This window comes from Oncorhynchus nerka, linkage group LG3 (assembly GCF_034236695.1).
Source record: "Oncorhynchus nerka isolate Pitt River linkage group LG3, Oner_Uvic_2.0, whole genome shotgun sequence".
In the NCBI taxonomy this organism is placed as follows: domain Eukaryota; kingdom Metazoa; phylum Chordata; class Actinopteri; order Salmoniformes; family Salmonidae; genus Oncorhynchus; species Oncorhynchus nerka.
In genome coordinates, this window is record NC_088398.1 from 38,866,545 (window position 1) to 38,934,189 (window position 67,645).

General features: G+C 42.6%; 1 protein-coding gene across 1 annotated transcript; it reads left to right on the top strand.

Moving 5' to 3' along the window:
* The first annotated feature begins 3,197 nt into the window (after window positions 1-3,197).
* LOC115107701 (E3 ubiquitin-protein ligase HECW2-like) lies at window positions 3,198-52,850 on the top strand. The gene is made up of 29 exons (XM_029631241.2): window positions 3,198-4,017; window positions 6,185-6,292; window positions 7,232-7,326; window positions 7,413-7,482; window positions 8,203-8,372; window positions 8,749-8,888; window positions 9,107-9,207; window positions 9,336-10,195; window positions 10,967-11,267; window positions 11,536-11,628; window positions 12,323-12,473; window positions 12,717-12,823; window positions 12,995-13,119; window positions 13,472-13,657; window positions 18,479-18,613; window positions 18,993-19,089; window positions 19,194-19,290; window positions 19,417-19,500; window positions 19,659-19,744; window positions 20,046-20,166; window positions 20,314-20,427; window positions 20,849-21,001; window positions 21,195-21,293; window positions 21,652-21,781; window positions 43,441-43,587; window positions 44,814-44,928; window positions 45,200-45,285; window positions 45,826-45,938; window positions 49,306-52,850. Exons 1-29 carry the CDS (start codon window positions 3,624-3,626, stop codon window positions 49,415-49,417), a joined length of 4,590 nt encoding a protein of 1,529 aa, XP_029487101.2. The 5' UTR covers window positions 3,198-3,623; the 3' UTR covers window positions 49,418-52,850.
* The last annotated feature ends 14,795 nt before the right edge of the window (window positions 52,851-67,645 follow it).

Consider the following 67,645-nt stretch of genomic DNA (forward strand, 5'->3'; position numbering starts at 1 on the left):
TGTTAGATCAGTAATTATTTCAAGGAAGGGAAGAAGGATCTTCAGGTCATGGCCCTGTGTGTAGAGGTAGTGAAACATACTCCTTATCCCGTTAGTTCAGTGACAAAGACAACCCAGACTTCTCCCACTCAGATCAGTGAAAACAACGGAACACAGACATAGAATCTGAGGACTGTTTTACATGTTTTATTTTTTTATTTAACCATTATTTAACTTGGCAAGTCAGTTCTTATTTACAGTGACGGACGACCCCAATTGTGTGCTGCCCTTATGGGACTCCCATTCATGGCCAGATGTGTTGCAGCTTGGAATCGAACCAGGGACTGCAGTGACGCCTCTTGCACTGAGAGGCAGTGACATACACAGCTGCGCCACTGACCTCAAGAACAGTTGCATAACATCTATGCTAGTGTACAGACTTTTGTCTCTCGACTGTAAAGCCTCTGATTGTTTACTGAAATTGCTCCTCTTCCCACAAGTAAGTGTGTGCATGTAGCTGTGCCCATATCTGTTTGTGCGTGTGTGTGCCCCAGTTATATAGTCTGGTTGATTCCAGGACATCCATGCAGGCGTCCCTTTCTCCAGTTTCAGCATCAGTCTGGAAGCACAGGCAATCATCACACACACATACGCACAGTATGTGTCTGTTATAGGAATGTCCAGTTGAACAAAAGGAGAACAATCAAAAATCACTCTGTGTATTACAAGCTGCAACAGGGAGACACCACCCAGCACAGAAGCAGATAAAGTCTACCTGGCCTTCTCTAAACAAGCCCTTATACCCCAATCAGACAGGAAACTGTTTTGACAGCATTAGCCCTAGGGGCTTGTAGAAAACCCAGTGTAGCAGTGACCTTTGTCTCCTGCTACAGAGTTACAAACATCAGCTACTACAGAAAACTGCAATAGAGCGATCACAGTAGTCAGACGATCATCAGTAATCAATTACATCAAAGGGCAGTCAGAAAGTAATCAGAACATCCGTGTCCACATAATGTCATCAATGCAACAGTGAATAAACTGTGTGTCCTCGGTCCTTGGACCTTCAGTAACTTGCTCTGGTGTCAAGCACTACTTACAGATATGAGAACAGTCTATAACATCAGGGCATCAAGTCTAGTGACCATCAACCCACACCCTAAGTGTCACAAATAGAACACTGGCAATCATGTGTATTGCAGAAACATCATTCTAAACTACACTACCGTTCAAACGTTTGGGGTCACTTAGAAATGTCCTTGTTTTTTAAAGAAAAGCACTTTTGTCCATTTTTTAAATTACATCAAATTGATCCGAAATACAGTGTAAACACTTGTTAATTTTGTAAATGACTATTGTAGCTGGAAACCACATTTTCTTTTATAGAATATCTACATAGGTGTACAGAGGCCCATTTATCAGCAACCATCACTCCTGTGTTCCAATGGCATGTTGTTAGCTAATGCAAGTTCATAGTTTTAAGAGGCTAATTGATCATTAGAAAGCCCTTTTGCAATTATGTTAGCACAGCTGAAAACTGTTCTGATTTAAAGAAGCAATAAAACTGGCCTTTAGACTACTTGAGTATCTGGAGCATCATCATTTGTGGGTTCGATTACAGACTCAAAATGGCCAGAAACAAAGGCCTTTCTTCCGAAACTCGTCAGTCTATTCTTTGTTCTGAGTGATTAAGGCTATTCCATGCGAGAAATTGTCAAGCAACTGAAGAGCTCGTACAACTCTGTGCACGACTCCCTTCACAGAACAGCACAAACGGTTTCTAACCAGAATAGAAAGCTTGGGAGGCCCCGGTGCACAACTGCGCAAGAGGACAAGTACATAGTCTAGTTTGAGAAACAGATGCCTCACAAGTCTTCAACTGACAGCTTCATGAAGTAGTACGCGCAAAACACCAGTCTCAACGTCAACAGTGAAGAGGTGACTCCGGGATGCTGACTTTCTAGGCAGAGTTGCAAAGAAAAAGCCATATCTCAGACTGGCCAATTAAATATTAAGATGGGGGGGGGGGAAGAACACAGACATTGGACAGAGCAACTGTGCCTAGAAGGCCAGCATCCCGGAGTCGCCTCTTCATCGCTGATCGCTGACTTTGAAGGCTGTAGACCTGGCTCCTAACATTTATTCTTTCAGATAGTTTAGGTACTTGATTTAGCTCACACCCCTTAAGCTCGTCAAAAATCGCCTCAATTTACAGAGGAGCTACATTACTATGCAATGGTCTTCAAGCAGCCAGAACAGCATAGTCGGCTAAAATAGTGCTGACCAGCCGACGAGACGAGCCCAGCATAGATCAGCCCAAATCAAAAATGACTTGCGCTAGCATTAGCTCAAATTATACCCAAGCTTCAAAAAGCCTTGGTTGTTGCTCAGCACATCTAAAATAAGCTCCTGTTGGATCATTAAGTCGCATGTCCCCCTTTTCCTACTAAACGGCTGTGGTTCAGAATCCGACAGCCAATCAGACAGTCCTCCCCACCTGATATCCCCCAGCTGCCTTTGCTGAATTAGGAGCTTCCAGAGAAGCAGTTACAGCTGCCTTTCTCCACTTGCCTTTTCTGGGGCAGTCAATCTGAGACACACACACACACACACACAGATTTCCTGATTCATTTGGAAGGTTGATTTAAGAAGTAGAGAATGACGCGGTGTGTAAATTGGAATGGCTACGTCTAGTACTGCATTGGTGACTGGGTGCTTGTCGCCTCAAACGAAATTCTTCTGCTGCTCTTATCGTTCGCTACATACTGCAGTCGGAGACTGCCGTCAATGAAGTCATGTGGTGGTGTCAAAATGAGGGGTGCTGTACAAAACAAAGTCATCAGTGACTGTATCTCTAACCAATCAGAGTATCAAAGCCAATGACGAATTTTCAAAACACTGCTTTACCCACGTGTGGAACCAATCGGATGGTCCTGAATAGATTTCCATTCTAGATATTGTTGGGGAGCTACTCGAATCCAGACTCATTGCGTGGAAGAAAGTCATGTCTGTGGGCGTTAGGTAGCGTTTGGGTAGCCAGCCAAGGTGACTGGATCTTTGACAGCAGTGTCCACTACATTTGCTGTGTGTATAGAGCATCTGTTAGGAATACTGACGTGTTTGTTAGGAATTTCATTTGTTAGGAATACTGACGTCTGTCTGCCTCTGTCCCTCCATTTTCCCCTCCATCTTGCCTTGTTCTCTTATTTCCTAGCCTCGAGGTCTCTCTCTTGATCTTTGCTTGTTGGACAGTGTCAATTTGGGGTAGCGACGTGGACAATGCTGGCTGTGTCTTCAACCTGTCTTTGCTCCTGGATGGCATACTGCACTCAAGACATGCTTCTGTTTGTACATTGGCCAGAGAGAGAATTGTCAGAACTTTAGGTACAACACACCACAGAGCTTCTATGGAAGGATAAGGTCTGCAGCCTCTACACCACTATCGGAATCTACATCTACTGACACCACCATCGGAAAGCTAAAGCTGTAGCAAGCTACTATAGTTAAGTGGCCGAGGTAGACCATATCTTTGATGCCTAACCCAACTACTAAGTCCAAGGGTTTCCTGTTATCTGTGGTCCATCAACACCTTTCCGTCTTCCAAACGTTAAATTTCCTGCTTTGGTCCCTCCTCCGCAGCCACCATGCGTCCCTCACTCGCGGTCCTTCCCAGGACCCGTAACCATCCCCACACAGCCCCCCCCCACAATGCACACGGACTGTCTGCACATGTGGGGCGGGAGCACCTGTCGGCCCCACGGAGGCGCAGCCCACACCTGCGACACACGCTCAGCCCAGAGAACCTGCGGAGCCTGGCGGAGCGAGGCGGTGCCGCCAGGGACACGGCTTCTGTGGTGAGCAGCCCCATGGGTCTCCCGAGGGCCAACAGCGACACAGACCTGGTGACCTCGCAGGGCCGCTCGTCGCTGACTGCGTCCACACTGGAGTTCACGCTGGGGAGGGGCCAGAACCTGGTCATCTCCTGGGACATCAAGGAGGAGGTGGACGCCACCGACTGGATCGGCCTGTATCACATTGGTGAGACATTCAGTATGTTCATTTCACAATGGTGTAGTTCATAACTAGGAAAGTTTAAAGTAGAACACCTGCACTGGTTGCTCCAGCACGAACATAGTCCAGCACGAACACCACCTGATTCAACTTCTCAACTAATAATATAGCCATTGATTTGTTGAATCGGGAGTGTTAGTATCTGCCTGAACAAAAATGAACTGGAGTTGAGAAACATGTCCATTTACTGGTGGAGCATGGAATGAAAGGTTGAAAGAAATGTTCCATATTCATTGATAATATAACTGTAGTGTTTCTTTGATTAACTAGTTGTACTGAGCTGACTGAACAGATAGCTGCTCTGTAGGACTGGCTGATTCTAGTTAGTTTTGTAGAGTTGAGAATAGCAAGTCTCTGGAGCAGGAGTCTCCAGAGTCCATATTGAAACTGGAGCTGTTGAAATTCCACAGAAGGGAGGCCTGAGTCAACATGAAATACTTCTGACTTGGTGTACTATAAAGGCACCCACATACTAGGTTCTGTTTGCTCCTAGCAGAACTCAGCTAGGTGACTTAAATGTGTGCCACCGCGCATGCTCTCTTAAAAGACATATGCATGAAAAACTAGAAGAAAGCAGCAATATTACTGTTTGTCCCTCTTGAGAGGCCATAGCAACAACACAGCCAGTATACACTTCCTCATATAATCAGAATTAGTCTAAGATTTCTTGATTAAAAAAAATTAAAAAATTGCAGGGGAGTTCTTAGTTGCAGATTTGACATCTAACTACATTCTCATGTAAGAAAACGTGCATGAAAATTAGTCGTCTCTCAAACACTTAATTGAACAATCCCGTCCATAGTTCCCACTCCTACTAGCAGTAGTACTGTTGACCAATCAACGATGAAGGGGCATAGAATACGGCTACCAAGCTTCGACTTGACTCAAGAAAATACGTTATGCAGCCCGATAAACAGCCGAACACCAAAATGAACCAAAACGTCGCACATTGTCATAATATATACGCAAACTGTTTTTACTGGGAAACATGCGATAGGCTTTACACGCACACCATCACGTATACCATATACACTTAGACTATTCTGGGTGGTCCCCAACATGATAGCCCTGCTTTAGCAGCACACTGCATAAGGCTACTAAGCCTAAATGTTCCCCTGTTGCAGTGAAAAGTAACCTATCTAGCATATTCATATTTGTTCATATTATGAACCACATATTGTTTGAAACTACAGTATGGCCAATTCGGTTCTATGCAATTATGCATACCCACTAGAGACATTCAGCCAACAAACTCTCTAGTATTTATTTAACAGAAAGCTAGAGCAACCACATTATGATTGACTCTAATTCTCATTTACCGGTTTACCAATATACCAATTGGCTGTCGGACGAGTCAGTCGACCTCTAGACGCTCCATGAGTCCTCTATCCACCCGCCCCTTGACCTCACTGGACTTCCCTCCTTTAAGGAAGAAGGATCCCAAGGGTTCACTGTAAGGCTGAAATATGAGAGACAGGAGAAAGCAGAGAAAGCATGCAGGGAGGGCGCCAGGCCACGTGGCTATCGATCACGAGGCCATCATGCACTTCATTACTAGCGTCAGGGTCTTAATCCCCCGGGGTGCCCCGTGCTCTCCCACTTTCCACTACTAAGCAGACATTCAATGATATCACCTCACCCCCCTCCCCCCTCCCATTGTGCTGCTTCGTGCTCGTTCAGTTCAGCCTGAAGTGGTGGTTCATTATTGGGGGGGGGGGGAAGAAAGTGCTACGTACAGCGTAATTCCCTCAGTTTTAACACCGTGGTAGGTTACAATTTCTTGTCCTTTGTGTTAGAGGTTGCCGAGAATGCATTTTAGGCACTACATTTATGGATTAAAGGAAAATTGTCTGAAGTTAGGTATCTGTCATGGTTATATGACATGAGGCTAAACAGACATGGAACAACAGCTGTGATAAGGCTGCAATGTGGAGCGTAGACAAGTGCTGTTCAATAAACATCTGACCATAACATTTATAACGTTATTTGGGGTCAACCATTTTCAAAGTTGGACAATAATCCAGAAGTTTGTCTGTCACTGTCATGTCTTCATAGAACACAACACGCACTCATTTAGAACCCCACACACATACTGACTGGACTGACGGCGCTTTCTTTCTGTTCGCCGGCCCAGATGAAATCAGCCCTTCCAATGTGTGGGACTGTAAGAACCGTGGGGTGAATGGGACACAGAGGGGCCAGATCGTCTGGAGGTTGGAGCCTGGGCCTTACTTCATGGACGGTGAGAGGAGAGGAGAAAGCATCAGTGGGATTCATACAGTGAGAAATATGATCAAGTATAATGTCGAAACTACTTTTCAAAACCACACTCATTACACACTCATTTGGACCACACTCATTACAATGGGACAGGATTAAGAAGGGGGAGATACAATACTTAATAATTGACATTGGTTCCAAATGGCACCCTATTCCCTATGTAGTGCGCAATTTTATTTGTTTTACCTTTCGTGATATCCAATTGGTAGTTAGTCTTGTCGCATTGCTGCAACTCCCGTGCGGACTCGGGAGAGGCGAAGTTCGAGAGCCTTGCGTCCTCCGAAACACGACCTCGCTCACCCAAACTGCTTCTTGACACTGCTCGCTTAACCCGGAAGCCATCCACACCAATGTGTCGGAGGAAACGCCGTACAGCTGGCGACCGAAGTCGGCGTGCATCCTCCCGGCCTCCACAAGGAGACGCTAGAGCTTGATGGGGAAAAGGACATCCCATCCGGCCAAATGCTCCGTAACCTGGATGGCGCTGGGCCAATTGTCGCTACAGGTCGAACCCGGATCTGTAGTGATTCCTCTAGCACTGGGATGCAGTGCCTTCGATAGCTGCGCCACTCGGGAGGCCCCATAGTGCACTACTTTTGAGCAGGGCCTATAGGGAACAACCATAGTGGCATTATTTCATGGGTAACTAATGGGAAGGGAATTACACTGCAATTACACAGTATACTACTTTTAATTGACTTGTTAATTCTATAATACATGCAAACACAAGTAATTGTGAGCAAGATTTGTACGTTTTGCATTACTCCATGTACGTACTTCCCTGTTGCGTAAGAACATTACAAGTTCCGTCTCATAATTGAGGCGCAGCCAGCCAAAGAGTGGGTGAAGAGAGAAACGAGGGATGGTGTTCATATCATGCATCTCTCTGTTTTCCCTCTAGCTGAGACCAAGATCTGCTTCAAGTACTATCACGGCGTCAGTGGAGCCCTGAGAGCAACCACCCCCTGCATCACTGTGAAGAACCCTGGAGTCCTGGTGTGTCTGCCTGTGTGTTTATGGTTTGTTGTGTGTGTGGTGTGTCTGTGTGTGTGTTTTACATTCAACTTCTCTGTGTCTCTCAGGGAGAAGGTCAAAGTGAGGGGCAGTCATCCACAGATCATCCTCGCAAACTAATCAGCTTTACTTTGACAGGTGAGGTGTGGTTTGGCTAAAACCAGGAAGATGTCCTCATTGACTCAGAAAAGGTGCCCTCTATAGTTCGGATTCAAATGATTTAATAGAAGAGCGTCAAAGTTTTCCATTATCGATGAACTCGTTATTACAATCTACTACTACTTCTTTATTTGACCTTTTTATTCCTCCTTACATGTGTTATTCCCACTTGAAAATAAGTTCCAACTTTGCATTGCTCCTAACATCCGACGTGCAAGCAGTTATACAGTCAGCCTCAATCGTTGACTAAAGTTTCTTCCAATTGGCCTCGAGCATGGATTTCTATCACAAAAGTAGAACCGAATGAATGTGTATGCATGTCATCTTTCCCTTGCAATAAACCTCCGACAACTAGTGAAAAAGCCAAAGTTTCTGCAACTCTTCGTTTGCAATATGAGTTCAAATGGTAAGCTGCTCTTTGGTTTCCCTGGCTTGTGACATTAACAATTGAACTTGGGCAAAACTGCAGTTGCAGATAAAAACCTTTATTGAAACGGCTTGACATGTCCATTTTGGAAGGTTAAATAACAAGGTAATGTAGTGGGTCTCAGAGTAGGAGTGATGTCCCCCCCCCCATACCTTCCATGTAGTCTTATTCGTTGTGAGCTAAAAAGCTAAACTGATCCTGGGTCAGCACTCCTACTCGGAGACTCTTGACATATACAGCCCCTGATTTAATGACGGTCATCCTCTGTCTAGATATGCATGCGGTGGGGCTGAAGAAGGGTATGTTCTTCAACCCGGATCCCTACCTGAAGATGTCCATCCACCCTGGGAAGAGAAGTGGCTTCCCCACCTTCAGCCACCACGGACAGGAGAGACGCTCCGCCATCATCGCCAATACCACCAACCCTAAGTGGCGCGGAGAGGTGATCTATATACATGCATGTACACACACACACACACGTGCACAGACATACACACAAACGTGCACACTCACTCCACTCATAGATCACTGGTTCACTCACTAGATGTGTTCCCTATTATTTACAATATTGTAACGATTAAACGTTTGAAATCAATATGGCTGAAGTGTCAAGCGAAATATAGAGTTCATGGGGAGCCGAGCGAGCCTTCCCCGCTAGGCTTCTCCTTGCTCAGATTGTCATGGTGTTTCACTTCAGATTTCCAATTAAGTTGCTGTCCACTTAAATTGGTGCTAATCCTCTGCTCACCGCAAATCACTTTTACTTAGAAAGGTCAGATGGTGCTTAGCTAACAGTCTGTTTCTCCCTCTCTCTGTAGAAATACACTTTTGTAGCACTGATGACAGACATTCTGAACATCGAGGTGAAGGACAAGTTTGCCAAAAGTCGACCAATCATCAAACGCTTCCTTGGTCAGCTGACCATTCCTGTGCAGAGGCTGATTGAGAAAATACCTGGGTAGGTAACCTGGAAAACTGGCACACACACACACACACAAAATGTGCTTTAAAATAAACAAACAATTTATACACACTCAAAGACATACGTGTTTTTAATGATGCTCATTTAGACCCATGCTCATAATTATTGATTGTTCTCTATACTTTATCATTGCGTGTTAACTATAGTTGAGTAATTGTATTTGGTTGTTTGTTTGTCTGTCCGTCTATCCTCAGTCTCCAGCCTCTGAGCTTCTCTCTGTGTCGACGGTTGCCCACTGAGCACGTGAGTGGCCAGATGCAGTTCAGGGTGGAGCTCACATCCACTGGACCTGACGGTGAGGGCCATTGCCTGTAATTTATTGTGTTTGTAAACAACAATACCTAATTGAAGTACACACTGCTGAATTGTAATGGAATAGAAAGGTATTACAAAATTATGAATCTTGATCTCGTTCATGCTCAGGGGCCTCTCCAGACTCTATCATCGGTGTGCCCAATAACGGGGCCCCTGGGACTCCATCAGATGACGAGGATCTGCCCCACCTACTCCCGGGGGTGGTTACTGGAGGCCCCTCCCCTACTGGCTCCCTGGGCTCACAGAGGTCCTGGGAAGGCGGGGCCACAGCCTATCCAGTCCCAGACTACAGGGACTTTAGTGGTACAGAGGGCAGAACCACAGAGGGTGAATCCTACTCTGGCCCTCTACGGTTGCAGAGGTCCCTGAGCGAAGGCCTGGATGCCATCGAGGCCCCCAAGGGCCCCGGAGAGAGGCCCCTGGGCGCTGCTTCACCGAAGCTGCGCTCTAGCTTTCCCACTCACACACGTCTCAGTGCCATGCTGCACATTGACTCAGACGAAGATGAGGAGCGCTCGGGGCCCACTGACATTTACCCGGTGCCCGGGTCCCCCCTGCTGCTCAACGGGGGTCCCGAGGGGCCTGAAGAAGAAGACGTTGTCCCAGAGCTACAGCAGGATCCTGACCCTGAGCAGCTGGAACCCAGGGTGGTGGGAGATGAACAGCTGATGGTAACGGGGGAAGATTGTGCCCCTGGTGGTGAATCCAATGTGGCCCCTGAGTTAGACCTGGCCCTCGACTTCGAGGACTCCTCAGAGCCTGATGTTTTCTCGGAGGTGGAGGAAGTTCCTTTTTTCTCCGAGGCGCTGTCCCAGAGTCTTTTGGCTGTGGGCCTGGAGGGGCCAGAAGAGGGCCAGGGGCCCGCTGACAACCCCTCGTCGCCGATTGACACCTGCTCCATGGCAATGGCCCCACAGACAGTCTTCTCTTCCTCAGAGAGTTGCCCAATCACAATGTCCACGGCTGAGGTGAGTGACTGGTGGTTAAGTGAGTAGATCATACCCGTGGTTAAAGGTTCTCTATGCAATACATAAAAAAGCCTATAATATATCTGTAGTAGTGAGTAGGAGGAACAATCACGGAAACCCAGAACTAAAATCTTGCGTGATTGTGTCAGATGCTCGATTAAATTCGACACGTTAGAAAATATGCTAGAATGAGGAGTGGAAGCAGGGCGAAATATCGGCTCAAAGTTCCTCGTTAGACCGTCTGTTGACAGATGCTAGGATACCAGTTATGCGTGTCTGTCCATGAGACATTTAGTAAAGGAACAATTCAGGATTTAAAGCTATAAAGTTGCTTGCTCACTGAGTGGTCTTCCTGTTTCAGGATTGGTTCTCATTCGGAGGTTGAAAATCGAGCTAATACAATACTACATCAAACAATGTTTCTAGCCAGGACCTTACCTTGTTTCAGCAAACCGAATCCTCACAAAGTAAGGTATCAAAAATAAAAAAGCTGCGGTTCTAAAAGAATGAACCACAACCCGCCATTGGGTCCTACCCAGAGATGTGGTTAGTGGTTAAAAAAAGGTGGGTGAACAAGAACGCCTTTCGAGGTGATGCCGGCAGGTAGTGCAAATACTAACAATGTCATTTTAGTGTTATAGGCGCACAAACGTTATTCACCAAAGCAAATAAGGTGTGTTAACATCATTTATTAATGCTCCACTATATCCCTGGTCCTGACCCATCATTTGGGAAACACTGTTCTGACCTCATTGAGCCCTCATGTTGCAGGAGGCAGAGGAGAGGGCAGTAGCTGCCATTGACCCAGGGGGAGACTCCTTCACTGGCACTCCACCCACCCACCAGCACGTAGACGACGAGGGGGGCGGGCATACATCAGCCAATGAGGTTGAAGGAGATGCGCCGTCTGCCTATGCGCTGGAGCCAGGGGAGGAGATTAGTGAGCGGATGTGGAGCTTACAGGTATCTGGGGATGTTCCCCAGGATGAGGAGGGGGAGGAGCCAAGACCCACAGGGGTGGCCGTATCTGTTGATTCAGATGCAGTTGCCATGGAGGCAGATGGAGAAGACGGTGTGTAACTACCACTTTTAAAATCATTTCTTCATGCTTTATTTTGCAGCCTAATATTTACCTTGTAGTATCTTAGAAATTACATGATGAAATTATAACTACATTATATTACTATTTTGCTTCCGTGGGATTCATCAAAGCATCCACATACACCCCTACTTGAAATTATCATTAAATATTATTAATTAATCCAGTCATGTAGAAACTAATAGTGAATTACCATAACTATAAAAAGGCTCATGTGCTCCTTTCCTGAATGTATCCTCAGGTGCTCAAGTGAACGGTCACCCCGTGCACTGCCTCCCCTCAGTGCGCCATGACATTCACCGTTACCAACGAGTGGACGAACCGTTACCTCCTAGTAAGTGTCTGTCTGTACATACTATATCTGTATGTATTTGAGGTGAAGGAAGATGACAAAAAGGAGAGAAAGAAGGCTGCTTGATACAATGTGTATTTTTGGCTTCATAGAGGCTGATAGAGGGGGCTTCTTTGTATTTGTGCCTTAATGGCTTCTTTGACTATTACTTCTATAAGTATGTAGACAAACTGAAAGGGTGCATTCTGCCACGTGTTGTCTGAACATGTATAAAACCAATGTTGGAAATTTACTGCCACATGCAGTTATGGAATGTTTGCTGAGGAGTATAATTCATTGGCTGATCCTTTCCTTATGACCTGCATATCTACTTCAAAATGGTGACAGTTCTCAATGGCACTGCCCATGCTAAAACACGCTTTGTCATTAGAGCTGTCTATCTAAATCTATGACTTGTCCTACATTTCTAACTGCTATATACACAATGGTATACTATTTGATATACTGTATTTTTATGCTATTCGAGGTGTCATGGTTCTGTCAGAATGCATCTGCATGTCAACCATGTGTGAATTTAGTTTGACTGTGGTTGTGTCCCAAATGGCACCCTATTCCCTACGGGCTTTGGTCAAAAGTAGTGCACTATAAAGGAACTAGGGTGCCATTTGGGACATAGCCTCTGTCTCATGTTAAGTGTGTGTTTGCGAATGTAAAGCCATGTGTTTGTTCTCCTCAGACTGGGAGGCGAGGATCGATAGTCATGGTCGTATTTTCTTTGTCGATCACGTGAACCGGACCACCACGTGGCAGCGCCCCACCGGACCCCCCGCTCCCCAGGGCCTGACCCGCTCCAGCTCCATCCAACAGATGGAGCAGCTCAACCGCAGGTCTGTAATCATGTAGAGGCGCACACACACATGTACATACACACCATGCGCTCATACACTCGCACACATATATGTACGTACATATACGTACTCACACCTTCTCTCTCCCTCACACACTCAGGTGAACACACACTTTTGTAACTTCAATCCTCTACATTTCCTCTCTCTCCTTAACCCTTCACACCCTTTCCTCTTTTTCTCACACTGTCCTTCTTTCCCTCTTACTCTATTTCTGCCTGTCAGATATCAGAGCATCAGGAGGACGATGACCAGTGAGAGGTCTGAGGAGAACACAGTTGACCTCCCGCCAGAGCCCACAGAGAGTGACTTTCTGCCCCAGACCATCCCTGGTGTGCTTGTACACTAACATTCATACACACACGCACTGATAACACACACGAGGTATGCACACATACTGTATGTGCGCGCATACAAGCGCACGCACAGACACACAGACACACACACACACACCCTTTCCAACATATATTTACCTCTAACAGTTTTTGTTTTGTCTGTTGTAGAGTACAGGAGAGAGAGCGCAGTGGGTCATTCCAGCTCTCGGTCGCGTCTCTCTCTGCTGCTCCAGTCCCCAAGCGCAAAGTTCCTGTGCAGCACAGACTTCTTCACCGTGCTGCATTCTAACCCTGTGAGTCTGGCTGCACAGGCGCTCAACTCTCACCTTTCAACTTCTTATGGATCACCTTTGGTCCCTCAAGGTCACCCTTACCATGTCATATCTCTCAGTAGTTGATAATGATCAGCAAAGGTGTGTATGGTAAGGAAAGAGCTTCTTGGAGTGAACTGCTCTTTTCTCGTTTACTTCAAATGTTGCCAGGTTAATTGATATATAAATACGAGCCATGCTACCTGGGTTTTCATTCATCATTCTCCCTTAATGTGTTTACTCACAGTAATAACCCCATTTACAGAAGAGCCCAGCATTTAATGTCCCTCTTTTGATGTCCTCATCAGTCTGTCCCCCCTCCCTCCCTCCTCAGAGTGCCTACAGCATGTTTACGAGCAACACCTGCCTGAAGCACATGATCAGTAAGGTGCGTCGGGACGCCCACCACTATGAGCGTTACCAGCACAATCGGGACCTGGTGGCCTTCCTCAACATGTTCACCAACAGCCAGCTGGAGCTACCCAGGGGCTGGGAGATGAAGCATGACCAGACTGGCAAGGTCTGGACCAGTGTGTGGGGGGTAGGGGTGTGTGTGAAGTGGGGTTGGGTGTAAGAGCAGGGAGTGTGTGGATATACAGTACCAGTCAAGAGTTTGGACACCTACTCATTCCAGGGTTTTTATTTACTCGTATTACTTGTATTATATTGTGGAATAGTAGTGAAGACATCAAAGCTATGAAATAATACATATGGAATCATGTAGCAACCCCCCCAAAAAAGTGTTAAACAAATCAATATATTTTAGATTCTTCAAAGTAGACACCCTTTTCCTTGATGATAGTTTTGCGCACACTTGGCATTCTCTCAACCAGCCTCATGAGGTCGTCACCTGAAAAGCATTGCAATTAACTTGTGTGCCTTGTTAAAAGTTAATTTGTGGAATTTCTTCACTTCCTAATGCGTTTGAGCCAATCAGTTGTGTTGTGACAAGGTAGGGGTGGTATATAGAAGATAGCCCTATTTGGTAAAAGACCAAGTCCATATTATGGCATGAACCGCTCAAATAAGCAAAGAGAAATTAGTCAAATCAAATTTGATTGGTACATCACATACACATGATTAGCAGATGTATTGCGGGTGTAGCGAAATGCTTTTGCTTCTAGCTCCGACAGTGCAGTGATATCTAACAAATTACACAACATATACCCAATGCACACAAATATAAGTAGGAATTAATTAAGGCTATATACATATAGATGAGCGATGTCAGAGCGGAACGGACTAATATTCTGTAGAATAGTATAGAAAACAATATATACATATGAGTAATGCAAGATATGTAAACATTAAGTGAATGAGATACCTTAGAATAGTATAGAAAACAGTATATACATATGAGATGAGTAATTCCAGATATGTAAACATTATTAAAGTGACTAGTGTTCTATTCCTTAAAATGGCCAGTGGTTTCTAGTCTATGCCTATAGGCAACAGCCTCTAATGTGCTAGTGATGGCTGTTTAACAGTCTGATGGCCTTTAGATGGAAGATGTTTTTCAGTCTCATGGTCCCAGCTTTTATGCACCTGTACTGACCTCACCTTCTGGATGATAGTGGGGTGAACAGGCAGTGGCTCGGGTGTCCTTGATCTTTTTGGTCTTCCTGTGACATTGGGTCCTGGAGGGTGGGTATTTTGCCCCCGGTAATGCGCCGGGCAGACCATACCACCCTCTGGAGAGCCTTGCGGTTGTGGGCATTGCAGTTGCCGTACCAGGCGGTGATACAGCCCGACAGGATGCTTTCAATTGTGCATCTGTAAATGTTTGAGGGTTTTAGGTGACAAGCCAAATTTCTTTAGCCTCCTGAGGTTGAAGAGGCTGTTGTGCCTTCTTCAACACATTGACTGTGTGGGTGGACCATTTCAGTTTGTCAGGGATGTTTGTCAGGGATGTAAGCTTTCCACCTTCTCCATTGCAGTCCCGTCAATGTAGAAAAGGGAGTGCTCCCTCTGCTGTTTCCTGAAGTCCACGATCATCTTGCTTTGTTGACGTTGAGTGAGAGGCTGTTTTCCAGGCACCACACTCCCAGAGCCCTCACCTATTCCCTGTAGGCGGTCTTGTCATTGTTGGTAATCAAGCCTACTACTGTTGTCGTGTGCAAACTTTATGATTGAGTTGGAGGCGTGCGTGGCCACGCAGTCATGGGTGAACAGGGAGTACAGGAGGAGGCTGAGCATGCACCCTTGTGGGGCCCCAGTGTTGAGGATCAGCAGAGTGGAGGTGATGTTTCCTACTTAGGTCCAGGACCCAGTTGCACAGGGTGGGGTTCAGACCCAGGGCCGCGAGCTTAATGATGAGCTTGGAGGGTACTATGGTGTTGAATGCTGAGCTATAGTCAATAAACAGCATTCTTACATAGGTATTCCTCTTGTCCAAATGGGATAGGGCAGTGTGCAGAGTGATGGCGATTGCATCGTCTGTGGATCTATTGGGGCGGTAAGCAAATTGAAGTGGGTGTAGGGTGGCAGGTAGGGTGGAGGTGATATAATCCTTGACTAGTCTCTGAAAGCACTTCATGATGACAGAGGTGAGTGCTATGGGGCGATAGTCATTAAGTTACCTTTGCCTTCTTGGGTACAGGAACAATGGTGGCCAACTTGAAGCATGTGAGGACAGCAGACTGGAATGGGGAGAGATCGAATATGTCTGTAAACACTCTAGCCAGCTGGTCTGCACATGCTTTGAGGACGCAGCTAGGGGTGCCATCTGGGCCCGGCAGCCCTGCGAGGGTTAACACATTTTAAATGTTTTACTCTCATCTGCCACAGAGAAGAGCCCACAGCCCTTTGTAGCGGGCCACGTCTGTGGCACTGTTATCCTCAAAACGTGTGAAGAATGTGTTTAGCCTATCCAGAAGCGAGACTTCGGTTTCGGCGATGTGGCTGGTTTTCCTTTTGTAGTCCGTGATTGTCTGTAGTCCCTGCTACATACGTCTCGGGTCTGAGCCGTTAAATTGCGACTCCACTTTATCTCTATACTGACATTTAGCTTGTTTGGTTGCCTTGCGGAGTGAATAACTACACTGTTTATATTCTGCCATATTACCGATCGCCTTGCCATGGTTAAATGCGGTGGTTCACGCTTTCAGTTTTGCATGAATGCTACCATCTATCCACGGTTTCTGGTTGGGGTAGGTTTTATTAGTCAGTGGGTACTACATCTCCTATACACTTCCTTATAAACTCCGTCTCCGTATATGCGTCTAGATTATTTTCTCACAAGCTACCTGGAACATATCCCAGTCCACTTGATCAAAACAATCCTGAAGCATAGATTCCGATTGGTCAGACCAGCGTTGAATAGTACGAAGCATGGGTACTTCCTGTTTGAGTTTCTGCCTATAGGACTGGAGGAGCAAGATGGAGATGTGGACTGATTTGTCGTAAGAAGGCCGGGGGAGGGCCTTTTAAGCATTCAGGAAGTTTGAATAGCAATGTTTGAGTTTTAGTAGCTCAGGTAGGACAGTCAGCATGTTGATAGAACCTTGGCAGCCTCGTCCTCAGATGTGCTTTGTTAAAATCCTCAGCTACAATAAATGCATCCTCGGGTTATGTGGTTTCCAGTTTGCATAAAGTCCAGTGAAGTTCTTTGAGGGCCGTCGAGGTTTCGGTTTGAGGTGGGATGTAAACGGCCATGGTGATGACGGAGGAGAATTCTCTTGGGAGATAATATGGTCAACATTTAATTGTGAGGTATTCTAGGTTGGGTGAACAAAAGGACTTGAGTTCCTGTATGTTCCTAGAATTACACCATGAGTCATTAATCATGAAACACACCCCACTGCCCTTCTGCTTCCCAAAGATATTTATTCCTGTCTGTGCGATGTAGTGAGAATCCTGCTGGCTTTACGGACTCCGACAGTGTCCCGAGAGAGCCATGTTTCCGTGAATCATAGTACGCAATGTTTCTCTGGATAGAAATCCTTGCTTTAAGCTCAACTTTTTTTAAATCCAAAGACCAAACATTAGCGAGTTAAATACTCAGAAGTGGTGGATGGTGTGCGTGCCTCCTAGGTCAAACCAGCAGGCCGCGTCGAGTGCCTCTCCTCCGCCGGTGACGTTCTGTGTCGGCCTCTGGAATAAGTTAAATTGCTCTGGGGAGAGTGAACAAAGGATCTGCTCCAGGGAAGTCTGGTAGTTCTGGTGAGTCGGCACTCTAATATCCAATAGTTCTTCACGGCTGTATGTAATGACAACATTTCCTGAGCTAATAATGTAAAAAAACAAAATACTGCATTTTCCTAAGAGCTAGTCACGATGCTGCCATCTCCATCAATGCCATCTTTGTCGAGCAGTCCATCATTACTTTGAGACATGAAGGTCAGTCAATCCGGAACATTTCAAGACTTTTGACATTTTCTTCAACTGCAGTTGCAAAATCATCAAGCTCTATGGTGAAACTGGCTCTCATTAGGACTGCCAAAGGAAAGGAAGACCCAGAGTTACCTCTGCTGCAGAGGATAACTTCATTAGAGTTGCCAGCCTCAGAATTTGCAGCGCAAATAAATTCTTCAGAGTTCATCTCAACATCAACTGTTCAGAGGAGACTGCGTGAATCAGGCCTTCATGGTAGAATTGCTGCAAAGAAACCACTACTAAAGGACACCAGTAAGACCAGACTTGCTTGGTTCAAAAAACACGAGCAATGGACATTAGACTCGTGGAAATCTGTCCTTTTGGACCAGATTTGAAAATGTAGGTTCCCACTGCTGTGTATTTGTGAGATGCCGAGTAGGTGAACATATGATCTCCACATGTTTGGTACCCCCTGCGAAGCATGGAGGTGTGGGGGTGCTTTGCTGGTGACACTGATTTATTTAGAATTCAAGGCACCCTTAACGAGCATGGCTACCACAGCATTCTGCAGCGATACACCATCCCATCTGGTTTAGGCTTAGTGAGGCTGTCATTTGTTTTTGTACAGGACAATGACCCAACACACCTCCAGGCTGTGTAAGGGCTATTTGACCAAGGAGAGTGATGGAGTGCTGCATCAGATGACCTGGCCTCCACAATCATCTGACCTCAACCCAATTGAGATAGTTTGGGATCAGTTGGATTGCAGAATGAAGGAAACGCAGCCAACAAGTGCCCTACATATGTGGGAACTCCTTCAAGACTGTTGGAAAAGCATTCCAGGGGAATCTGGTTGAGAGAATCCCTAGAGTGTGCAAAGCTGTCAAGGCAAACGGTAAAAATAAATAACCCTTGAATGAGTAGGTGTGTCCAAACTTTTGACTGGAACTGTGTGTACAGTACACCTTTATAAACTGTAATTTGTTTATCTATCTTAATGTAAGTGGCTGGCTGTGTTTCTCCACAGCCCTTCTTTGTGGATCACAACTGTCGCTCCACAACCTTCATCGACCCGCGGCTCCCCCTCCAGAGTGCACACTCAACTAGCCTGCTGGCCCACCGACAGCACCTTAACCGCCAACGCAGCCACAGCGCAGGCGAGGTGAGACTACTGCTAAATTCCCTTAGGCGACTCAAAACATGGTCAGACCGGACAGCATGCAAACTAGTGGACTACCCTACAGTACATGTGGCTTGGCAGCTTGCCTGGCTAGCTGGTTTGAAGAACATGCTAGCTTACACATCCAAAATAGACAATACTGCCAAAGTGAATGGTATTTTCAGTCGGCCTCAACGGAATTCGCCATCACAGCTCTAAATGTAGTCTATTATACCCACTGCACTACTGACACACTGGAATACAGGCCAGAGATCAGCACTAAGCTGCTTTAACAAGACCAATATCAATCATAATGCTTATTGTAAAACCAATAATGCAGGTTAATGGACTTGACTAAAATGTGTGTCCCCTTATGTTGCAGGTTGTAGATGACATGCGACACTCCAGCCCACCTGTCGTGCCCTGCCCCTCCAGCACCTTCAGTGGGTCCACTCGCAATCAGGACCTGGTGCCTGTGGGTGAGTACACTGGCTTATACACACACACACACACACACGCCGGTGCACGCACACATGCAGTTACAGACCCAGGAATGTTGATATTGACACAGGTCTCTCCCCAGCCTACAACGACAAGATTGTGGCGTTTCTACGGCAACCCAACATCATTGAGATCCTGCAGGAGAGGCAGCCAGAGCTCGTCAGGAACCACTCACTCAAGTAGGTCACCCCAATCACCATGGGAACCCTTTAACCAGATATTTAACCTTTAATCCTAACCCTCTAAGTGTATTATGTTTGTGCCATACAGCAGTATCACAAATGTTAACCTGTGTGTGTCTGCAGGGAAAGGTTACAGTTCATTCGCAGTGAGGGTGTTTCTGGGCTTGCTCGTCTCTCTAGCGATGCTGATCTAGTCATTTTGCTCAGGTGTGTCTTCTGGGGGTTAATGTCTGTTTGTGATTTGTGTGTGTTTGTGTGTGTGAGATGGTATTGCATGTGTGTGTGACTGTATGTTTTTGAGTATTGTGTTTGTTAGTGTGCTTGTGATAAGTGTGTGTGTTATTAAGCACCCCTCTCTCCCTCAGCCTGTTTGAAGAGGAGGTTATGTCCTATGTGCCACCTCATGCCTTACTGCACCCCAGCTACTGCTCCTCCCCTCAGAGCTCCCCCGGTGAGAACACACATGCAAAGCCGCGTGCGCACACACTTTCTCCTCATGCCTTTTCTTCCCATAGCTTTGCTTTTAATCCAAACTATCCATCCTAACCAGGGCAAGACAGTGAGAATAAGCCTTGAGCCGTAGAAGTTGCTTTAGCGCTCTCAATCAGTAAAGTGAAGTGTTTCATATGAACTAATTCTATTCTAATGAAAGTTGTAATAATGAGATACACAATTTTCTGATGAACTTATGTCTTTTTTGTCTATTTTTCATCTTCCTCCTCTCCGCTCTTCCTTTTCTGCCCCCCTCTCAGGTACTCAGCGGGCGAATGCACGCGCCCCTGCCCCTTACAAACGTGACTTTGAGGCCAAACTGAGAAACTTCTATCGCAAGCTGGAGACGAAAGGCTATGGCCAGGGACCTGGGAAAGTCAAGTGAGTACTGTTGCTGTTTGACGACGTATTTCAACAGGTTCAGAGAACAGATAAATATCAGCCGTATACGTCCTGTATTGCTTAATCTTAAACTGTGTGTATGTGTGGTGTGCACGTTCGTGACTGTCTGTGTGTTTCTCCTTCCAGATTGATCATTCGTAGAGATCACCTATTGGAGGATGCCTTCAATCAGATAATGTGCTACTCACGCAAAGACCTGCAGAGGAGTAAGCTCTACGTCAGCTTTGTGGGCGAGGAAGGGTGAGTGTTTGGGTTTAGGTATTTCATATATGCTACACATTTCCTTATGTTTGCTCATATGCATCGGTTGTTATGTCAAGGTCGGATAGGTGGGTGCTTATATTTGTCCTGTGTTTTACAAGTGTGTTGGTGTCAAATGGAAATGTGTTTTTTTTGCATTTCCCAACTCCCCCTGAGACACATTCGGCGAGTGGGGTCACGGCCAGGGATCAGGCATTATTGACGGTGACCCTGGAGCAATTAGGGTTAAGTGCCTTGCTCAAGGGCAGATTGACAGATCGCCTTGTCGGCTCTGGGATTCGAACCAGCAACCTTTCCATTGCTGGCCCAACGCTCTAAACTCTAGCCCACCGCTGTGTAAGTTGTGTATTTTCCATAATCTTAATATATGGTTTACAAAAGTGTGTTGTGTGTCTCATAGGCTGGACTACAGCGGCCCCTCGAGGGAGTTCTTCTTCCTGGTGTCGAGGGAGCTGTTTAACCCTTACTACGGCCTGTTTGAGTACTCCGCCAACGACACCTACACTGTGCAGATCAGCCCCATGTCTGCCTTCGTGGACAACCATCACGAGTGGTGAGTGACAAGTTTACATTACAATGATATGGATGGTGAGTGGGTGGATGGATATAGGAAGACAGACAGACATGCTGGACAGACATACTGTAGGTAAAATAAAGAACAAAGACACAAAAACTCATAACATCTGACTTGTCATCATAAACACACTGCACTGTACACCTAGCAGTGATGTTGCTCTGTGTTCCAGGTTCCGTTTCAGTGGGCGTATCCTGGGCCTGGCTCTGATCCACCAGTATCTGCTGGATGCCTTCTTTACCCGCCCATTCTACAAGGGCCTGCTGCGCATGTGAGTGTCTCAATCAGGCCCCCAGCCAGCAGCTGGCTAGGGCTCCTATTGTCATGAACACGCATTGTTAATAGGTTTTGGAAAAACAACCACAATGTCAAATAGCGAGTAATGCTTTAACGTAAAATATTTTATACAAAACTACTGACCTGGTGGAAGGTGAACCGACAGAAGTTGATTAAATGGATTTGGCATTAATAATTCAGTTACCATGCTTTTAATAAGTGGTTGATATACACTCTGGATAAGCACATTCTAAATGACTGAAATGTAAGACTTATTCGTTGTAGAGTTACGAGTTCAATCTTTGACCTCTATTTACCCTTGTTCTCCTCTTGTTGACCTTTGACCCCTGCAGTCCGTGTGACCTGAGTGACCTGGAGTTCCTGGATGAGGAGTTTCACCAGAGTTTACAGTGGATGAAGGACAATGACATCGAGGACATGCTGGACCTCACCTTTACCGTCAACGAGGAGGTCTTTGGACAGGTGTGTGTATGCATGATTGTTTTAATGAATATATTGTATGCATCTTCAATGGTTTTTAGACTAAATACACTGCTCTGCATTTGATATTTGACTGTTTGTTGCAATGTGCTGTACTTGTGGCTGAATCCTAACTTCTACTTAAGTCACATTTTTGCTTAGTCATGCATTGATGTCAATGGAAAGGTAGGATTCACCTATCAGTCATTTTAGCTAACATTCCACTCCTTGCCCTTCCTGTCATTTGCCAAAGAGACTGGCCTGTTAGCAATCTCAATGTGCAGCTTGATTTCCACCAGAGTTGCTCGTTGGTTGTTGGAAATAACACTTTCCATGACAATATGTGGGGCCTCGAAATTAGAATTATACATATATCTTAATGTCACCCCTTTCGTCGCAGGAGGAAAATAATCCTTCAGCAGCAGGATTTGAATGAATATAGAATGTTTAGAGTCGCTTCTGGGGGCAGTGTTTGTAGGCTACAGTGGGTCTCGTGGGAATTCTTATATTTGTAAGGGGTAGATGTATTTTTCATTAGAGGTAAAAACAGTTGTTTTATTGTATGAATTGTTTATTAATTGCTTTATTTTATTTTCAAGGAAAGCAATAGATCGAATAAATGATTGGTTGCCTGTGTGGTCTAGCTGTTATAGCCGCTGACCCCGGCACACATATGCCAGAGTTGGCATGGTTGGCCCTTTGAATTTTTGGAGGAACTAGTACTTTTCTAGTTACTCTCTGTGGGTTGTACTCATACTCAAGTAATTTCTGAAGGAAGTAACCTACTTTTCTACTCCTTGACATTTTACCAAATCACTTCAGTTACATTAGATTTTAGTGGTGCAACGGATCACAAAACTCAGGGATCGGATCAGTTCATTGTTCGGGTCAGCGGGAGAAAAATAGAAATTTGCTTTCCATTTATTACTTAAAGTACACTTAAAGCAAGGAACTTTTTAATGTTTAAATACAAATTTAAAATAAAATATTCTGTTCTCAATTGTTAAATTAAAGTGCAATATGAGGCATGATACCTTCTTCCTTTGAACAATAGTGAATGGAAAAAATAGCCTGTGTCAACATAAAAAAAAAGTTGAGATAAAGCAAAGCAAACCTGAGCTTATAACTTACAATAAAACATTTTTAAAAGAGGAGGATGTCTGGGGAGAGGGTAGACCTCTTTGCAGTCACTATGTTCCCTGCTGTGGAGAACATCCTCTCACAAGGAACTGAAGTGCCAGGCACAGCCAGGTAGCGTCTTGCTATCATGGCAATGTGAGTGTATTTACACTCATTGCTTTTCTACCATACCAGTGGATCACCCTGGTATAAAATACTTATTTTCCACCATAATTTGCAAATAAATTTGTTAAAAATCCTACAATGTGATTTCTTTTTTTTTTTTTTCTTCTCATTTTGTCTGTCATAGTTGAAGTGTACCTATGATGAAAATTGCAGGACTCATCTTTTTAAGTTGGAGAACTTGCACAATTGGTGACTGACTAAATACTTTTTTGCCCCACTGTATATAAAATAACTTAGCCTACCTCAGCAAGTTATGAGGCTTAACAGCCTAGTAGAAGTAGGATTTATTTATTATGCCTACTTACAATTGCAACTGCTCAAATGTAGAATCCTACATAAAACAATTTAAAGAAAAAAAGTCAGCACGTTCAAACTAAAAAGAGAGCACACATTTGTATTTCCCAAAGTCTAAAAGTAATTGGAAAGGTAGATACAAATGACGTGACATTGTGGTTATAGTAAAGAATGTAGCCCATCATGCAAATTAGTCTTATTAGCAGGACAATATACTTTTTTATCCAGATGGTCATTGCAAACTTCAGACGGGCCTGGACATGCGCTGGCTTGAGCAGGGGGACCTTGCGTGCGCTGCAGGATTTTAATCCAAGACGGCATGGTGTGTTACTAAGGGTTTTCTTTGAGACTGTGTTCCCAGCTCTCTTCAGGTCATTGACCAGGTCCTGCCGTGTAGTTCTGGGCTGATCCCTCACCCTCCTCATGATCATTGATGCCCCACGAGGTGAGATCTTGCATGGAGCCCCAGACCGAGGAAGATTGACCGTCATCTTGAACTTCTTCCATTTTCGAATAATTGCGCCAACAGTTGTTGCCTTCTCACCAAGCTGCTTGCCTATTGTCCTGTAGCCCATCCCAGCCTTGTGCAGGTCTACAATTTTATGCCTAATGTCCTTACACAGCTCTCTGGTCTTGGCCATTGTGGAGAGGTTGGAGTCTGAGTGTGTGGACAGGTGTCTTTTATACAGGTAACGAGTTCAAACAGGTGCAGTTAATACAGGTAATGAGTGGAGAACAGAGGGCTTCTTAAAGAAAAACTAACAGGTCTGTGAGAGCCGTAATGCTTACTGGTTGGTAGGTGATCAAATACTTATGTCATGCAATAAACTGCAAATTCATTGCTTAAAAATCATACAATGTGATTTTCAGGATTTTTTGTTTTAGATTCCGTCTCTCACAGTTGAAGTGTACCTATGATAAAAATTACAGACCTCTACATGCTTTGTAAGTAGGAAACACTGCCGATTTTGCAGGTTATCAAATACTTGTTCTCCCCCCTGTGTTGACTGAATATAACCAAGTGACGTCTGCTAAATAATCAAGTTAGGTTTCTCCGGAAATAAATCATTCTAAATAACTGACTATTTACAAATGAGTAAGAATGTCTCACCCCATGTTCAAGAATGGTCTTTTTCTCGCTCACTCTAGGTGAAATGAAAACAAAATCTCAAATAGCGTTACTTTTTAATCAAAGCTATTATTAATTACTTTAGAATTATATAAAAGCCCCTTAGGATCTGTGAGAATATCTGAGAATCCTCTAAATAAAATTATTGGCGGAGAGTCACATCATTTAAAAAATGTATTTTTAAATATACTGTTAAATGGTGTAGGTCTTATTTATTTAAAGAGACCATCATGCAAATGTTTCCTATTAGCAGGACAATATACTTTTATAATGGCTACTGTTGTGGAAATCCCTCAACTTGCAATGTATTTGATGCTTAAGTACTCTAAAGTGTTACATTTATAACTCAAAACAGCAGCACAGTATTTCTTCATCTATCTTTATGCTTTCGTTAATAACGTTTAAAAAAGGACATTAAAATTATATTTATATTTCACTTAATCGCAATATTTGGGTATTGGTTAGACAAGAATTAGAAAATTAGGGTGCAGAAATGTTATGCTCATAGTGTAACCTTTATTTAACTAGGCAAGTCAGTTATGAACTAAAGGACAGCGTACTCCTTCCTCATAAATAGCCCAGTACTGTACTGCCGACCGTCATTTTCCGTTCCAGCAAGTACCAGTCAAAAGTTTGGACACACCTACTCATTCCAGGATTTTTCTATATTTAAAAAAAACCTATTTCCTACATTGTAGAATAATAGTGAAGACATCACAACTATGAAATAACAACACAGTTAAGAACAAATTCCTATTTACGTGAACAGCCTACTCCTTCCACCCGGTCTCCCGTCCACAGGACACAGGGATTCTTTAGCTAAATAGCCCAGTACTGTACTGCCTACCGTCACATTGTACAGCACCATATTTTCCGTTCCATTCGAACAGAAACCCAGAGGGTTTTTCATGGAATAGAAACACCATAATATTAATCAAATTAATTAAGCAAGTACCAGTCAAAAGTTTGGACACTTACTCATTCCAGGATTTTTCTTTATTTTTACTATTTTCTACATTGTAGAATAATAGTGAAGACATCACACCGGACATAACACCGGTCTCCCGCGTACCCCGCATGCTGTAGTATAGACATGGCCTACTCTCCCTTATGTAAGGAATTAGCCATGTTTACTACAGTATTTATTGTAAACTGCACAGTAGCCTAATAAACACATTTATTTAATACAATAATGATTTTCTTTCAAAATGCTCTTTCAAAGTTGATTTTAGTTATGGATCCATAATGAATTACTATGGGAATAAATATCACTGATTTACAGAAATATTGGAACGAAGTTGTCTAATGATGACAAACAATTTAGAATCCTCCGATCCTGTAGTCTACTCCCGACGTCACGTTGTACAGCGCCATAGATACCCTGAGGGTTTCGTTTTTCTCTGAATAGAAACACCATAATTTTTATCAAATTAATTAAGCCAAATTTCTTAATCAACCTCATACTATACAAAAAAGGTTTTAAATTCTCTGTTAATGCCAATACGGAATACTATCAAATGCTTCTCAAAGATCCCCTCTGGTGGTCAAACTAGCAATTACTTGCAGTAACAGAAAAAATGGCTGAGAATTAAATGACGTGCCACAGAAAGCTGAGGCAGCACGCAAGGTGTGCCCCAACTTTTAAAGGAGGAACCACTGTAGAATCCTTGTTTTCAGAGGTAGGATCATGGACACAGACGGTGCAGTTTCAGTGCTCAATTTTGATCTTTTCCTGTTCACAAAGAGCTGGCATGATCTGCGAGGGGATTTCGTAGCGTGGCTCAAGCATTTTAACAATATTTTTAAGCCTTTTTGTTTTCCACAACAGAGTGTGGTCTTATGTCTGCAGCGATTAAACATCCCAATAGATTTGGTGATGGCTTCAGCCTGATCTGTTGCTGCAGCAAAGGGCCCCTCAGTTACATGCTCAGTCACCTCCTGTACTCCCTGTTCACTCATGAATGCACTGCCAGGCTCGACTCCAACACCATCATTAAGTTTGCTGATGACACAAGTGGTAGGCCTGATCATCGACAACGATGAGACAGCCTATAGGGAGGTCAGAGACCTGACCGTGTGGCGCAAGGACAACCACCTCTCCCTTAATGTGAGCAATTTTTATTTTTATTTTTTATTTTTTTATTTCACCTTTATTTAACCAGGTAGGCTAGTTGAGAACAAGTTCTCATTTGCAACTGCGACCTGGCCAAGATAAAGCATAGCAGTGTGAACAGACAACACAGAGTTACACATGGAGTAAACAATTAACAAGTCAATAACACAGTAGAAAAAAATGGGCAGTCTATATACAATGTGTGCAAAAGGCATGAGGAGGTAGGCGAATAATACCATTTTGCAGATTAACACTAGGGTGATAAATGATCAGATGGTCATGTACAGGTAGAGATATTGGTGTGCAAAAGAGCAGAAAAGTAAATAAAAAAATAAAAAAAACAGTATAAAAACAGTATGGGAATGAGGTAGGTGAAAATGGGTGGGCTATTTACCAATAGACTATGTACAGCTGCAGCGATCGGTTAGCTGCTCGGATAGCTGACGTTTGAAGTTGGTGAGGGAGATAAAAGTCTCCAACTTCAGCGATTTTTGCAGTTCGTTCCAGTCACAGGCAGCAGAGTACTGGAACGAAAGGCGGCCAAATGAGGTGTTGGCTTTAGGGATGATCAGTGAGATACACCTGCTGGAGCGTGTGCTACGGATGGGTGTTGCCATCGTGACCAGTGAACTGAGATAAGGCGGAGCTTTACCTAGCATGGACTTGTTGATGACCTGTAGCCAGTGGGTCTGGCGACGAATATGTAGCGAGGGCCAGCCGACTAGAGCATACAAGTCGCAGTGGTGGGTGGTATAAGGTGCTTTGGTGACAAAACGGATGGCACTGTGATAGACTGAATCCAGTTTGCTGAGTAGAGTGTTGGAAGCCATTTTGTAGATTTGCAAGACAAAGGAGATGATTGTGGACTACAGGAAAAGGAGGACCGAGCATGCCCCCATTCTCATCGACGGGGCTGTAGTGGAGCAGGTTGAGCGCTTCAAGTTCCTTGGTGTCCACGTCCCCAACAAACTGACATGGTCCAAGCACACCAAGACCGTCGTAGAGACGGCACAACAAAACCCATCAGGAGACTGAAAAGATTTGGCATGGGTCCTCAGATGCTCAAAAAGTTATACAGCTGCACCATCGAGTGCATCCTGATGGGTTGAATCACTGCCTGGCAGAGGTGGGGCAAAGTCATTGTTTTACAAGTCACAAATAAGACTCAAGTCCCAAGTCGAGTCCTAAACCAGTCATAATGTGCTCTTCACCAACTGTAGTACCATTTCATATTTTTAACAAGAGTAATAGTATATTACATTTATGCAAATCATGAATGCTTTTAAAAAATATATATATATTTATACTTTCCAAATAAACTTTGTATTTCCATGGAAATAGCCATGAGAAAGACCCCCCTCCCCCCATAGAAATCGACTATCGAGGATCGCTATTGGGCGCCGTAGGCTTGTACACAATCTCACCACCTTAATACGCACATGCACATTCCCTGTGTGTGGTTACATTAGGCTAACGTATGTCAAAGGATTTAGGAACAGCAGTAACATCCGGCAGGATTTAGGCTACCAACTGCATAGCCAGTTGTAGCTCAATCTTGGGTGCAATGTTCACATTCCCGCACTGACTGTGGAGGCTCATTGATTTAACGTTATGTTAGCCTACATACTACACTAACAAAGATATAAATTATATAGCTGTCGGCTATATTTGCCACAAATTACTGTTCTTTGTGCAGCTTCAAATGTCGAACAAAGTTGGAAATTGTTGCACCTCCGTCTGTAATTTTCTTCCCGCATGTTTTGCAAATTGCAATCCGTTTTTGTTGATACAGCGTAGTCTTTATATCCAAAAATAATAATTTTGGGTATCATCTTTCCAAGGGCTCCATCTGAATTCACCAGCTGACTTTCCTCTGCACTGCCACACTCACTTTTTTCTCAGCTGCCACAATTTGATTGGCTACTTTCCAATTCAAATTGTAACCTGTTAAATGAAGAGTTTGTGCGCTGCACCCTTTTTTTCATAGCATAATTTTTAATATCTGGGTTTGAGGAGGGTATCAAGTCAGGTCAAGTCAAAAGGCTCAAGTCCAAGTTAAGTCACAAGTCATTGGTGTTCAAGTCAAAGTTGAGTTGCAAGTCATATTTGTGACTCGAGTCCAAGTCATGTGACTCGAGTCCACACCTCTGCTGCCTGGTATGGCATCTGCTCGGCCTCCAACTGCAAGGCACTAGAGGGTAGTGCATACGGCCTAGTACATCACCTGGGCCAAGCTTCCTGCCATCCAGGACCTCTGTACCAGGCGGTGTCAGAGGAAGGCCCTAAAAAAGACTCTAGCCACCCTAGGCATACTGTTCTTTATTGGTCGCATACACATTTGGCATTTATTTGTTACTGCGGGTGTAGCAAAATAATTGCGTTTCTGGCTCCAACAGTGCACTAATATCTAACAATGCACACACATGAAAGTAAAATAATTTAATTAAGAAATATTAGGACGAGCAACATCTGAGTCCGGAGCGTGCGTGCGTGACAGTCAAAAGTTTGGACACCTACTAATTCCAGTTTAAAAAAAAAATGTTTACTATTTTCTACATTGTAGAATAATAGTGAAGACCTCAAAACTATGAAATAACACATATGGAATCATGTGACCAAAATGTCTTCAACAAATCAAAATACACTGTTCAAAAGTTTGGGGTCACTTTGAAATGTCCTTGTTTTCCATGAAAACATACATGAAATTAGTTGCAAAATGAGTAGCAAATATAGTCAAGATGTTGACAAGGCTATAAATAATGATTTTTTAAAATTGAAATAATAATTGTCTTTCAAACTTTGCTTTCGTCAAAGAATCCTCCATTTGCAGCAATTACAGCCTTGCAGATCTTTGGCATTTTAGTTGTCAGTTTGTTGAGGTAATCTGAAGATATTTCACCCCATGTATCCTGAAGCACCTCCCACAAGTTGGATTGGCTTGATTGGCACTTTTTACGTATGGTACGCACTTTTTACGTGCCATACGGTCAAGCTGCTCCCACAATCCGGTGATTGTGCTGGCCACTCCATTATAGACAGAATACCAGCCGACTGCTTCTTCCCAAAATAGTTATTGCATAGTTTGGAGATGTGCTTTGTGTCATTGTCCTGTTGTAGGAGGAAATTGGCTCCAAATAAGTGCTGTCCACCGGGTATGGTATGGAGTGATAGCCTTCCTTCAAGATCCCTTTTTACCCTGTACAAATCTCCCACTTTACCACCACCAAAGCAACCCCAGACCATAACATTGCCTCCACCATGCTTGACAGATTACGTCAAGCACTCCTCAGCATCTTTTCATTTTTTTCTGCGTCTCAAGAATGTTCTTCGTGATCCGAACACCTCAAACACTTTTTTCCAATCTTCCTGTGTCCAGTGTCTGTGTTCTTTTGTCCATCTTGATATTTTATTTTTATTGGCCAGTCTGAGATTTTTTCTTTTTTTCTTTGCAACTCTGCCTAGAAGGCCAGCATCCTGGAGTTGCCTTTTCACTGTTGACGTTTTTTGGCAAGTTATCGCACGGAATAGCCTTCATTTCTCAGAACAAGAATAGACTGATGAGTTTCAGAAGAAAGGGCTATGTTTCTGGCCATTTTGCGCCTGTAATCGAACCCACAAATGCTGATGCTCCGGATACTCAACTCGTCTAAAGAAGGCCAGTTTGATTTGCTTCTTTAATCAGCACAACAGCTTTCAGCTGTGCTAACAATTGCAAAAGGGTTTTCTAATGATCAATTAGCCTTTTTAAAATTATGAACTTAGCTAACACAACGTGCCATTGGAATGCAGGAATGATGGTTGCTGATAATGGGCCTCTGTGTGCCTATGTAGATATTCCATTAATAATCAGCTGTTTCCAGCTACAATAGTCATTTACAACATTAACAATGTCTACACTTTCTGATCAATTTGATATTATTTTAATGGGCAAAAATGTGCTTTTAACTATTTCGAAGTGACCTCAAACTTTAGAACGGTAGTGTGTATTTGAGCTTCTTCAAAGTTGCTACCCTTTCTCTCAACCAGCTTCATGAGGTAGTCACCTGGAATGCATTTCAGTTAACAGGTGTGCCTTGTTAAAAGTTAATTTGTTTCCTTAATGTGTTTGAACCAATCAGTTGTGTTGTGACAACACAACCCTATTTGGTAAAAGACCAAGTCCATATTAGGGCAAGAACAGCTCAAATGAGCAAAGAGAAATGACAGTCCATCATTACCTTAAGACACAAAGATCAGTCAATCCGTAACATTTCAATAACAAAGTGTCTTCAAGTGCAGTCGCAAAAACCATCATGCACTATGATGAAACTGGCTCTCATGAGGACCGCCACAGGAATGGAAGACCCAGAGATACCTCTGCAGCAGAGGATACGTTCAGTAGAGTTACCAGACTCAAAATGCAGCCCAAACAACTCTTTCACAAAGTTTAAGTAACAGACACATCTCAACATCAACTGTGTGAATCAGGTCTTCATGGTTGAATTGCTGCAAAGAGATGGTTTGGGATGAGTTGGACCACAGAGTGACCGAAAAGCAGCCAACAAGTGCTCAGCGTATTTTTTAAATTTATTTACCTTTTATTTAACTAGGCAAGTCAGTTAAGTAATAATTCTTATTTTCAATGACAGCCTAGGAACAGTGGGTTAACTGCCTTGTTCAGGGGCAGAATAAAATTTTTAGCTTGTCAGCTCAGGGATTTGATCTTGCAACCTTTTGGTTAGAAGACCAACACTCTAACCCCTAGGCTACCTGCTTCAAAACTGGGAACTGGGAACTGCTTCAAGACTGTTGGAAAAGCATTACAGGTGAAGCTGGTTGAAAGAATACTAAGTGTGAAAAGCTGTCAAGGCAAAGGATGGCTACTTTGAAGAATCTAAAATATATTTAGATTTGTTTAACCTTTTTTTGGTTACTACATGATTCCATATGTTATTTCATACAAAATTTTGGTCCCGTGTTTCATAAGCTGAAAGAAAAGATCCCAGGAGTGTTCCATACCTACAGAAAGCTTATTTCACTAAAATGTTGTGTACACATTTGTTTACTTCCCTTTCAGTGGGCATTTCTCAGTTTGCCAAGATAATCCATCCACCTGACAGGTGTGGCATACCAAGAAAATCTGATTTAAAACACATGATAATTACACAGGTGCACCTTGTGCTGGGGACAATAAAAGGCTTCTCTAAAATGTGCAGTTTTATCACACAACACAATGCCACATATGTCAAGTTTTGAGGGAGTGTGTGCGCAATTGGCATGCTGACTGAAGGAATGTCCACCAGAGCTGTTGCTAGAGAATGTAATGTTACTTTCTCTACCATAAGGCACCTCCAATGTTGTTTTAGAGAATGTGGCAGTGCGTCCAACTGGCCTCACAACCGCAGACCACGGACCTCCACATCCGGCTTCTTCACCTGTGGGATCGTCTGAGACCAGCCACCCGGACAACTGATGAAACTGAAGAGTATTCCTGTTTGTAATAAAGCTCTTTTGTAGAGAAAAACAAACACTGATTGGCTGGGCCTGGCTTCCAAGTGGGTGGGCCTGTGAAATCCATCGATTAGGTTTTAATTCATTTCAATGTAAGGATTTCCTTATATGAACTGTAAATCTGTAGATTTGTTGAAATTGTCGCCTGCAGCATTTATATTTCTGTTAAGTATACATAGGTCAGCAGCATGGTAGAGTAACCGGGTTGTAGGCAACTAGTGACTACAGTTCAGGGCAGGGTACTAGGAGGGGGCCCTCTGGAGAGCCCTGCGGTTGCGGGTGGTGCAGTTGCCATACAAGGCAGTGATATAGCCCGACAGGATGCTCTCAATGGTGCACCAATAAAAGTTTGTGAGGGTCTTATGGGCCAAGCCAAATTTCTTCTGCCTCCTGAGTTTGAAGAGGCACTGTTGCGACTTCTGTGCGGGTGGACCATTTCAGATTTTCAGTGATGTGTACGCCAAGGTACATGAAGCTTTTCACCTTCTCCTCTGTGGCCCCATCGATGTGGATGGGGGTGTGCTCACTCTGCTGTATCCTGAAGTCCACGATCAGCTCCTTCGCATGGTTGATGTTGAGGGAGAGGTTATTTACCTGGCACAACAGTGGCCGAAAACTTGGTGATTGAGTTGGGGACCTGCGTGGCCATGCAGTCATGGGTGAACAGGGAGTACAGGAAGGGGCTGAGTACTCACCCTTGTGGGGCCCCAGTGTTGAGGATCAGCGTAGTGGAGGTGTTGTTGGCTACCTTCACCACCTGGGATAGGCTCGTCAGGAAGTCCAGGACCCAATTGCACAGGGCGGGGTTCAGACCCAGGGCCCCAAGCTTAATGATGAGCTTGGAGGGTACTATGGTGTTTTAAGGCTGAACTGTAGTCAATGAACATAATTCTTATGTAGGTCTTCCTCTTGTCCAGATGGGATAGGGCAGTGTGCAGTACGATGGCGATTGCATCATCCGTGGAGCTATTGGGGCAGTATGTAAATTGCATTGGTTCTAGGGTGTCAGGTAAGGTGGAGGTGATATGATCCTAGCCTCTCAGAGCACTTCATGATGACAGAAGTGAGTGCTATTTTTGTACATTAATCGATACTATTTTATTTATTTAAATCTGTATAATTCTGTTCATTTAATTCTGCATGAACGTTTCACGACCCCTTGACCAACAATGAAATGTTTTCAAAATAGCTTGTCATCAGAACTCTTAATTCCATTGGCTCTCATAGTTGTCCTTCAAACCCTGTACCTCCACCTCGGCTCTTAAAGTGAAGCGCACGTCTTCACTCCTGGAGGATATTTTTGTTCCGTAGGTTCGTAGTCAGATGTGATCAGAGGCAAGTTGCACTTTATTTAACTACTGCATTTTTTTTATATTAAATATTTCTGCAGTACAATCGTTATTTCGCAGATATAGTTCTACTGTTGAAATTGTGTGTTGAAGGCGAATGCAAATCAAATGTCAAATCTGTTAATTATAGATAGAATTCAAGCTATATTAAATCAAATCCAGACATGAACTATTATTTTAACAGGCAACACTAAATCACACATTCAATAAGTTTGACAGGTGTCGCAATAAATACGTTTTCATTGAGCCTCCAGTGATGCGGAAAAATGTAATCTCTACAAATAATTTACAGGACACCTGGAGATTATTATTCCCAACTACAAAACAATATTTATTGAAAAGCTATTATAGAAAGACTATTCAAGAATTTACTACGTTTTTGCTTCTTGCAAAAATGCACACAATAATTTACTGGTTATAAAATCCTTGACATATCAAATCATTCACCTGTATCTCATGCTTAATTACATCAACAGAAAATACAATTAGCGACAGAATATGGAGAATGAACAAGAGTACATCTTCAAGAGCCAAAATGTATTAAATATTTAAATGAAAAAATAAAAACCATTACAAATGTAGACATAGAGGACAGAGAAAAGCCAACCTTCGATATAATTTGGGATGCTTTTAAGGCGTACATAGGGAAATGATAATCTCATACTCTGCAAAAGTTAAATCTGAGTTAGTGATTTATTTCTCTTTCATTTGAATTTCTATCTTAAGAAGAAAGTACTCTAAAAAAACTTAAACAGGAATATATGATCTTTTACTTTTGAAGAGAGCCAACAACTACTAAACTCAAATAAAGCACACTACTTAATGGCAAACCTCACAGCACTCGCAACGCGAATACATGCCAAACTAGTTATAATTTTAAAAGATATACAAATGCGTTAATTAGAAAAAACAGTGATTAACAACTATTTTAAAGTCGATATAATTCAGAATTAAACAACAGTTGGACTGATCCTACTGCCTTCGTAGACTCAAAAACCCTGTAGTAACTATCAGCAGACCAGAATCACTAAAAAGAAGGTTCACCCCAAAATAAATATTAAACACTGTTAAAACGTTACTGTGGAGAAAAGCACCAGGAAGGCACAGCTTTCCCATATAATTCTATTTAACATTTTGGGACAAAATTAGCAGCGGTGTAAAAAATACCCAATTGTCATACTTGAGTAAAATTATAGATACCTTTTTAATAGAAAGTTACTCAAGTAAAATTGGAAGTCATCCAGTAAAATACTACTTGAGTAAAAGTATTTGGTTCTAAATATACTTCAGTATCAAAAGTAAATGTATAAATAATTTCAAATTAGTTATATTAAGCAAAGCAGACGGCACCATTTTCTTGTTTTAAAATGTACGAATAGTCAGGGGTACACCCCTACACACAGACATAATTTACAAAAGATGCATTTGTGTTTATTAAGTCCGCCAGATCAGAGGCAGTAGGGACGACCAGGGATATTCTCTTGATAAGTGTGTGAATTGGACAATCTTCTTGTCCTGTTAAGCATTCAAAATGTAATGAGTACTTTTGAATGTCATGGAAAATGTAGGGAGTAAAAAGTACTTTTATTTTCTATAGCAATGTTATAAAGTAAAAGTTGCCCAAAATATAAATAGTAAACTACAGATACCTCCAAAAACTACTCAAGTAGTACTTTAAAGTATTTTTACTTAAGTACTTTACACAAATGCAAATTAGCACCCCTATTTACACACCACTTGGATTCAAATCCAATTTGATTTGTCACATACACATGGTTAGCAGATGTTAATGCGAGTGTAGCGAAATGCTTGTGCTTCTAGTTCCGACAATGCAGTAATAACCAACAAGTAATCTAACTAACAATTCCAAAACTACTGTCTTACACTTGTGTGTATAAGGGGATAAAGAATATGTACGTAAATATATATGAATGAGTGATGGTACAGAGCGGCATAGGCAAGATACAGTAGATGGTATCGAGTACAGTATATACATATGAGATGAGTATGTAAACAAAGTGGCATAGTGATACATGTATTACATAAAGATGCAGTAGATGATATAGAGTACAGTATATACGTATACATATGAGATGAATAATGTAGGGTATGTAAACATTATATTAGGTAGCATTGTTTAAAGTGGCTAGTGATATATTTTACATCATTTCCCATCAATTCCCATTATTAAAGTGGCTGGAGTTGAGTGGGTGTGTTGGCAGCAGCCACTCAATGTTAGTGGTGGCTGTTTAACAGTCTGATGGCCTTGAGATAGAAGCTGTTTTTCAGTCTCTCGGTCCCAGCTTTGATGCACCTGTACTGACCTCGCCTTCTGGATGATAGAGGGGTGAACAGGCAGTGGCTCGGGTGGTTGTTGTCCTTGATGATCTTTATGGCCTTCCTTTAACATCGGGTGGTGTAGGTGTCCTGGAGGGCAGGTAGTTTGCCCCCGGTGATGCGTTGTGCAGACCTCACTACCCTCTGGAGAGCCTTACGGTTGTGGGCGAGGCAGTTGCCGTACCAAGCGGTAATACAGCCCGCCAGGATGCTCTCGATTGTGCATCTGTAAAAGTTTGAGTGCTTTTGGTGACAAGCCAAATTTCTTCAGCCTCCTGAGGTTGAAGAGGCACTGCTGCGCCTTCTTCACGATGCTGACTGTGTGGCTGGGCCAATTCAGTTTGTCTGTGATGTGTATGCCGAGGAACTTAAAACTTGCTACCCTCTCCACTACTGTTCCATCGATGTGGATAGGGGGGTGTTCCCTCTGCTGTTTCCTGAAGTCCACAATCATCTCCTTAGTTTTGTTGACGTTGAGTGTGAGGTTATTTTACTGACACCACACTCCGAGGGCCCTCACCTCCTCCCTGTAGGCCGTCTCGTCGTTGTTGGTAATCAAGCCTACCACTGTTGTGTCGTCCGCAAACTTGATGATTGAGTTGGAGGCGTGCGTGGCCACGCAGTCGTGAGTGAACAGGGAGTACAGGAGGGGGCTCCGAACGCACTCTTGTGGGGCCCCAGTGTTGAGGATCAGCGCGGTGGAGATGTTGTTGCCTACCCTCACCACCTGGGGGTGGCCCGTCAGGAAGTCCAGTACCCAGTTGCACAGGGCGGGGTCGAGACCCAGGGTCTCGAGCTTGATGACGAGCTTGGAGGGTACTATGGTGTTAAATGGCGAGCTGTAGTCGATGAACAGCATTCTCACATAGGTATTCCTCTTGTCCAGATGGGTTAGGGCAGTGTGCAGTGTGGTTGAGATTGCATCGTCTGTGGACCTATTTGGGCGGTAAGCAAATTGGAGTGGGTCTAGGGTGTCAGGTAGAGTGGAGGTGATATGGTCCTTGACTAGTCTCTCAAAGCACTTCATGATGACGGAAGTGAGTGCTACGGGGTGGTAGTCATTTAGCTCAGTTACCTTAGCTTTCTTGGGAACAGGAACAATGGTGGCCCTCTTGAAGCATGTGGGAACAGCAGACTGGGATAGGGATTGATTGAATATGTCCGTAAACACACCATCCAGCTGGTCTGCGCATGCTCTGAGGGCGCGGCTGGGGATGCCGCCTGGGCCTGCAGCCTTGCGAGGGTTAACAAGTTTAAATGTTTTACTCACCTCGGCTGCAGTGAAGGAGAGGCCGCATGTTTTTGTTGCAGGCCGTGTCAGTGGCACTGTATTGTCCTCAAAGCGGGCAAAAAAGTTATTTAGTCTGCCTGGGAGCAAGACATCCTGGTCCGTGACGGGGCTGGTTTTCTTTTTGTAATCCGTGATTGACTGTAGACCCTGCCACATACCTTTTGTGTCTGAACCGTTGAATTGAGATTCTACTTTGTCTCTATACTGACGCTTAGCTTGTTTGATTGCCTTGCGGAGGGAATAGCTACACTGTTTGTGTTGGTCATGTTTCCGGTCACCTTGCCCTGATTAAAAGCAGTGGTTCGTGCTTTCAGTTTCACGCGAATGCTGCCATCAATCCACGGTTTCTGGTTTGGGAATGTTTTAATCGTTGCTATGGGAACGACATCTTCAACGCACATTCTAATGAACTCGCACACCGAATCAGCGTATTCGTCAATGTTGTTGTCTGACACAATACGAAACATATCCCAGTCCACGTGATGGAAGCAGTCTTGGAGAGTGGAATCAGATTGGTCGGACCAGCGTTGAACAGACCTCAGCGTGGGAGCTTCTTGTTTTAGTTTCTGTCTGTAGGCAGGGATCAAAAAATTGAGTCGTGGTCAGCTTTTCCGAAAGGAGGGCGGGGCAGGGCCTTATATGCGTCGCGGAAGTTAGATTCGGTCCCACGTAGCAACATTTTAAATCGTGTTTTTTACATTGGATGAAAGTAGAGACTTCGAGCTAGAAAATGCTATATCATACACTACAGTTGAGGAATAATGGGACAGTAATTCTGCTTTTAAAGTTGAAACCTGAATGTAACCCTACTTTTGTGAAAATGGCCCTTGAATGTTTTGGTACACTTACTGGAGAGCTCTTCTTTGTCTACACTCATTAAGAATCGTTCACACCCTCTTAAGCCTTCGCCCCACCCATCTCTTTAAGGATTCACATGTGAGGCCATGTGCTAAAGAGAGTGAGTAGTCAATTTGCCACATGCACAGGAGACAGAAGGTGTAAACATTACAGTGAAATGGTTACTTGAATATTTGCATAGTAGCAATATCAAAAACAAAGTGTCCTGATAAAAATATTTTATAATTATTAGATTATAACACACTTGTCTAAATTGATGGGTCATGTGAAAGAAATTATATAAACACCCCCAGCCACATCTAGCTAAGTGGATGGGTCACTATTGTCTAGACATGAAATAGTGGAGTGGAGTCTTTTGTTTAGACATTTAGGTAGTTAGCTAGCTAGCAATGAACCGTCATAATCCCAACACATACTATAACCACCAATGTGAACTGATTGTCATAGCTGTAGTATGAATCTGAAAGTAGCTAAAGCTAACCAACTAGATTCAATGTTAACTATATAACTAGCAATGCAAATGGATTTCTGATTTTAATATTACTACACTGATAATACACGTAACATGTATTAACGTTGCTAGCTAGCAAACAGTACACTTTAACTTGCAATGAAAACTGCTTTCTGACAAAATTAGAAACGTATAATATCTGAAAATGTAGTTAGACTCTTACCCGGATACATGGATCTGTCACGTTCTGACCTTGATTTCCTTTGTTTTGTCTTTATTTAGTATGGTCAAGGCGTGAGTTTGGGTGGGCAGTCTATGTGTGTTTTTCTATGTTGGGGTTTTGAGTTCAGCCTAGTATGGTTCTCAATCAGAGGCAGGTGTCGTTAGTTGTCTCTGATTGGGAATCATACTTAGGTAGCCTGGGTTTCACTTTTGGTTTGTGGGTGTTTGTTTCCGTGTGAGTGTTTGTTGCCACACGGTACTGTTTCGGTTTCGTTCATGTTCGCGTTTATTGTTTTGTATTTCATAGTGTTCAGTTTATGTCTTAAAATAAACGTTATGGACACTTACCACGCTGCGCATTGGTCCTCTGATTCTTCTCGCTACTCCTCCTCAGAAGAGGAGGAAGAATGCCATTTCAGAAACACCCACCAACCAAGGACCAAGTGGTAAAATTTTGCACTTTGAAGATGCAAAAGATTTTTTATTGTGAAACAAACAAGACATAAGTTTAAAAAAAACAGAACTTGACTGTGCATATCTATTCACCCCCCAAAGTCAATACTTTGTAGAGACACACTTTGCAGCAATTACAGCTGCAAGTCTTTTGGGATATGTCTCTATAAATTTGGCACATCTAGCCACTGGGATTTTTGCCCATTCTTCAAGGCAAAACTGCTCTAGCTCCTTTCAAGTTGGATGGGTTCCACTGGTGTACAGCAATCTTTAAGGCATACCACAGATTCTCAATTGGATTGAAGTCTGGGCATTGACTAGGCCATTCCAAGACATTTAAATATTTCCTCTTCAACCACTCGAGTGTTGCTTTAGCAGTATGCTTTGGATCATTGTCCTGCTGGAAGGTGAACCTCCGTCTCAGTCTCAAATCTCTGGAAGACTGAAACCAGTTCCTTCAAGATTTTCCCTCTATTTAGCACCATGCATCATTCCTTCAATTCTGACCAGTTTCAGAGTCCCTGCCGATGACAAACATCCCCACAGGGGATGGTATTCTCAGGGTGATGAGAGGTGTTGGGTTTGTGCCAGACATAGCGTTTTCCTTGATGGCCAAAAAGCTACATTTTAGTCTAATCTGACCAGAGTACTTCTTCAATATGTTTGGGTAGTCTCCCACATGCCTTTTGGTGAACACCAAACCAGGTAGCGTCCCACCTGGCCAACAACCGTTGAAATTGCAGAGCGCGAAATTGAAACTACATTTTTAAATGTATGCTTTACAGCAAAAGCAAGACAAGCATTTGTGTAAGTTTATCGATAGCCTAGCATAGCATTATGTCCAGCTAGCAGTCGGCAACTTGGTCACGAAAATTAGAAAAGCAATCAAATTAAATCGTTTACCTTTGAGCTTCGGATGTTTTCACTCACGAGACTCCCAGTTAGACAGCATATGTTAATTTTGTCCATAAAGATTATTTTTATAGCCGAAATACCTCCTTTTGTTCTTCACGTTTGGTTGAGAAATCCACCGGAAACTGCGGTCACGACAACGCCGAAAAATATTCAAAATTAGATCCATAATATTGACAGAAACATGGCAAACGTTTTTTTTATAATAAATCCTCAAGGTGTTTTTCAAATATCTATTTGATAATATATCAACCGGGACAGTTGGCTTCCCAGTAGGAGCGAGAGGCACAATGGCCGCCTTTGTCTATTATGCACATCTCGCTCTGAGAGCCACCAGCTGACCACTGACGCAATGTTGTCCTTCACGCTCATTTTTCAAAATAAAAGCCTGAAACTATGTCTTGTGACACTAGACACATTAGGGAAGCCATAGAAAAAGGAATCTGGTTAATATCCCATTCACTGCTCAATAGGAACGCAGAGGTTTCTAAATAAGAGTCCCTTCCTGATTGGATTTTTCTCAGGCTTTCGCCTGCAATATCAGTTCTGTTGTACTCACAGACAATATTTTTACAGTTTTGGAAACTTTAGAGTGTTTTCTATCCTAAGCGTTCAATTATATGCATATTCTAGCATCTTGTCCTGACAAAATAGCCCGTTTACTCTGGGAACGTTATTTTTCCAAAAATGAAAATAGTGCCCCGTAGTTTCAAGAGGTAACAGTGTTAGAAACTTTAGAGTGTTTTCTATCCATATCTACCAATATATGCATATCCTAGCTACTGGGCCTGATTAACAGGCAGTTAACTTTGGGCACACTTTTCATCCGGACGTGAAAATACTGCCCTCTACCCAAGAGAGGTTAAGCAATGGCTTTTTTTCTGGCCACTCTTCCGTAAAGCCCAGCTCTGTGGAGTGTATGGCTTAAAGTGGTCCTATGGACAGATACTCCAATCTCCGCGGTGGAGCTTTGCAGCTCCTTCATGGTTATCTTTGGTAACTTTGTTGCCTCTCTGGTTAACCCCCTCTTTGCCTGGTCTGTGAGTTTTGGTGGGCGGCCGTCTCTTTGGCAAGTTTGTTGTGGTGCCATATTCTTTCCATTTTTTAATAATGGATTTAATGGTTCTCCGTTCAAAGTTTTGGATATTTATTTATAACCCAACCCTGATCTGTACTTCTCCACAACTTTGTCCCTGAACTGTTTGGAGATCTTCATGGTGCTGCCTGCTTGGTGGTGCCCCTTGCTTAGTGGTGTTGCAGACTGTGGGGCCTTTCAGAACAGGTGCATATATACTGAGATCATGGGACACTTACAGTTGAAGTCAGATGTTTACATACACTTAGGTTGGAGTCATTAACCTTGCCATCCCGGATCCGGGATCGTGAATACAGCCTCAAGCTCATTACCATAACGCAACGTTAACTATTCATGAAAATCTCAAATGAAATGAAATCAATATGCTAGCTCTCAAGCTTAGATTTTTGTTAACAACACTGTCCTCTCAGATTTTCAAAATATGCTTCTCAACCATAGCAAAACAAGCATTTGTGTAACAGTATTGATAGCTAGCGTAGCATTTAGCGTAGCATTTAGCGTTAGCATTCAGCAGGCAACATTTTCACAAAAACCAGAAAAACATTCAAATAAAATCATTTACCTTTGAAGAACTTCAGATGTTTTCAATGAGGAGACTCTCAGGTAGATAGCAAATGTTCAGTTTTTACAAAAATATTATTTGTTTAGGACAAATCGCTCCGTTTTCTGCGTCACGTTTAGCTACGAAAAAAAGCTGTATCCAGGATTGTGTAAATCTATCCGCAAGCTCATTAGCATAACGCAACATTAACTATTCATGAAAATCGCAAATGAAATGAAATAAATCTATTTGCTCTCAAGCTTAGCCTTTTGTTAACAACACTGTCATCTCAGATTTTCAAAAATATGCTTCTCAACCATAGCTACACAAGCATTTGTGTAACAGTATTGATAGCCTAGCATAGGATTATGCCTGACATTCAGCAAGCAACATTTTCACAAAAACCAGAAAAACATTCAAATGAAATAATTTACCTTTGAAGAACTTCAGATGTTTTCAATGAGGAGACTCTCAGTTAGATAGCAAATGTTCAGTTTTTCCAAAAAGATTACTTGTTTAGGAGAAATCGCTCCGTTTTCTCCATCATGTTTGGGTAAGAAAAAAAACGAAAATTAAGTCATTAAAACGCGAACTTTTTCCCAAATTAACTCCATAATATTGACAGAAACATGGCAAACCGATGTTTAGAATCAATCCTCAAGGTGTTTTTCACATATCTATCGACGATAAATCCATCGTGGCAGTTGACTTTCTCTTCTGAAGAAATGGAACGGCGCATGGACCTAAAGATTACGCAATAATTTTGACACAGGACACCGGGCGGACCCCTGGTAAATGTAGTCTCTTATGGTCAATCTTCCAATGATATGCCTACAAATACGTCACAATGCTGCAGACACCTTGGAGAAACGACACAAAGGGCAGGCACATTCCTGGTGCATTCACAGCCATATAAGGAGACATTGGAACACAGCGCCTTCAGAATCTGGGGCATTTCCTGTATGAAACTTCATCTTGGTTTCGCCTGTAGCATTAGTTCTGGGGCACTCACAGATAATATCTTTGCAGTTTTGGAAAAGTCAGACTTTTTCTTTCCAAAGCTGTCAATTACATGCATAGTCGAGCATCTTTTCGTGACAAAATATCTTGTTTAAAACGGGAACTTTTTTATCCAAAAATTAAAAGAGCGCCCCCTATCTCGAAGAAGTTAAAACTTGTTTGTCAACCACTCCATAAATGTATTGTTAACAAACTATAGTTTTGGCAAGTCGGTTAGGGGACCTAGGCCTGAGTGAGCGAAATATATTATTTTGATGGCAGGCCAAATGTTCATTTTCAAGGAATCACGAACCTCATTTGAATTTCTTGAAACAACAGGAAAATTCTCAGCGACAAGAGTAATCAAGTTAACATCCAACATCTGTATAAAAGTCAAAAACCAACATTTAGCTCTTGCAAGTTGTTGTATAAAATGTTTTGTGGTTGGAATTGCAGTATGTATTAAGTTTGAGAATTTAGATGTGCGCTATCAACCTTTGACAGACTGGTTTAACTCTGGACAACTAAAATTGGTTGCTTAGCAACCAACTGCCAACAGACATGTGGAGAACAAAGAGTGATAGAGTTCTAATATTTGCAAAACCTTTGTGATTGGAGGATAGCTGCGAGGGTTTTCGAGTCAAGATCAAATCCTCGGATCTCCTCGCTCATTAATGATAGAATGTTCATATTGGAAGATTGAAGAAAGGCCAGTCTCTTTGGCAAATGATAGAAGCGTCAAGAAGTGGAATGCTAGCTAAAAAGACTGGTACCCAGACTAAGTTTCACCCATATTGTGTATCAATCTCTACGGCCTTTTAGATCACAGAGAGAGAGCTGAAGCCAGGCGGGGCAGGTATTCCAGTGTCAGAGAAGAATAAGAAGGAGTACATCGAGCGTATGGTTAAGTGGCGCATCGAAAGGGGTGTGGCTCAGCAGACGGAGAGCCTGGTGCGAGGCTTCTATGAGGTAGGGCCCTGTGTTTTGTGCAATCTTGTGACATAAAGTGAGCTCCAAAAAGTATTGGGACACTGACACATTTTTTGTTGTTTTAGCTCTGTACTCCAGCACTTTGGATTTGAAATGATGCAATGACTATGAAGTTAAAGTGCCGACTGTTACAGCTGCACAAATAAACCCCCAAGACATGTTAACCGCTCACCATTACAGTAACAGGGGAGATTAGCATTTTTTTGCGGGGTATGATATTCGTGCATCTAACTTTCTCACTCATTATTACTCAGAATTCATTCAGCGTTATCCGTAATCATGGTAGCATCCACATTAATGTAGAAGTGTTTTGAAACATATACTATTCTTATTTACAATAAAAGTGACTCTAAAATGACATAATACATTATTTACCGTTGGGCACAAAATAATCTGAAACACAACCAAAAGAAACAGCAAATCCAACAAATTTGTAAGGTCACAAGCTTGATTGCGGGCTATGAATATGGGACCAAATACATAACTTTTGACTACTTTAATACATACATAAGTGAATTTGTCACAATGCCTTTGGTCCCCTAAAATGGGAGGGACTATGTACTATGTAGTCAAATTGAAGCTGACAGTCTGCACTTCATAGTCATTGTATCTTTTCAAATCCAAAGTGCTGGAGTACAGAGCCAAAACAACAACACATTGTCACTGTCTCAATACTTTTGGAGCTCACTGTAGCATGATTTTTATCCTGTATTTTAAGCCTTATCCTGGAATTTGTTTCACCAAAAATGAAAGAAATTGTCTGAGGATGGTGCTGGACCATTTGAAATAAAAAGAGAATGGGACAGTTTGATGAAAAAGCTTTAAATAAAGGTTCAAATCTAGGTCATGTGACATGATTGTACAAAACACAGGGCCCTATGACATCACACACACCAACAATGGTCCATCATTCTGATATGTATTGGTCAAGTGGTATTGTATTTGCAATAGATAATGATGCACCGTTACGTTGTGATACAGTATGTATTGGTCAGGTGGTAATGTACAGTATGTGTATTGGGTAATAGATAATGATGCAGCAGGTGGTAATGTATCTTAAATAGATATAATCAAATGGATAATCATGCAGGCCATTAACATTCCATGTGGTTACTCTACATTTATTAGGGGTGTATCAGTGTTGCAATATGTATTGGCCAGGTGGGAATGTCTCTGTAATAGATAATACGTTAGTATTGTGACAGGTGGTGGATGTGCGGCTGGTATCTGTGTTTGATGCCCGGGAGCTGGAGCTGGTGATCGCTGGCACTGCAGAGATCGACCTGGCAGACTGGAGGAACAACACAGAGTACAGAGGAGGTAGAGACGGGAGCAGTGGTGGTCAGTCAGACGGTGTGGGGGCATGTTTTTGCTCCAGCCAAGTAGTAACACCCATAATTCTACTAATCAAAGATGAGATCATAACTTTGATTAGTGGAATCAGCTGTTACTGCTTGGCCCCGCACAACCCACCCAGTTTACAAACAAGTGCAGGGGCAACACTTTTGACTGGACATGAACGCTACTTTTAAGAACAGGAGGCTTATTTTGATCTACGGCTGACTGAGATGCCTTCCATCTTTCTCCCCAGGGTACCATGACAACCACATAGTAATCCGCTGGTTCTGGGCGGCAGTGGAGAGGTTCAACAATGAGCAGAAATTGAGACTGCTGCAGGTACTACTTTTCAGGGGAAACTCCAACAGAGTTTGATACTTAGGAAAGGCTAAGCTCCCCAGTCTTAACTTACAATAGCTCTTTATTTTACAGCTCTGTTACCACTGGTATTTATTTGGTATTGAATGTGAAATTACTTGCTTAAAATTGGTGCTTCCTGGTACAATTAATATCCTAGTGACAAGAAGTAATTTTTGTGCAAAATGTATATAATTGCATGTAAATACCTGCTTATTATTGATTTAACCTTTATTTAATTAGGCAAGTCAGTTAAGAGCAAATTCTTAATTACAATCACCGCCTACCCCAGCCAAACCCTAACCCGGACGCTGGGCCAATTGTGCACCGCCCTATGGGACTCACAATCACGGCCGGTTGTGATACAGCATGGAATCGAACCAGGGTCTGTAGTGACACCTCTAGCACTGAGATGCTAGATGCCTCTAGCCTCTAGCCTGCGCCACTCGGGAGCCCATATTTGGTGCTATAAAAATAGTGTTACCTAAAATTGGATAGTTGACATTGTTTATTTCTCCCTAGTTTGTGACAGGCACCTCCAGTATTCCCTATGAGGGCTTTGCCTCCCTCAGAGGTAGCAATGGACCACGCAGGTTCTGTGTGGAGAAGTGGGGCAAAATCACCTCCTTGCCCAGGTACAGTACACCCGTCTGTCTGTCTGTATATTTGCCTACCTGTTTGTGTGAGCTACTCAAAATGTTCTGCTTCTGTCACTATCCTGTGTGTACTATAGGTTTGTGTGTATGTGATGTGTGTGCGCACATCAGTGGAAGCTCCTCAGAGGAGGAAAAGGAGGACCATCCTCAGTGAATTTAATACAAATTAAAATCATCATTTTTAGGTAAAACTATACTAAATATATTCACGTAACCAAATAATTGATTAAAACACACTGTTTTGCAATTAAGGTCTACAGCACTTTGTAGGGAACCACCATGGTGTAGCCGGAGGATAGCTAATGCAAAACATTGGAGGCTCATGGTACTAATTATGACAACTTCCGGAGGACATCTTCCAACCTGTCAGAGCTCTTGCAGCATGAACTGACATTTTGTCCGCACAATCAAAGGATCAGAGAATGAATCTAATGCTGAAAGCATAAGCTACAGCTAGCTAGCACTGCAGTGCATAAAATGTGGTGAGTAGTTGACTCAAAGAGAGAGAAAGACAAGAGTTTAACAGTTTTGAACAAATTAAAGCAAGAGGGAGAGCTAGCTATGTTTCCTATTTTTTCACTTACTTAGCTAGCTAGCCAGTTTAGCTTGCTCAAACAGAGGAATGCTAGAGTATGTTAGCTAGCTGGATATTGCTATCAAACACTGGAACGCTTCCAAGTCAAGGTAAGCTTTTGGTTTTATTAATTTATTGCCACTGGGCGCACAGGTGTAACTGCTAAAGTACTTGCAGCGGGTTTACAAATGCGTTTAGTTCTATGAGCAATGTTGACATTGGCATGAGATGGTGACAATGATGTAGGTTGTGTGTAGCGGTGATGATATGAATGTTGGGCTTGGAAAGCTTTTATTTGCCTGGTCACAGACAGCTAATGTGTTGTGCACTGAAGTCCACAAGTGAAGGGCAAAGGTGAGAGAGGAGAGCGCATAGTTGCGAGAATGAATTACAACAAGCAAAGTGATCATGCTGTATGTGGCTGCTATGAAAGTGAACTGTGTTTGCGTGGAATTAGGAGTACAACAAGACAAAAAGAGCTTCTAGACATCAGAACAGCGATTACTCACCTCAATCTGGATGAAGATGTACAGTTGATGTCGGAAGTTTACATACACTTAGGTTGGAGTCATTAAACCTTGTTTTTCAACCACTCCACAAACTTCTTGTTAACAAACTATAGTTTTGGCAAGTCAGTTAGGACATCTACTTTGTGTATGACACAAGTAATTTTTCCAACAATTGTTTACAGACAGATTATTTCACTTATAATTCACTGTATCACAATTCCAGTAGGTCAGTAGTTTACACTAAGTTGTCTGTGCATTTAAACAGCGTGGGAAATTCCAGAAAATGATGTCATGGCTTTAGAAGCTTCTGATAGGCTAATTGACATCATTTGAGTCAATTGGAGGTGTACCTGTGGATGTATGCCTAAATGATTATTGCCCCATAGTACTCACGTCGGTTGACATGAAGTGCTTTGAAAAGCTGGTCATGGCTCACATTTTTTAAAACATATTTTTATTTGACCTTTATTTAACTAGGCAAGTCAGTTAAGAACAAATTCTTATTTTCAATGACAGCCTAGGAACAGTGGGTTTAACTGCCTGTTCAGGGGCAGAACAACAGTTTTGTACCTTGTCAGCTCGTGGATTTGAACTTGCAACCTTCCGGTTACTAGTCCAACGCTCTAACCACTAGGCTACCCTGCCACCCCATCAACACCATCATGCCAGGAACCCTAGACCCACTCCAATTCGCATACCGCCCCAACAGATCCACAGATGCAATCTCAATCGCACTCCACACTGCCCTTTCCCACCTGGACAAAAGGAACACCTGCGTGAGAATGCTGTAAATTGACTACAGCTCAGCATTCAACTCCACAGTGCCCACAAAGCTCATCACTAAGCTAAGGACCCTGGGACTAAACACCTCCCTCTGCAACTGGATCCTGGACTTCCTGACATGCCGCCCCCAGATGGTAAGGGCAGGCAACCACATATCTGCCACACTGATCCTCAATACTGGGGCCCCTCAGAGGTGCGTGTTTAGTCCCCTCCTGTACTCCCTGTTCACCCATGACTGCGTGGCCAAGCACGACTCCAACACAATAAGTCTGCTGACGACACAACAGTGGTTGGCCTGATCACCGACATTGATGAGACAGACTATAGGGAGGTCAGAGACCTGGCAGTTAGGTGCCTGGACAACAACCTCTCAATGTGAGCAAGACAAAGGAGCTGATAGTGGACTATAGGAAAAGGAGGACCGTACAGGCCCCCATTAACATCGACGGGACTGAAGTGCATCGGGATGAGAGTTTCAAGTTCCTTGGTGTCCACATCATCAACAAACTATCGGTCCAAACACACCAAGACAGTTGTGAACAGGGCACGACAAAACCTTTTCCCCATCAGGAGACTGAAAAGATTTGGTATGTGTCCCCAGATCCTCAAAGTTCTACAGCTGCACCATCGAGAGCATGGTTGCTTTACCGCGTTTGTTTTTACACTGCTGCTACTCACTGTTTATTATCTATGCATAGTCTCTTTACAAATGACCTCTATTAACCTGTACCCCCGTACATTGACTCTGTACAGGTACCCCCTGTGTACAGCCTCGTTATTGTTATGTACATTTCTTGCGTTACCTATTGATTGATTCAATTTTTTTAAACTATATTTAGTACATATTTTATTAACTCTATTTCTTCAACTGCATTGTTGGTTAAGGTTTGTATTCGGCACATGTGACAAATAAAATGTTGATTTGATTTGTATTCATTCCGCTAATTCTGTTGAACAATGATTCTTAAATGGAAGCAAACAGAAGGAAACGGGGATCAACATCCCTGAATTTGTCCAATAGAAACTGTCATTTGCAACTGTTGGACTAATGATTACACCCTAGATCAGCTAGATACAGGCAAGAGTGTGCATGACGGTATTGAATGTGTTACTGTCTGTCACCTTGATTACTAAGAATTCTCTCAACCTGTGCACCTAAGTTGTAAACTTTAATTTACAAGCTAGGTTGTAGCAACCTCATGATGGGTATTGGGAAATTCGAGTATCATGTAGTAGCCTAGATCTATCGATGCTGCATTGAGTTAGGTGAATGGAATGTTAATGACAGTCATCCAATATGCTGTAATAAAAATAAGGCCATGCTCGTAAAACAATTAAATGGCGTGCTCATCTTAAATGGCACCGACCGCCACTGTTGCACATATAAAGTAGAATGTATATTATGCACATTGTACATGCGTGGGTGCGTGCGTGCATATTCTGTCAGTTTACTCCTCACTATGGATCTGTCTCTCTACAGGGCCCACACATGCTTTAACCGTCTGGACCTCCCGCCGTACCCGTCGTTCTCCATGCTCTACGAGAAAATGCTGACGGCTGTGGAGGAAACCAGCACCTTTGGCCTGGAGTAACCTCTCCAAAATGTCCGCCACAGCCAGGGGTTGAATTGGGTAAGAACAATGGTGGATAGGAAATCCCACCACCTTAGCTTGAGGCGAGACAGGACTCACAGTACACAATGGAGACTGAATAGATATCTACAAGAAATTATCATTGTGGAGAAAAAACAACAACCTTTGGGACAATTTCACCAACAAGATAATCCCAATTTGACCCCCTGGCTTTGCTATACCTCCCTGCTCCATGAGCCCATACTTCCTGGAATAACGTTACTGTTCTTTTACCTACACTGATGCCCTCCATTCGATTCCTGCGTACAACCACCACACTTGTGCTTTATCTCTTATCAGTTTAATGGCCTTGGTTACTGTATCTCCAGTCCTCCTCCTTCCTCCAGGGGTTCAGCCTGCACTTCAAGCCCAGAGAAACCTTATCCTAATCCCCTATGCTTCCTCCTGGAGTGACCTCGTGTTCTGGACCTCAGAACTGTTTCATTTTCTACTCTGGGGCTGCAGACTATGCACACTATAATACATAATGAACTAATGCCTTGGCTTCGAACATATACACGCTTCTAACGCACACACTTTCAAGATGACCCTCATGAGTAAGACCGTTATCATTTCTGAAGGGATTAAATTGTATGTCAGAGCTCCTAAGGGGCACCAAAGGCATTGTCATACTCCAAAACACACTGCACTTACCTTAAGTTAGACTACATGAGCAAGGCTTTAAAACTGACACACACTTACGTACGGATACAATTGTAGGGTCACTCTTTTTCCAAATAGATGAGATGCACTTTCTCATAGACGCATGTAGCTCCACATGCATGTACACACACACACACACACATACACATACACACTGAGACATTGCCAAACAAAAGGCTTTATTTCTCACTGATGTAATTTTCTCCCATTCAGTGTACTTACTGATGAATGTATCACAAAAGAGTGAACCTGTGTATGAACCTGTATGAATCTCCAGCTTGCCGTAGTAGGAAGACTGAGGAGCCTTCAAAGAAGAAGAAACACCAGAGCCGCACGAAGTGTAGCTCGTACAATTGATGACTGTGGTTGATTGAGGAATATGGAAGCCGAGACTGTGGCATCGGACATGTGCCTTGATATGAGAGATATGAGAGACACTTTTACTCATTGTTTTATGAAGGGATGCGTCCATTTCCTATTGGGTCACGACTGAAAACTCAGTTGTAACGAGAGACTTTGTATTGTCTATTTGGTTGTTCAAAATTACATTCAAAAGGTTTATCTGTGTCACACACAAAAAACACAACTTTCAAAGCTAGAATCCTTAGTTGCTTCCTACATCTATTTTTGGACCTATAAATGAATGATATATACCCATTGATTCTTGAAGAATATAACTTATAAATGCATCATGAACTTAGTTCAACAGTTGTACCCCATCAGAACCCAAAATATAAACTTGTTTTACTCCAATGATTGTAAACAATGTAAATGTAAACAAACTGTATAGCCTCAAAACATGGTTAAAACTGTACTTTTTATATCATGGATGGTCAGTCCTTGCATCCATAGCTCTGTCTATGAATTTGAGAGGGGTTACATTTCTCCAGGCCCAACCCTCAGCTTTCTACCAAAACAGAGGCGGGGTGTCACTTTGTTATTCTTTCAATTAAGGATTCTAGCTTTAAGTGTATTCCAAAACAGTTCCAGGATGCAAACACAAGAGGGCAGCACATCATATATGGGTACTTCAGTACCATCCACACAGCTAGAGAAGCATTTTTAAGCATGGGGCATACACTACACACTAACACAGATGCTTACGATTTCTTGAAAGCATGTTTTCATCCTGGTTTTGGACTTCTCAGTGCATAACCCCTCCCCAAAGGATTTATTTACACACACACACACACATTTTCTATGGGGTGCACACACTACTGTACAGAGGTCTATGTGAGCTAAACAGACAACTCGGGCTAGAGTAGATAGTAATAGAAGCCCCACTGTGATGCACTGTGGAGGCAGCCTTCATATCTCAGCCTGGCTCGATACTGCATGCAGGGTCCATCTCAGCAACTCTGTGAGCTGCACTGAGTCCGGAACCCCTAGATGGTGTTGTGTTATAGCTCGATATTTGCATGCCGAAATAGTGCAACTCAAGTTTGTCCTTATTAGATTTTGCATGAGGATATCGCAATCGATGTGGATAAAATAGTGGGAGGACCCAGACAGTACTTTAGGGTATGTTGCTATAATGTGTTCGTAGCACTGTTATAAATACGTCCAAAGACATGACGAGGGATACGTCAAATATATCTCTATGTTTTGTGTCCCATTGTGTATGGGTTCACTAACTATGAAATGTTATAACAGGCATTGTTGTTTATGTGACAGGTTATGACGAGTGTTACTGAAGAACTGTGCCAGCACGCTTTAAGGGAAATTGTTTTGTTACATTCAAGTGTTCACTTGTCGTGACGATATATCAGAGGATGGAGGTTAAGGGTCATAGTTCATGGCTACACAGAGAACCAATAGGGAAGTAATGAATGACGAAGAGGAAGTGAGAGCACTTTTCTTTGTATATACTTGTACATGTACTGTATGTCTGTCCCTGTTGTGTATACATATATAGTACCATTCAAAAGTTTGGACACACCTAGTCATTCCAGGGTTTTTCTTTATTTTTTACTATTTTCTATATTGTAGAATAATAGTGAAGACATCACAACTATGAAATAACACATATGGAATCATGTAGTAACCAAAAAGGTGTTAAACAAATCAAAATATATTTTACCTTTGAGATTCTTCAAAGTAGCCACCCTTTGACTTGATGACAGTTTTGCACACTCTTGGCATTGTCTTTGTTTAACACCTTTTTTTGGTTACTACATGATACCATGTGTTATTTCAATTTTGATGTTTTCACTATTATTCTACAACGTAGAAAATTGTAATAATAAAGAAAAACCCTTTAATGAGTAGGTGTGTCCATACTTTTGACTGGTACTGTTTATTTTGCACCAAATGTACTAATGGTTTGGGGCTCGCATAGTCAACCATGTCTCCCTATTTCTGTTTAACGGAATGACCCCAGTCTCGAACGTCCACACATCCCCACATCACCTCGAGCTTGGAGGGGCGGCTTTGTGGCATGTGCAGTAACCTTTCACAATGGGGTTCAAATCATTTCTGCCAATCAAGACATTTTCCATGGCTTTTTCTTCTGCTGCGAATGTCCAATAAGAATAAAGTCAGTCTGCTTCTCGCCCAATAAGGACAAAACTCACCGCCACCACCACTCCCCTTGCCTGATCAATTACCAATAGGATTGGACATCCCACTGTCAGAACTCCACTCTATGCAAAAAAGCTCCTGTATTTCTCCTTTTCACCCCCAATGATTGTATTAAAAGACAATGGCACAGGGCAAGTTTTAATTAGCGATACATGAATGTGTGTTTTCTTTCTGTGTATTTTCTTTAGGTGAAGCAGGGGCTCAGCCAGTAGGGCACAACAATTTATTCATTTTATTTTATTTATTTCACCTTTATTTAACCAGGTAGGCAAGTTGAGAACAAGTTCTCATTTACAATTGCGACCTGGCCAAGATAAAGCAAAGCAGTTCGACACATACGACACAGAGTTACACATGGAGTAAAACAAACATACAGTCGATAATACAGTATAAACAAGTCTATATACGATGTGAGTAAATGAGGTGAGATAAGGGAGGTATAGGCAAAAAAAAGGCCATGGTGGCAAAGTAAATACAATATAGCAAGTAAAACACTGGAATGGTAGATTTGCAGTGGAAGAATGTGCAAAGTAGAAATAAAAATAATGGGGTGCAAAGGAGCAAAATAAATAAATAAATACAGTAGGGAAAGAGGTAGTTGTTTGGGCTAAATTATAGGTGGGCTATGTACAGGTACAGTAATCTGTGAGCTGCTCTGACAGTTGGTGCTTAAATCTAGTGAGGGAGATAAGTGTTTCCAGTTTCAGAGATGTTTGTAGTTTGTTCCAGTCATTGGCAGCAGAGAACTGGAAGGAGAGGCGGCCAAATAAATAATTGGTTTTGGGGGTGACCAGAGAGATATACCTGCTGGAGCGCGTGCTACAGGTGGGTGATGCTATGGTGACCAGCGAGCTGAGATAAGGGGGGACTTTACCTAGCAGGGTCTTGTAGATGACATGGAGCCAGTGGGTTTGGCAACGAGTATGAAGCGAGGGCCAGCCAACGAGAGCGTACAGGTCGCAATGGTGGGTAGTATATGGGGCTTTGGTGACAAAACGGATTGCACTTAGAGAGCAGCATATAGAGATCTACAGCATACCATGGACATGGTTTTCTATTCTCTATTTATTTTTGCAGAAAGAAAGGAACACACGCACACACACATTTTATTTTAACTCTGCATTCCATAAAGTATTTTGGAAAATATGAAAATACAGAGTTCCAGCTAAACAATTGAATTGCCCCATTAATATTTCTTTTTTTTTCTGATCTATGATTGTATTTATGCTTTACAGCTTTTTGTACAATACATGTGTGAATGACCCTGTCATTGTGAGATACTAGGTTCACATCGATGATGCCGTCCGTTTGAAGAAGCCCCTCATCGTAAGTATGGTGTTTGAGAAGCCACGCGCTGCAAGAATGGGTAACCGCATACAGTATGTGGAGTGTGTCTGAAAGTGGGCGTGTCAACAGAAGTGGGAGGAACAACAGCGATAGGCGTTACACCAGTGCTCTGTAATTGGTTAGGCGGTTTTAATTGAGTGTGTTGTTTTTAGTTTCTTAACACATTTTTATTGGTCGGTTCCCGACCGTGTGAAACAAGACTGGGAGAGCTACAAGGCACTCTATTCTTGATAGAGAATCATACTGTGCCATTTGAATGTTAACAAAACACACAACAAACACCTCACATATAGCGAAAATATGAAAATAAAAGTAATTTTGATGTCAGTTATTAGTCTACCAGTTTTTATTTATTACCAATAAAAATAACTACTCTTGAATAATTGGGTAGCAAACAGCCTACTGGTTTTTACCAATAAATCTATGTTTGACTATTATAACTCATGGCATCTATTTGACTATTGTCAGATGATGACAAAAATGTGTTTGGCTCAAAATAATTACTCTTTTAGAATTGGGCAGCTTAAAATGAAGAGTATTGAAGGACCCTCATCAGCTTACTTACAAATACAAATGTGTCACTGATGAAGCAATCCTCATCGGCCTATGCTCAACTGCTATTTGTGGATTTTGGTTTAGCATTTAACATCTTGCAGCCACACATCCTCCACAGTAAACTCAGAAAATGTCAGTCAAACCCTATACCATCAGGGGGTATCACTCATTTCTGACCAACAGGACCCAGCAGGTCAGAGCGAACCTATCCCATTCACACTGATAGCTATATTGTCCAGTTTTCTGATGATACTGCCATTCTGGGTCTAATGTAAAGAGACCGACTACTGTGTATAGGTCAGAGAAACAGAGGTTTGTAAGAGATACAGAGGTTCATCCTAAATGTCAAGCAAACTGAGGAAATGGTTTTCAACCCCAAATCTGTTGGCGACCACACCTGTGGTGGTCCATAATGTGGATATTACTCAGGTCTACTTTTACAAATGCACCAGGGTCCAACAATGACTTTATTTTTTGAGTAGGTTCAGGTTTTTTTGTCAAACAGGACATGCTCCTATTCTATCATGCTGTCATAGAGAGCATTCTATTCTATGGCATTTCAGCCTGGTTTGGCAACTTGTTAGTTACCTTAAAATCACAAATCCATCACCTGGCTGCAAATACACACACAGTGAGACATTGCCAAACAAAAGGCTTTATTTCTCAATGAAGAAATGTTCTCCCATTCAGTGAACTGATGAATGTATCACAAAAGAGTGAATGTATGAACCTCCAGCTTGCCGTAGTTGGAAGACTGAGGAGCCTTCAAAGAAGAAGAAACACCAGAGCCGCACGAAGTGTAGCTCGTACAATTGATGACTGTGGTTGAATGAGGAATATGGAAGCCGAGACTGTGGCATCGGACTCGTGCCTTGTTATGAGAGACACTTTTACTCATTGTTTTACGAAGGGATGCGTCCATTTCCTATTGGGTCACGACTAAAAACTCAGTTGTAACGAGAGACTTTGTAGCCTCAAAACATGGTTAAAACTGTACTTCAGTACCATCCACACAGCTATAGAAGCATTTTTAAGCATGGGGCATACACTACACACCAACACAGATGCTTACGATTTCTTGAAAGCATGTTTTCATCCTGGTTTTGGACTTCTCAGTGCATAACCCCTACCCAAAGGATTTATTTACACACACACACACACACACATTTTCTATGGGGTGCACACACTACTGTACAGAGGTCTATGTGAGCTAAACAGACAACTCGGGCTGGAGTAGATAGTAAATCACAGTGTCACCAGGAAATAACCCCACACCATCACACCTCCTTCTCTATGCTTCAAGGTGGGAACCACACATTGCAGAGATCATCTGTTCACCTACTCTGCGTCTCACAAAGACACAGCGGTTGGAACCAAAAATCACATATTTTGACTTATCAGACCAACGGACAGATTCCCCCCGGTCTAATGTCCATTGTTCGTGTTTCTTTGCCCAAGCAAGTCTCTTCTTATTGGTGTCCTTTAGAAGTGGTTTCTTTGCTGCATTTCAACCATTTAGGCCTGATTCACGCAGTCTCCTCTGAACAGTTGATTGTGAGATTTGTCTGTTACTTAAACTCTGAAGCATTTATTTGGGCTTCAGCATTTATTTGTGAAGTCCTCTGCTGCAGAGGTAACTGTGGGTCTTCCTTTCCTGTGGTTGTCCTCATGAGAGACAGTTTCATCATAGCGGTTGATGGTTTTTGCGACTGCAATTGAAGAAACTTTCAAAGTTCTTGAAATGTTCCGTATGTAATACCAGTCGTAATGGTTCCTAAGAAGGGAGGCAAGCTGAGGTTCTGTGTGGACTACAGGCAGATGAATGAGGTAAGCAGGAAGGACTCATACCCCATATCGATTAGTCACTGGACCTGGTTAGGTGGTTCTCCTCACTGGACCTCCGCAGTGGCTATTGACAGGTGCCCCTCTCCCCAGAAGCCAAAACTGCGTTCTCCACTAACAGAGGACACTGGCAGTTCAAGGTCCTGTGCTTCGACCTGTGCAACGATCCAGTTACATTTGAACGTTTGATAGACAGGGTGCTGGATGGCATCCCCCGACAGGAGTGTCTGGTATACCTCGACGACATCCTGGCCCATGGCAGCTCCTTCCGGCCAGCCCTGGGGGCGCAACGGTATGTGCTGGAGAGGGTGGCTGTCGCAGGCCTGAAGCTCCAACCCGAGAAGTGCCACTTTATGAGGAGAGAGGTGTCCTTCTTGGCCCACCAATTTGGGAAGAAGGGTATCAGCACCATGGAGGACAAAGTGGGGGCTGTCCGAGACTGACCCACCCCCAACGACCAGCATCAGCTGAAGAGCTTCCTGAGCCTGGCCTCGTACTACAGGAGGTTTGTATGGGGCTTCCCAAGCGTTGCTGCTCCCCTGAACCGCATGCTGCCAAAAGACAAGGCATTTAACAGCCTCAAACGTGCACTGATCAAGGTCCCTGTGCTTGCCCCCCTGACCTCACCTTGCCCTTTATCCTGGACACAGCCATGAACAATGTGGGCATGGGTGGGGTGCTGGCCCAGCTGGGGCCAGAGAGGGAGACAGTGGTAGCATACTTTAGCAAAACATTAAACAAACATGAGCACCCCTATTGTGTCACCCGGCGGGAGCTCCTGGTTGCTGTGGCTTCCATCAAACACTTCAAGTACTACCTGGGTGGCCTGCCCTTTATTGTAAGGACTGACCACTCTGCTCTCCAGTGGCTCATGTCTTTCAAAGAGCCAGAGGGGCAGGTTGCACGCTGGTTGGAGGAGCTTCAGCTGTACGACTTCACAGGGCAGAGGCACGCCACTCCAACGCCATGTCCCGTTGACCCTGTACTGCAGTCGGGTGGGAGTGGATGTAGTGGAAACCGCTGGGTGCTCATGGCCATGGACTACTTCACAAAATGGCCTGTAGACTATACTTTGCCTGACCAGGAGAAGAGAGACCATTGTCAACACCCTGACAGCAGGGATGTTGGAGCTGCGGAGTCCATCCACAGCAACCAAGGCAAAAACTTTGAGTCCCATGTGTTCACCACCATATGTGAGAGGCTGGGTATGCACAAGACCCGCACTGCTCACCTCCATCCTCAAAGTGATGGCCTTGTGGAGCGCTTCAACAAAACGCTTGGACAGCAGCTGGCCATCGTCTCTGCCAAACATCAGCATGACTGGGACAAGCATGTGCCCATGGTCCTCTTGGCATGCCGCTTCACTGTCCAAGACTCCACCTGCACGCCTGCCCTCTTCATGCACCCCTCCAGAGATGGCGTTTGGTCGGCCCCTGTATAGCCCTCCTGTTCCCCCGGGGCCGGAGACTCCAGGACTGCCTGGAGACAGCCCACACATTTGCCAGAGAGCAGCTGATGAATGTAGGTGTGAGGCAGAAGAGGAACTATGACGTGCATACCCGGGGAAGGGACTTTGTGTCTGGGGAGCTGGTCTGTGTCTACAGCCCCCTGAGAAAGAAAGGCAGATGGCCCAAGTTGGACAGCCACTGAGTGGGGCCCTGCAGCATTCTGGAGAGGGTAGGGGAGGTTGTGTAGCGGGTGCAGCTGTCTCCCAGGGGGAGAAAGGTGACACAGTCCTGGGACAGGTTAGCCCCATACAGAGGGGCCTCTTCTCCCCAAACCCCAGGGACCCCCACAATTCCCCTCTCTGGCAATGACATTCCCCAGGCACCCACACCCAGGCGCTGCATACAAGGCTCCAGACAGCCCACTCACCCAGTCTCATTCCCTGTGTCACTGTGTGGTTCCCCGGAATCACGGACTGTATTCCCCATTCCCTCATCCTTGTCCCCCATTTCCCTGCCTTCATTCCCTGGGCCTCAGATGGGCAGCCCCCTGCCATGGACTGAGCCCCCTGTTTCACATCTGGACTAGAGGTCGACCGATTAATCGGAATGGCCGATTAATTAGGGCCGATTTCAAGTTTTCATAACAATCGGTAATCAGCATTTTTGAACACCGATCACGCCCGATTACATTATGCGAGTGCAGCTGTTATGCCAGTGCAGCAAGGAGCCATGGTAAGGTGCTAGCTAGCATAAAACGCATCTTATAAAAACAATGAATCTTAACATAATCACTAATTAACTACACATGGTTGATGATATTACTAGTTTATCTAGCTTGTCCTGCGTTGCATATAATCGAGGCGGTGCCTGTTAATTTACCATTGAATCATAGCCTACTTCACCAAACGGTTATTTAACAAGCGCATTCGCGAAAAAAGCACTGTCGTTGCATCAATGTGTATTTATCCATAAACATCAATGCCTTTCTTAAAATTGATACACAAGTATATATATTTTTAAACCTGCATATTTAGTTAATAATGCCTACTAACATGAATTTCTTTTAACTAGGCGAAATTATGTCACTTCTCCTGCTTTCTGTGCAACAGAGTCAGGCTATATGCAGCAGTTTGGGCCGCCTGGTTCGTTGCTAACTGTGTGAAGACCAACTTCGCCAAAAGCGGGATGACTTATCAAAAGCGCATTTGCGAAAAAAGCACAATCGTTGTACGAATGTACCTAGCCATAAACACCAATGCCTTTATTTAAATGAATACACAGAGGTATATTTTTTTTAAACCTGCATATTTAGCTGAAAGAAATCCAGGTTAGCAGGCAATATTAAACTAGGGAAATTGTGTCACTTCTCTTGTGTTCATTACACACAGAGTCAGGGTATATGTGTCATGCATAGGTGTAATAGGTGGCAGGGAAGTCAGGCGCAGGAGAGTCAAATGGAGTGTAAAATGGAGTCTTTTAATAAAGTCCCACGGAGTATGCTCCATAACACTAAATGTACATAAACAAACAAACATGGGTACGAGGACCCGACGCGCACCTATACAACAATCACACTACACTGACATTAAAACAATCTCTGACAAAGACATGAGGGGAAACAGAGGGTTAAATACACAACAGGTAATGAATGGGATTGAAAACAGGTGTGTGGGAAGACAAGACAAAACCAATGGAAAATGAAAAAAGGATCAATGATGGCTAGAAGACCGGTGACGTCGAACGTCGAATGCCGAGCACCGCCCGAACAAGGAGAGGCAACGACTTCGGTAGAAGTCGTGACAATATGCAACAGTTTGGGCCGCCTGGCTCGTTGCGAACTAATTTGCCAGAATTTTACGTAATTATGACATAACATTGAAGGTTGTGAATTCTCTCTGTTGTGCAATGTAACAGGAATATTTAGACATATGGATGCCACCCGTTAGATAAAATACGGAACGGTTCCGTATTTCACTGAAAGAATAAACGTTTTGTTTTCGAAATGATAGTTTCCGGATTTGACCATATTAATTACACAAGGCTCGTATTTCTGTGTGTTCTTATGTTATAATTCATTTTATGATTTGATATTTGATAAAGCAGTCTGACTGAGCGGTGGTAGGCAGCAACAGGCTCGTAAGCATTCATTCAAACAGCACTTTTGTGCGTTTTCCAGCAGCTCTTCCCTGTGCTTCAAGCATTGAGCTGTTTATGACTTCAAGCCTATCAACTCCCGAGATTAGGCTGGTGTAACCGATGTGAAATGGCTAGCTAGTTAGCGGGGTGCGTGCTAATAGCGTTTCAATCGGTGACGTAACTCGCTCTGAGACCTTGAAGTAGTTGTTCCCCTTGCAGAGGGCTTTTGTGGAGCGATGGGTAACGATGCTTCGAGGGTGGCTGTTGTCAATGTGTTCCTGGTTCGAGCCCAGGTAGGACCGAGGAGAGGTACGGAGGCTATACTGTTACACTGGCAATACTAAAGTGCCTATAATAACATCCAATAGTCAAAGGTATATGAAATACAAATGGTATAGAGAGAAATAGTCCTATAATTCCTATAATAACTACAACCTAAAACTTCTTACCTGGGAATATTAAAGACTCATGTTAAAAGAAACCACCAGCTTTCATATGTTCTCATGTTCTGAGCAAGGAACATAAACGTTAGCTTTTTTACATGGCACATGTTGCACTTTTACCTTCTTCTCCAACACTTTGTTTTTGCATTATTTAAACCAAATTGAACATTTTTCATTATTTATTTGAGGCTAAATTGATTTTATTGATGTATTATATTAAGTTCAAATAAAAGTGTTCAAATAAATAAATAAAACAAATTCGATTAATCGGTAGCGGCTATTTTTGGTCCTCCAATAATCGGTATTGGTATCGGCGTTGAAAAATCATAATCGGTCTACCTCTAATCTGGATACTCTGCAACCATCACGGTTGGCAAAGGAGACCTCCGGATTACTTCAGGGATTTAGTTTGTTCCCTTGGGGACAAGAGACTTTGTGGTGGGTGGGCTATGTAGCCACCCGCACAGACAGCTGTTTGTTATGTGTAATGCTGTTCACTGGTTGTGTTGTACTTACCAGTACCCAGTGTTCGCGGGGTCTGACATGCCAGTCAACCTGCTATCTGCCAACCACGGAAACGCCTGGAATGTTCTTGTGCCAGGCATCCTGGTGGTTTGTGGAGCGGCGTGGGGGGAGGAGGGTGGTTGGCAGGGAGGTGGAGCATCGCAAGTCTAAAGCCATGTTTAGCCATTGTTCTCTCTCTTACCTCTGGTCTTAAAAAGAGATGGTCAGTTGTTTCATACGGGTATCCTTGAATTATTTGGCGTGGGCTGCGGCCAAACAGTAGCCTGTGTTCAGTTGGGTTAATGAACTGGGAATTTGTAAACTCATACCTCTGTCTGGACAATTGTTCCTTTATGATCTAGCCAGGTCATTACATTATGCACAGTTAGTTCCTTGGAACAGGGACAAGTTTTTGTTGTTTCGGCACTATATTACATCATTTTGAATTCGAAATGAAACAATTTTATTTGTATTTTATTTCACCTTTATTTAACTAGGCAAGTCAGTTAAGAACACATTCTTATTTACAATGACGGCCTACCCCGGCAAAACCCAGATGACGCTGGGCCAATTGTGCGCCGCCCTATGAGACTCGGCTGGATGTGATACAGATGTGATACAGCAGTGATGCCTCTTGAACTGAGATGCAGTGCCTTAGACCGCTGCACCACTCTGGAGACATTACACACATGCATGTATGTATATATATATAAAACTATTCTGAACATTAACCATGTGTGTTCTGTAGTTTCGACCCAATGATTCGTCTGACAAACAAATAAATGTGCGTCCTGCTGCCCAGGCATGGATCAAAGCTAGCGAGAGTATTTTTATAATTATTTTATTAACACAAGCAAAAAGATTGTGATGAAGAAGCCACATTTGCCTCGGGATCCATCCCAGTTGGTATTCTGTGGAACCATGCGTTTTTTTCAGTGCAGCCCATTGTCCAGCCCTTTGTCCACTGATCTCTATGGATGTTTGTCGGCATGGTTGTATACTCTGCAAAAACACATTAACGTTTTAGTACACAATTATCGATTTTATTACACAGTATGCCTACACATTGATAGGCTATAGGTTACAGTATCTTTTTCAGAGATGTTACAATCTGCTGGATTGACAGCTCCTTCGAAACAAACATCTCACATTTGGAGAGATTTAATGCCAAACCTGAGATTTTGGAGAATTGCTTCACGATATCCAAAGCTAATCTAGCTTGTTACACATTTTTTTTAAGTGAGGTGTCATCCACCATGCCTTCAAATGGAATTTTATGAAATAATGAGTATAACATTTGAGATACTAACAAAAAAAATTAAAAAGGTGAAATTGGACAACCTTGTCGTATTTCTTTGTAAATGTTAAACCCTGAGGATGTTCCATGACAGAGTTTGATACAGCTATTGCCACCATTATACAGAGTTCTAATAGCATCAACAAAAATACGACCAGATTTCAAATGCTTAAGACAATCAACGATAAAATTGTGACTTATCAAATTCTTTCTGAAAATCCAAAAATAGAATAACAGGGAAGTCATTCAATAGATCACAATACTCAACCAAGTCTAACAATAGCCTCAGATGATTAGATATATGGCACCCTTTCATAAACCCTGATTGACATTGAATCAGATCATTCAAGCAAGACTTTAACCTTTTTGCAAAGACTAAGGCTATAATTTTGTAGTCGTTATTTAGGAGTGTGATTGGACGCCAATGATCAATATTTAAGAGATCCTTGTGTGGTTTAGGTATAAGAGTAATAACCCCTTGCTTCAGAGGCAGGTAGTTGTCCCTTCTTTATAGCCTCCTTAAAGGTTTCAAGTATAAATTGTGCTATTTCTTCAGAGAAGGTTTTGTCAAATTCAGAGGTTAATCCATCAGAACCTGGAGATGTATTATTTTTTAACTGAGCAACCCCGTACTGTATGTCCATAATGGATAAAAATTGACAAGACCGATTGAATTCTTCACTAACCGAATAAACATTCTCTAAAGAATCAAGGAGATCCTTAGTCACTAAAATTGTTATCTAAGGAGTAAAGATTCTCATAAAACTTAGTGGTAAAGTCTGATAACAACTCTGCATCCTCAGTGGTAACCCCATTAATCTGTGTGTCGAGTTCCCCTCTTTTCCAAATTAAAAATGTATCTGTTCTTTTCGCCTTTTCAAGCCATTGTTTTCTGGATCTTATGAAAGTTCCTCTAGCCTTTTCCTCATACAATGTATCTAGTTTATTCTGTAAATCATTCAATTTAGCTTTCTCATTAAGATCAAGATGCTCAATCTCTGTGATATCCGCAATTGTCTTAAGAGTTCAGCTACCTCACATCTCCTTCTTTAAGCAAGCTGTTTTCCATAAGTAATACAGGCTGAGCGGATTTTAAAATTCAGCAGTTCCCAATATTTCCCAAATTCTGGATTAGATGTAGCTAAACTCCAGTAAACAGAAATTAGATTCTTAATCACATTTTTAAATCATGCAATAACAATGAGTTATTTAATTTCCAATAACCACCAGAGTATTTCTTACCATCATTACTGCACATTTAGTCAACCATGACTTTATGATGCATCAGGACTGCAGGAAGTATTTTTTACCTCTACAGTGTTGTGCTCAAGACTAGAGGTTATCACCCACAAATAAATTCTTGATTGTAAAGAACGATCTCTATTACTCCATGTGTATTGTTTCTCTCCAGGGTTTTTAACTCTCCATGTGTCAATTAAGTGCAGGCTTTGGCAGAAATTCACCAACTTGTTTACACCAATGTTAGTCCTATGGGGCAATCTATCAATCCCATTAGAATAAGCCATATTAAAATCTCCACCAACTATAATCTGACTGGATGGATATTTTCTCAGATTTACGAATTTCCTCTAGAAGTAAGTTATTTGGAGGACTAGAACAGTATCCATACACATTACACAACACATAATCTGTCCATGTGGTTGATGACCGCTACTAGCCAATGCCCATTGGAGTCCATTTGAGTAAACAGAAATTGCCCTTTGAAATTGTGTGCTAAAATTGCAACCCCAGCTGAATGATTAGTCCCGTGGGCCAAAGAAATGACATTGCCCCACTGATTTTTCCAATAATTATAGTCCTCTTTGCATTAATGTGTTTCTTGAAAGAATACAAGATCTGCATTGCAGTCCTTGCTAAACAAAAAACCCCGCTTCTCTTCAACAGGTTCCGTATCCCCCTGGCATTGATTGACAAACTTCACGTCCATATCTATAGAATAGAAAGAAAAATCCTATGCAATCTCAACGGTAGCCTCTATAAAAAGTTGCTTTATATATACATTAACAGAAGTCTTAACTGGTAAACAGTAACACCATAATTCAAAACTAGAACGCTCAGTTTGCAGTGGGGAAGGAGCTACCTTATAAACCTACCGACAGAATAAATCACCCCGGTCGTATTTATTTTCCGTTGGCGAAAAATGCTCTGATTTCCCTGTGGTATCCACCCTTTCCTTGATTCCGGGCCTGTTGTACAAGAGGCCACAACTTTGCCTTTGCTGCCTTGTCTGCTGCAGTCAGGTTCTCAACCAATCTAAATTTGATCTCTTTCAGAAAGGAGCTTTCCTTTGCTTTCTTCCAAACTGCATCTCTCGCTGTGCGAAAAGCAAACTGGATGATGCAAATTAATTACTTAAAAATCATACAATTTGATTTCTGGATTTTTGTTTTAGATTCTGTCTCTCACAGTTGAAGTGTACCTATGATAACAAATACAGACCTCTACATGCTTTGTAAGTAGGAAAACCTGCAAAATCGGCAGTGTATCAAATACTTGTTCTCCCCACTGTATATATAAATTGACTCTTTCCATCCACCAGATGGGATTGTTTTGCGAAAAGTACCTACATTTCCAAACCCCCATCTGTTTGATTAATAAATTAAAGCAATAATAGTCACTATACTTTCCAAACCACAAAATATGAATTACATTGTTTTCTAAAAAGGAATGTATAAACTGTTACGGAGGCAGCATAGGAAGGACCAGAGTACACAACATTTGAGACAAATAAGCGTCTTGTGCATATGGAAAATGTCTGGAATATTTTATTTCAGCTCATGAAACATGAAACCAACACTTTACATGTTGCATTTATATTTTTGTTTAGTATATGTATATACGTCCATGTGAAAATATGGTGCAAACTGAGACATCACCGCTCAAGTTGGTTATCTAATGTTTTGAAAATAGCTGGCTGGCCATCTGTCCAGTACATAACATGCACATATCTAATGTTATCTTAAGGCTACCTCTGCAGTTTATTTTGTCATTGCTAGGATGTACATTTATTCTACTTATTTCCTGACATTGTCCAAGTTCTGATTCTCATTCATTCTCCCATGAATTCCATGTTACCCACTTCGTCACCAGACAAAAGCAGCAAACTATTAGAAGCGGTGCTAATTTCATTCATCAACATTTAAAAAAAGGGTAGTAGACATTTACAGTAGACATTTCCCTGATCATAGCCTAGCTCAAAACTAACGAGACTGTTTCAGCATGTAAAACGTAACAGTACAAAACATAAATTTTAGCAAAAATAAAAGTGAGTTGACTGAATAGATACTTAATAAAAGTTTCGAACCAATACATTCTATAGACCTGCTAAATTACTCACATCCATCATAAAAAAATATTAGAAACAGAATAAACTAAAATAATTCTGTATTTATTTAAGATGTAACAATTGTTCATGAAGCAAACATTGTATCACTTGGTGAAGGTGTGGTAGAAAGAAGCTGTCCGTTTTCCTCCCCCTCCATCCCTGGTGCTCGTTCAACATAGCATGTGGAGATTCCTGTGATCACCAACAGTCATAAACATGTCATTCTGAACAGCAATGTCTTCCTAACAAGAATTTAGACAAGTTGACAATTCAACAGAATTCAGTCTTGTTCATGATCGGTACAACATGAGACAAATAGCAAGCCATAGTATATCAGACTGTATACCACGGGTATGTGTCAATCTTACTTGTTTACGGTTGTAATTACGTTGGTAACCAGTTTTTAATGGCAATAAGGCACCTTGGGGGTTTGTGGTATATGGCCAATATACCACGGCTAAGGGCCGTATCCAGGCACTCCGCATTGCAACGTGCATAAGAACAGCCCTAAGCCGTGGTATTTTGTCCATATACCACAAACCTCTGAGGCACCTAATTGCTTAAATATAAAGATACATGCGCATGTGAGGTTTCAAATAATAATGTTACTACTACTAGCTTACTCTCTCCCTGCTTTTCCTGACCATGTTTATCTGATATAGCTAGTTGTTATTGTTCTTCCTTGCTCATCCAAAGCAGGCTTTTTCCCTCCTCCTTAGTCTTCAGATGCTTGAATACATGATCATCATGTTGTGGCTGTAATATGGACATAGCATTAGAACTAGATACTCTTAGAAAAAAGGGTTCCAAAAGGGTTCTTCAGCTGTCCCCATTGTATAACCCTTTTTAGTTCCTGGTAAAACCCTCTGTGAAAATGGTTGTACATGGAACCCAAAAGGGTTCTACCTGGAACCAACAAGGGTTCTTCAAAAAGTTATCCTATAGGGACTAGAGGTCGACCGATTATGATTTTTCAAAGCCGATACCGATACCGATTATTGGAGGACAAAAAAAGCCGATACCGATTAATCAGATGATTTTTCAAATTTATTTGTAATAATGACAATTACAACAATACTGAATGAACACTTATTTTAACTTAATATAATACATCAATAAAATCAATTTAGCCTCAAATAAATAATGAAAAATGTTCAATTTGGTTTAAATAATGCAAAAACAAAGTGTTGGAGAAGAAAGTAAAAGTGCAACATGTCCCATGTCAGAAAGCTAACGTTTAAGTTCCTTGCTCAGAACATGAGAACATATGAAAGCTGGTGGTTCCTTTTAACATGAGTCTTCAATATTCCCAGGTAAGAAGTTTTAGGTTGTAGTTATTATAGGACTATTTCTCTCTATACCATTTGTATTTCATATACCTTTGACTATTGGATGTTCTTATAGGCAATTTAGTATTGCCAGTGTAACAGTATAGCTTCCGTACCTCTCCTCGGTCCTACCTGGGCTCGAACCAGGAACACAACGACAACAGCCACCCCCGAAGCAGCGTTACCCATGCAGAGCAAGGGGAACAACTACTCCAAGTCTCAGAGCGAGTGAAGTTTGAAACGCTATTAGCGCGCACCCCGCTAACTAGCTAGCCATTTCACATCACATCGTTACACCAGCCTAATCTCGGGAGTTGATAGACTTGAAGTCATAAACAGCAGAGCTGCTGTCAAAACGCACGAAAGTGCTGTTTGAATGAATGCTTACGAGCCTGCTGGTGCCTACCAATTCAATTTTTTTTCAATTCAATTCAAGGGCTTTATTGGCATGGGAAACATGTGTTAACATTGCCAAAGCAAGTGAGGTAGACAACATACAAAGTGAATATATAAAGTGAAAAACAACAAAAATTAACAGTAAACATTACACATACAGAAGTTTCAAAACAGTAAAGACATTACAAATGTCATATTATATATATATATATACAATGTACAAATAGTTAAAGGACACAAGATAAAATGAATAAGCATAAATATGGGTTGTATTTACAATGGTGTTTGTTCTTCACTGGTTGCC

Bases quoted from the DNA above. Each gene is read 5' to 3' on its own strand.
- LOC115107701 (XM_029631241.2), top strand. From the start codon at position 3,624: ATGCGTCCCTCACTCGCGGTCCTTCCCAGGACCCGTAACCATCCCCAC. The intron at 12,824-12,994 runs GTGTGCTTGTAC...TGTCTGTTGTAG, and splicing joins TCTGCCCCAGACCATCCCTG to AGTACAGGAGAGAGAGCGCA. The intron at 19,090-19,193 runs GTGAGTACACTG...GTCTCTCCCCAG, and splicing joins TCAGGACCTGGTGCCTGTGG to CCTACAACGACAAGATTGTG.